Source organism: Triticum urartu, chromosome 2A (assembly GCF_056163025.1).
Source record: "Triticum urartu cultivar PI428250 chromosome 2A, HENAU_Tu73, whole genome shotgun sequence".
NCBI lineage: Eukaryota > Viridiplantae > Streptophyta > Magnoliopsida > Poales > Poaceae > Triticum > Triticum urartu.
In genome coordinates this window covers 433433369-433505457 of record NC_141874.1, presented here as the reverse complement: position 1 = coordinate 433505457, position 72089 = coordinate 433433369, and the positions used below count along the sequence as shown (strand labels likewise).

Here is a 72089-nt window from a genome sequence, read left to right as displayed (position 1 = left end):
CAACATGATAATCAAATTGAGGACCTGCAGCAGACTCAGGAACAGAAGTGTCTGGCTCAGTAGCTTCGCTGTCTGCTGAAGCATTTGGTGGGGCGGGCTCCACATTGGCTTCAGTGTTTGTGGTGGCAGCCTCAACATTTTCTTCCTCCGCTTGTGTAGTTGGAGGGACAACCTCAGGCACGTTCTCCTGGAGAACTGCATCTTGATGGAGCGGGGGAGTGGGTTCTGGTGGTGCTTCTTCATTGTCTTCGGCTGATGCAGCCGGAATTTCTTCAGTAAGGACCTGAGGCCTTGGACCTTTGCGAAGCCTACGGAACGCAGACGACGCTTGTGGGGTTGGAGTGGGCTGGGCCTCAAAGTCTTCTTCTTCCTGAGGGCGATCCGCCCATGACTCATCTTGTGCCATTGGCGTCAGAGGACGACCAATGCTGATGAGTTCGCTTGTTTCAAGCTGAGGAAGGGCTGCACCATCTTGTACATTGTCCTGGTGACCAATGTCTTCAGCAGCGATGGGGTCGGCTGCTGGAATGTCTTCCGCTTCAGGAGCCTCTGTGGGAGTAGGCTCATGAACTGTCAGCTGACGTTCTGCGTTGGGGTGAATGACAGAGAGGGGTTCAACCATCAAGGGCTCTGTGGGAGCAGCCCGAGATTTCTTGATCTTTCTCTTCTTCTTACTGGGGGAAGTAGGAGAGGCTTCAGAGCTTTTTATTTTTCTGGCTTCAGCCTCTGCATTCCGTGTCTTCTTAAGCTCTGAAGCGGTTGAACGGCTCTTTGGCTTCGAGCCAGTCGTGGCGGTTGGGATGACAATCGGAATAGCTTCTTGTCTTGGTGCCTCTGGTTCATTCACATTAGGCTGCTTCTTCTTCTTCACGGCCATCTTGGGGTCGATGCCAGGACGCCCAAGTGCCTTGCGCTTCTCGGCCTCAAGTAGGCCTGCACACATCGTTCTGCCAGAGACTTCATCCACTCACGCGAGCCCTGAGCTTCAGCACGCTTCTTCAGGAAATTTTCCTTGAGCTCATGCAACATGGTTTTGAAGCTCTTCACTTCCTGCACGCTGAGCCTGGCCATGTGCTTCTTGAACTGAGCCTTTTCATGATCAATTTTCTGCTTCAGCTCAACAATGCGCTGAGCAATGGCCAGTTCTGAAGCAATTGCGCCTTGGAAGGCGACGCTGAGGCCGACAGGCAGCTGCAGATCTTCGAAGCTTATGTCTGGTGAGGCAAACCATTCGTCGATGAAGTTGTGGATGATGGCGACATCAAAGAGAGGCAAATTGTTGAAGATTTCAGCTTCTTCTTTGCTTTTGATAAGCTGCTCTAGAGCATCATCTCCAAGATCTTCATCGCTTGATAGATCAATGGCTTCGCTGCGCAGAATGGCAGTAGCAGTGAGCTCTTTGCCGGTTTGTTGCTGGGGCACCTTTTCCTTCTGGGGCTTGGAGACGCGGGATACGTCTTCAGACTGCACACTGACTTCAGGAGGTGCAGTTTTCAATGGCTTCGCCCTTGAGATTTTTGAGGCAGGGGCTGGCTTTGAAGCTTTTGGCTTCTTTGACTGCTTTGGCTTCAGCACAGCAGGAGCTTCATCAGGCTCAGAATCAGCTGGAGGGTCATTCACGGCAGTCCCTTGGACTAAGATGTGAGTGATAAGGCCCTCAAGGTTGGCAAATGGACCGATGATATTGGGTTCGGCGTCGCGTGTGCCATCTGCCCTTGGTGCGGAGGGACCAGGGTTGAAGTCTAATCCAAATTTCTTCTTGTTCAGCTTTGCAGATTGTTGAGCAAACTGGTAGTTGCGCTTGAACAGATTGTCGTCACGACACCAGAGGAGTGACGACGGATGCGCATCATCAGGCTGTGGTCCTCGGACCATGCATGGGTAGAAGCCTTGAGCAATGGCTTCATCTCTGGTCCTGGGTAAGAGATTCTTGAAACGGATGTCCCCCCATGGTCTCCTGATGGCACTTTTCTCAGCATACTCCTCGGTGACGAAGCGGTATTTGAACCATTGTTCTGCCCAATAGCGTCGAATCCATTGGGTTCGAGTCTTGCGCTGCCCATAGTTCTCTTCAGGATCTGTTTTATACATTTCTGCCAGGTCTTTAGGCAGATCTTTGGAAGTTCCTTCACGTCTCTGTCTGCCCCCTTCCTTGCTGCTGCTTCTGAAGCCATAAACTTTAACTTGAAAGGCTTCAAAGCTTTCAAAGGCTTCAAAGGCTTTCTTTTGCTGGACCAACAGGAACTGGCTTCAGGTGAGTTTATGTGATGCTGTAGGAATTCTGCAAATGAATGCAGACTATGAGAACCGAAGGATTCTCCCACGGACATGTACCTGTGACAGCATTAAGGTGCGAGGGAAGGGGAAGAGGTCATATGCATTCTCAGAAGTTTTTGAAGATTAATCAGTTTAGAAGACATTGACCTCATCGTGCGAAGACATTCACTCATTCCAGATTTGTATGAACCCATAGATCAGTACAAGTGAGGAATCTAACTACTTCATGAAGCACAAGTGAATATACTAGGCATGTTATGAGATGCAGATTGAGAGATCTATCTTATGTGAAGAGAAACTTCTTATGGTAGAAAGTGACAGAACCATGAGATCAAAAGAGGCTGTAAAAAGAAGTTTTATTTACCACACTTGGAACTGCTAGACGGAAGTGGGAGATGATGCCGAGCAGTTCAGTCCTCCGTGCCCTAACTTGGCGATGGAAGACACCTACGGCGACGGCGGAGAGGACGATGTCCGCAGTCGGCGTGAAGACGGCGTCGGAGAGGTTGCGGCAGTGAAGCGCTTCATCGCCGGCGTCGTCGAGAGCTAGCGGTGGCGCTAGGGTTCGTGCGAGGGTGGAAGAAGGAGATAATGACCGCGGTAAGTGTGAACTTATAGGCGCAGAGGCGGCACTGCGCTATTACTCAGGTGCCCCTGGCGATTCGCATTTGAGTAGTACGTGGCCATCATGCGGTATTTTGGGGGCAGTTCCACATCCCACGCACGCCTGGATTGTCGGGCGGTCGTTCCTACTTCTCCGGATTTTATGTGGAGGAATGAGCATTGAAAACGGACTTTATGGTTGTCTCTTTATCTTCTGCTGACAAGGACGCAGTGAAGACATTCGACAGTTTCAATAGAATGCATATGACTTAGAGAGATAGAGTTTGAGATAGAAAGCATAGAGAAGTTTGGGGTCCGATCACATTCACTTAGTTCAAAAGATTCAACACGAAGACATAGCTATAAGTGAATGCTGTAGAGGACAAAACACTAGCATATATATATCTATACAATCAACATAGTGAAGATAATCATGAAGACATGTTCGAAGCCGAACCAAATGTGAAGACAACCAAATGTGAAGATATTGCAAGGTAACGCCATGAGTGAAACACTTCAAAATAGAACGTTTGGTGGTGGCGTTACCCACCGTATAGGAAGTATTAGACCCAGACACGGCGCACAATTAACGTGGCGCTCCGAAGTCAAATTCCACATTAATGTATTCACACTTAGAATGTTTGTCTTCATTGAATGAAGATATACTTTACTTTGTGTGTTGCACATCTAAGTCATCAATATGCATAAGTGTTAGGATGTGTGCCTGATCACAGGACATTTGAGGATTCCAAGATATTTAGCTCACACCATAACTTGCAAAATCTCTTCTCATCCAAGGGCTTGGTGAAGATATCTGCCAATTGCTCTTCAGTGTTGACGTGTATGATATCAATGTCTTCCTTCACAACATGATCTCTGAGAAAGTGATGACGAATTTCAATGTGCTTTGTCTTCGAGTGCTGAACTGGGTTGTTGGCAATCTTGATGGCGCTTTCGTTGTCGCATTAAAGTGGCACTTGCTTCGGATGAATGCCATAGTCCTTGAGTGTTTGCTTCATCCACAGAAGCTGAGCGCAGCAAGATCCAGCAGCAATGTATTCAGATTCAGTAGTGGAGAGAGATACACAGTTCTGCTTCTTTGAAGACCAACATACAAGTGATCGTCCCAGAAAGTGACATGTGCCTGATGTAGACTTGCGATCAACTTTGTCACCAGCATAATCAGCATCCGAAAATCCAACCAAATCAAACTCTGAGCCCTTTGGATACCATAATCCTAGAGTTGGTGTGTGAGCCAAATATCGAAGAATTCGCTTCACAGCTAAGTGATGCGACTCCTTTGGTGCCGCTTGAAATCGAGCACACATGCAAACACTAAGCATAATATCTGGCCTAGATGCACATAAATAAAGCAAAGAACCAATCATGGAGCGGTATACCTTTTGATCGAACTCTTTACCATTGTCGTCAGGACCTAGATGATGTTTGGCTGGCATTGGTGTTGTGAAGCCTTTGCAGTCTTGCATACCGAACTTCTTCAGGCAATCTTTGAGATACTTCTCTTGAGATATGAAGATGCCATTGCGTTGTTGTCGTATTTGAAGACCAAGGAAGAACTTCAGCTCCCCCATCATGGACATCTGATATTGCTCTTGCATCATATATCCAAACTCTTCACTGTACTTCTGATTGGTGCAGCCGAAGATAATGTCATCCACATATATTTGGCACACAAACAGTTCACCATCATATGTCTTCGTGAAAAGAGTGGGATCCAGGGAACCAGGTATGAAGCCTTTGCTCTTCAGGAAGTATTTGAGTGTGTCATACCAGGCCCTAGGGGCTTGTTTGAGGCCATACAGTGCCTTGTTGAGCTTGTATACCATGTCAGGATGTTTTGGATTTTCAAAGCCAGGTGGTTGTGCAACATACACTTCTTCTTCAATCTTGCCATTGAGAAAGGCACTTTTCACATCCATTTGATATAGAAGTATGTTATGATGATTTGCATAGGCCAGCAATATGCATATGGCTTCAAGCCTAGCCACAGGAGCAAATGTTTCATCGAAGTCAATGCCCTCCACTTGAGTGTATCCTTGAGCAACGAGACGAGCTTTGTTTCTGACAACTTGACCATGCTCATCTTGTTTGTTGCGGTATATCCATTTGGTGCCTATTATGTTGTGCTTCCGTGGATCAGGACGCTTAACCAGTTCCCATACATTATTCAGCTCAAACTATTGAAGCTCTTCTTGCATAGCTTGAATCCATTCAGGTTCCATGAAGGCTTCTTCAACTTTCTTGGGTTCTGATATTGAGACGAATGCGAAGTGCCCACAAAAATTTGCTAGCTGAGTTGCCCTTGAACGAGTGAGTGGACCAAGTGCATTGATGCTGTCAATTATTCTGTCAATCTGCACTTCATTTGCAACACGAGGATGTACAGGGCGAAGACTTTGCTCTTGCTGATCTGTGTTGTTGTTGGGAGGAATGTCTTCAGGCTGAGCATTGTCTTCATGTTGATCAGGTGCTGAGATGATAAGTTCTTCTTCAGGATGAGCTTCAGAAGGTATAATCTCCCCAGTTCCCATAAGCTTGATTGATTCACTAGCTGGAACTTCATCTAGCACATTTGGCAGTTGCTCTCTTTGTGAACCATTTGTCTCATCGAACCGCACAGCCACTGTTTCAACCACTTTGTAATGAAAGAGATTGAAGAATCTGTAGGAGTGCGAATCCTTTCCATATCCAAACATAAAGCCCTCATGTGCTTTTGGTGCAAATTTTGAAGTGTGATGTGGGTCCTTGATCCAGCACCTTGAGCCAAATACTCTGAAGTAACTGACATTTGGCTTCTTGCCAGTTAGGAGTTCATAAGATGTCTTGTTCAGAAGCTTGTGAAGATAAACACGATTGATTGTATGACATGCAGTGTCAATGGCTTCAGTCCAGAATTTTCTTGGAGTCTTGTATTCATCTAGCATCGTTCTGGCCATCTCAATGAGTGTTCTGTTCTTGCGTTCGACGACGCCATTCTGCTGTGGCGTGTACGGAGCTGAGAATTCATGTGTGATGCCCAAGGTATCAAGATATGTATCAAGGCCAGTGTTCTTGAATTCAGTGCCATTGTCACTTCTGATGTGCTTTATCTTGGCGCCAAAATTGTTCATAGCTCGATTGGCGAAGCGTCTGAAGACATCCTGCACTTCAGTCTTGTAAAGGATTATGTGCACCCAAGTATATCTAGAGTAATCATCAACAATCACGAAGCCATAGAGGCAAGCAGTAGTAGTAAAAGTTGAGTAGTGAGTGGGACCGAAAAGATCCATGTGGAGCAGTTCGAAGGGTTGAGTAGTAGTCATGATTGTCTTCGAAGGATGCTTTGCCCTTGTCATCTTCCCTGCTTCACAGGCACCGCATAAGTGATCTTTCTTGAACTTGACGCCCTTGATGCCTATGACATGCTTCTTCTTCGCAAGGGTGTGGAGGTTCCTCATGCCAGCATGCCCAAGCCTCCGATGCTAAAGCCAACATTCTGAAGCTTTTGCAAGAAGACATACTGCAAGTTGTGGCCCTGCTGAGAAATCTACCACGTACAGATCATCTTTTCGATACCCTTCAAACACTAGAGACTTGTCAGATTCCATTAGTACTAGGCAATGATATTTTCCAAACATTACGATCATGTTCAAATCGCAAAGCATTGAGACAGACATTAAGTTGAAGCCAAGGGATTCAACAAGCATGACTTTATCCATGTGTTGATCCTTTGAGATTGCAACTCTACCTAGACCCAATACCTTACTTTTACCAGTGTCAGCAAATGTGATGTGGCTCTTGTCGGATGGACGTAAGGTTGAGTCCATAAGAAGGCTTCTTTTGCCAGTCATGTGATTTGTACACCCACTGTCAATAATCCATTCTGAAGACTTTGAAGACACTGGTGTCGTACCCTACAGTGCAGTTAGGGGGATAGGCTTCACGAAGAGAATTGTGAAGCAAAAACATTTGACGAACCAGTGGGTTATGAAAACTTAGATCTAGATTAGGACTAATAGGGAGAGTAGCATGCGATTCAGGAACGAAGTACATAATGATGCCATTCGGGCATTTTGTCTTGCGCCCTACAAGATTTTTAAGGTCCCCAGCAATAGCATCAGAAGATTTTGTTTTTCTGCTGGAGACCTTTCCCTGCAAAAGAGAGTTAAGCTTTCTTAACCACCCACATCTTCAAGGGTGGCTTAGAAGCAATAAGTCTAAGTGCAGCATCTGAGAATTTTGGCTTTGAAGCCTTAGCAAACAGTCTTGCAGGTGGACAATAATACTCATAGGAATAAGAAGAATAATTTTTGGTCATATGAACATGACGGTTCGATGAACCGCTCTCATATTCATATGCCTGAGTATGGTTTCCCTGCAAAACATTTGCGTTAGTGTGACTCAGGTGAGTCCTATGATTGTATGAAGCCTTTGGTCTGAGGTTTGTCTTCTTCAAGTGAGGTGTCATGAAGACATTCACAGGAAGATTTTCCAGACACTTTTTCGGAACCCAGATCTTCTTCATAGGCGGTCCATTCCTGCAGTTAGTACCAATGTACCTGGCAAACACTTCACCATTCTGATTCTTAAACAGTTTATAGTTTGCATCAAAGGATTCATCAATAATAATGGGGTTAGCACATGTGAAGCCAGATAAATTGGATGGATCTACTGAAGTTTCCTTTGCAGCAACCCATGTGGTTTTGGGGTACTGCTCAGGTTTCCAGTAAGAGCCATCTACATTTATTTTCCTTACGAACCCAACACCCTCTTTCCTAGGGTTTCGGTTCAGAATCTGCTTCTTGAGGACATCACATAATGTCTGATGTCCTTTAAGACTTCTGTACATCCCTGTTTCAAGCAATGTCTTCAACCTAGCATTCTCATCAGCAATGGCAGTGGTATCCTCAGCAGAGGGGTTAGTTACCACATCAACAGTTGAAGATATTGCAATAGCAGTAGCAGTGGAACATTCAGTAACATAAGTAGCATTATCACGCTCAATGCATTTAAGACATGGTGGTTCAAATCCTTCCTGAGCGGAACTGATCTGTTCGGATGAAGTGACTCGTTTTCCTTTTGAAGATCTTCATTAGCCGCTCTCAACTTCTCAAGTTCTTGCTTCCTTTGAAGATAATCATAGGAAAGCTTTTCATGAGTTGTTGAGAGAGTATCAAGACGATCTTCAAGTTCCTGATACTTAACGTGAAGATTTTTTATGTCTTCAATTAAGGATTCAGATCGAGTCATTTCAGCGCCCAACAGATCATCGCTTCTGTCTAACAGTTTTTGAATATGTTCCATAGCTTTCTGTTGTTCAGTTGCAATTTTAGCAAGTGTTTTGTAGCTGGGTTTTGAATCACAGTCAGAGTCATCATCACTAGATGTTTGATAGCGAGTAGTGCGTGTGTTTACCTTGGCACCGCGTGCCATGAAGCAGTAGGTAGGAGTGGAGTCGTTCTTGTCATTTGCATCGGTGTCGGTGATGAAGTCATTGTCTTCAGTGTTGAAGATGGACTTGGCGACGTATGTTGTAGCCAGACTCGCAATGCCAGAATCAGACTCCTCCTCAGACTCCACCTCTGCCTCCTCAGAAGCGGACTCATCCTCTGAATCCATTTCCTTGCCAACAAACGCACGTGCCTTGCCAGATGAGCTCTTCTTGTGTGATGAAGACTTTGAGGAAGACTTGGAAGAAGACTATGAGTATTTCTTCTTCTTCTTGTCATCAGAATCATATTCCTTGCTCTTCTTCTTCCTTCTGTTCTCATTGTCCCACTGTGGACACTCAGAGATGAAGTGTCCAGTTTTCTTGCACTTGTGACATGTTTTCTTCTTGTAGTCATGAGCAGAAGCTTCATCATTCCTTGAGCTTGATCATGAAGATTTTCTGAAGCCTTTCTTCTTGGTGAATTTTTGGAACTTCTTCACTAGCATTGCAAGTTCTCTTCCAATGTCTTCAAGATCATCAGAACTGCTGTCAGATTCTTATTTAGATGAGGAAACAGCTTTTGCCTTCAAGGCACGAGTTCGCCCATACTTTGGACCGTAGATATCTCTTTTCTCAGAAAGCTGAAACTCATGTGTGTTGAGCCTCTCAAGTATGTCAGATGGATCGAGTGTCTTGAAATCAGGACGTTCTTGAATCATCGGGGCTAGGATGTCAAACGAACTATCAAGTGATCTCAGCAGCATCTTGATGACTTCATGTTTGGTGATCTCAGTGGCGCCGAGGGCTTGAAGCTCATTTGTGATGTCAGTGAGCCGGTCAAATGTGTGATGGACATTCTCATTGTCATTTCGCTTGAAGCGGTTGAAGAGGTTGCGAAGAACACTGATTCTTTGATCTCTCTGGGTTGAGACGCCTTCATTGACCTTGGAGAGCCAGTCCCAGACCAGCTTGGATGTCTTCAAGGCACTCACACGGCCATACTGTCCTTTTGTCAGATGACCACAGATGATATTTTTGGCAGTAGAGTCCAGTTGAGTGAACTTCTTGACATCAGCAGCAGTGACACCTTCTCCAGCCTTGGGAACGCCGTTCTCGACGACATACCACAGGTCGACATCAATGGCTTCAAGATGCATGCGCATCTTATTCTTCCAGTAGGGATATTCAGTTCCATCGAAGACGGGGCACGCAACGGAGACTTTGATTATCCCTACAGTCGACATAGCTAAAACTCCAGGTGGTTAAACCGAATCACACAGAACAAGGGAGCACCTTGCTCTAATACCAATTGAAAGTGCGTTATATCGACTAGAGGGGGGGTGAATAGGCGATTTTTATGAAAGTCTTCAAAACGTGGAAGTTATGAAGACAAACAGCAAAGATTATGCCTATTACTATGCAGCGGAAGTTAGATTACACTAGGCCATCCATGGTCAAGTATTCAATAGAGTGAAAGCACGACGACAAACAGCTACAGTGTAATAAGGATCAGGTAGGAAGAAGTTATGAAGCCAAACAGATCATACATTCATGTTGTGAAGACAAAAGATAAAGCAAGCATGCAATGGCTTCACAATGTGTAACAGTAAGAAAAGGAAGTGAAGATGAAACCAGTGACTCGTTGAAGACAATGATATGTTGGACCAGTTCCAGTTGCTGTGACAACTGTACGTCTGGTTGGAGCGGCTAGGTATTTAAACCTTAGGACACATAGTCCCGGACACCCAGTCCTGAACACATAGTCCAGGACACCAAGTCCTCACCGTATTCTCCTTGAGCTAAGGTCACTTAGTCCTCGCCCAATCACTCTGGTAAGTCTTCAAGGTAGACTCCCAAACCTTCACAAACTTCGTTCACTGGCAATCCACAATGTCTCTTGGATGCTCTGAACGCGACGCCTAACCGTCTGGAGGATTCACAGTCCTCAAGTGTAATAAGTCTTTAGATCACACAGACAAGAAGACTCAAGTGATGCCCAATTTGCTCTGGCTCTGGGTGGTTAGGGGTTTTCTCCTCACTAGGAATTTTCTCTCAAAGGCTTCGAGGTGGGTTGCTCTCAAACGACAAAAGCCGTGCACTGAAATCTGAGCAGCCAACCGTTTATGGTTGTGGGGGTGAGCTATTTATAGCCACTTGGCAACCCGACCTGATTTGTCCGAAATGACCCTGGGTCACTAAGGAACTGACACGTGTCTCAACGGTCAGATTTCAAACTCTCATGGCAACTTTACTTGGGCTACAAGCAAAGCTGACTTGTCCGGCTCTGGACAAGATTCGCTTTCATTGTCTTCACTCGAAGACATAGGTTTTTGGTTTAGGCATCACTTCAGTCATTCTGACTGGTTCTCCTGGACCCCACTTAACAGTACGGTGGTTCCTATGACTCAACACAAAAGAAAAAGAACTACGAAAGATCTAAGTCTTCGAGCTCCATAGGCTTCATAACGTGTCTTCTTTTGTCATAGTCTTCAATGTGAATATCTTCATATACCACCTTTGGCTTCAATGTCTTCATACATTTTTAGGGGTCATCTCTGGTAGTAAAACCGAATCAATGAGGGACTTCTACCTGTGTTATCCTGCAATTCTCACAAACACATTAGTCCCTCAACTAGGTTTGTCGTCAATACTCCAAAACCAACTAGGGGTGGCACTAGATGCACTTACAATTTCCTCAACTATGCTTTTTGCCTTCTTGTTTTCTTCATTCCTTCCTTTTGGTTTTGTGTATACTGGATCCTTTAGCGTGTTTTCAGATCTGCTCTCCAAACTCATAACTCCTCCAGTCATAGTTGTTACATCTGAGGTAGAACATTTTAATTCCTCACCTTTTGGCATGCAAAGGTATGGACAAAATTAATTTTTCTAAATTGGTTATCTAGTCATTGAGAACTTTCCTCCTTGCAGGATTTTTTTATGCTTGAGAAGCTAACTCAGCCAGCCTTCTTGAGATGAGAAGAATGCCATATGATCATCCAAATCTTCTAGGTTTGTGACTTCTTCATTGACTTGATGTGCTTTCTTTTCTTTAGGTCTCCATCTATCAATGAAATAGTTTTATGCTACCTCATCAATGTTCAATGTCTACATGACTTTGAGTGCATGACAGCATAGTATGTCGTCTTTTTCAAATTTTCCACATATGCATGTGAAAGTTTCAGAGTCTTTGTCTACCATGACTATGAATGTTCTGGGGTTATATTCAAACAGTGCTTGAGTTGGTAACTTGGACACCTTGTGTTGCTTGTTTCTTTCAACTTCGACCATGTGAAACTTAGTTGAATTCATTAACTCTTGCTGAAATTTGTAGAAAATGCCTCTGTTATAGAGTCTTGCTGCCTGCTTTTCCAATGCCCGGCCACTCCATGTAGTTAGAGAAGTTCTTCTAGTTACATAATCATTTTCTTTTCTTTTTTCTTCAATGCTTTGTGATATTCTATCATACTCTGTCATGAAAGCAATCACACTATGACTTGAAGCTACATTTGCTTTGAATATAGCATTTGTGCCTTCGCTTCTAGCTGGTGTCTGGATGAATGGATAGAAGTGACTCTTGAAGTAGACAGGCACAAATCTCTTTATGTTTTTCCACATAATTGCAAAGTACTTGATATGCTGAACATTGTGCTGCTGAATCATTTCTGGCCATAGTTGCTCAAATTCTTGCACTATTTAGGAGTTTAGGATTATGTCATGAAACTGAGCGTTCAAGTGTTGGTTTCTTCCAAATGTCCTTTTAGCTTTATTTTGAGCTTTCATGAGAATGTGGAACAAACAATTCCTGTGCTTGCAATTTGGAAAGCATTTAGGCACTGCTTTCTTCATAGCGTCATCTTGATCCGTTATGACAGATTTAGGACCTTTCCCTCCCATGCATTTCAGAAATGTATTGAATAGCCACTCAAAAGTTTCTTTTTTCTCATCCTGAATGAAACCACATGCAAAGAGGCAGTTATCTCCATGACCATTTATTCCCACAAATGGAGCAACCTTCAGATTATATTTGTTGGTCTTGTAGGTTGTGTAAAAACTGAGCAGATCACCGTACCATTGATAGTTCCTTATTCCAGTGCCATCTGCCCAAAATATATGCATCACATTCTTCTCTGGATCCGTTTTGAATGAGTAGAAAAACACTGGATCTTCTGATTTTTTTTCTGTTCAAAAAATGAAACCACTTGCATCATATCATTCAGACCATTTTCTCTTCTCATTTTTGTGCCCATGTTGCTAATCTGTTTTGCTATGTAAGGCAATGAAGATAGTCCTTTTCCTCGAAAGAATGACATAATTGCCATTATCTTTCTAGTTAGTATATTCACTCTTTTGCAAGTCCTGATCTAGTCTTTCTCTTGTTCAGTGATATACATGTGTGATTTTAGGAACCTCACTTCCCCTGGTGGATGTAGTTCATGATTATGCTGAATGATCAGCCTTGTCACCACCCATTGTTCAAGCTCAAATTTCCAGGTAACAACCATTTGAGCTTGACAAACCGTTTTGATTGTATAATTCCTTCTTCTGTCTGTTGTATTCTCAAGCATAGTAGGTGCATTCTTATCACCTTTGTACTTTCTCCTTTTCCTCCTGTTGTTGTCGGTTTTGTCCTGTTTCTAGGTTTCCAGACCTATTACACTTCAAAGCAAATCTAGTTATTTTGTTGTTGTGAGCATCTTTCTTTTGGCAGTGATAGCTTGCAGCTTTCTGTATAGAGAACCCGGTGATAGCTGCATATTCATTATAGAATGAGTGTGCATCAGCATCACTTTCGAATGACATGTTTAGTGCTGACATGTGATTCTTCTCATCTTCTTGGCTTAGTTTCAATGCCTTTTCTATGCTCTCATTCTCAAGGAAAAATTCAATATCTTCGTGAGATAACTTATTTTCATCTTTGTTAGCTTTCTTTTTGGTCTCATCCTGTTGGCGTGTAATGTTATGATTGCCTGATACATGTATGCTCTCATCTTGTTGGTCTGACTCTGGCAACTTAGCATTGCTATCAAGATTAGAGTTGTTTTTATGTGCTTCTCCATATTGTTGTTGCTCTGTTTCAAACTCTGATTCATCACTCCCACTTGTGCCATCTGTATCAGTTGTTTCTGCATAATCAGGACTTTGCAATGTTGCCTCATTGATATGTGATAACTCTTATGTTTGTTTTATCAACATTTCATGCACAACATCTAAAACAGGGTTGTGCCAACTCTTCTCTATTTGCTGCAACTCTCAATACTCATCATCTGCACACAATTGATCACAAGTTAATGTATTTTGGTACATGTAATCTTCCTCTGCATCAGTTTCATTCTGGTCACTTCTACAATCCAGTTAATCTTGGTTTGGATGAGTTTCATCTTCACTGTTGCATTCCGAATTATACTCATTTGCTTCATCTTCATCTTCTTGTTCATCTTCTTCTTAAATTTGATGGTTGCTTGTTATTGGTTCTGCTATTACGTGTTGATCCTGCAAGATAATTCATGTCATGTACTGATTCTGTAGCATTTAACTTCATGCAAAATAATTAATATAGGTTCTATTAATAAGACATACCTGAGCATCCAAGCCTGCTGTCAGGAGTGAAGTGAAACTTGTTAAAGGGATCGCCATGTTGTCACTTTGAAGATGACTCATGAGAGTCATCTGTTTGCATGAGTTGTGTGTACGACTGTGTGACTCCTTCTGGTGCTAGCAGCTCATTAATCATTTGGAAACTTTGCATTCCATACTGAACTTCAATTAATTCCTGCAAAACATGTTTCAGAGACCTTGCAAAATTGTGTATGCGTTTTTTTAGCTCGTGTGCTTTATGCTTTACGGTTATACTTCACCTCTTTACTCAACTCTTTTTGTTTTCCTGTGTAGAGTTGCTCTTCTTGTCCTCCATATATATCTCTGGGCAACTAGTGTGTCCTACAAAAAAGATTCAGCCAGAGGTTAGTTCTTTTCTTTGTTCCCATGCTTCTAGAATTCTAGAACAATTTGAAAAATAACAAACTAGCCTCATTATGAGTCACATGAATTGAATTTATATCTGAGTGTAGATGTTGACTATGTTGTTTTGAATTTTTTAGCACCTAAAAAAATTATACCAATTAAATTTTTATTTATAACTGCTTCAAAATTTTCATAATTTAAACAAACAAGTGTTTTTAGAAATATTTTTGTGAAACTTTTGCTAACCATTTTATCTTGCCGTCTTTCTACATTGTGATAATGTCCTTGCTGCTAAATATCTGGTGCAAGTACATTCGCCTGAAAGTGGAAATTCAGTTTTCACCATGAGCTTATTTCCGGAACTTGTAGTTCAAAATTAACAGTTCTTGTACATTTGCAGTAGAAAATTCAGGTACTATACTTTTATTTTTCTATGTTGATTTGTGCACTAGAACTACAAGTTTAGTTCCTTCAAAATGGAAATGTAGTGCGAGCATGGATTTGTTAGTCTCTTTATTATGCTTTTCAAAATTTAGTATGTTGTTTTCAAAATTAATCTGAGTTGCATTTATATAAGTTTCCGATTTTTGGGAGGTGTTCTGGTTTAACTGTAGTTAAATATTTTCATAGAGGTGTTGGCAATGTTTTTTGTTCAATGTTCCTTTGCTAGTCAAGAACTGCAAGCTTTTTTTAATCTCAAATATCCACCCATGGTGGTTTTTAGTTCTATTTTGTACACTGCAGTAATCCAAACTAGCAAAACTATTGCAGGAATGGATCTAAATTGGCACAACTACATCCATGGATACAATACAACAACATTTTTAGTATTGATTTCTGTTTACCTGTGACAATGTCATTTTTGCTTTTTGCCTACTTGAGCAACTTTAGTTTTCTGAATATGCAACTTCTCTTGATTGTTGGAAATAAAGTAGTTTCTGATATCTGTTAGGTGTTCTGGATTTAGGTATAATTGTACTACAAGTAGATTCATATTTTTTGTGCATACATAATCATGCTAGCAAAAATTTTCAATGTTACTCTTTCTAGTGATCAACAGCAAGGTTACTTCTTCGAATATGCAAGATGCTAAATGCAGATAGCTGACAAAAATCAACTAGAAGGTGACATGAAGCCTGATTAAAGGAAGAGGTGGTGGGGCATTATCATTTACCTTGTGAAAGGATCGATATAGTTGACTAGAGGGGGGAGGTGAATAGGCAACTAACAATTTTTAGCTTTTCTTTAACAATTTAAACTTTGCATCAAAGTAGGTTGTCTAGATATGCAACTAAGTGAGCAACCTATATGATGCAACAATGATAAGTACACAAGCAAGCAAGAGATATATCACAAATAAGCTTGCACAAGTAAAGGCACGAGATAACCAAGAGTGGAGCCGGTGGAGACGAGGATGTGTTACCGAAGTTCCTTCCCTTTGAAGGGAAGTACGTCTCCGTTGGAGCGGTGTGGAGGCACAATGCTCCCCAAGATGCCACTAGGGCCACCGTATTCTCCTCACGCCCTCACACAATGCGAGATGCCGTGATTCCACTATTGGTGCCCTTGGAGGCGGCGACCGAACCTTTACAAGCAAGGTTGGGGCAATCTCCATAACTTAATTGGAGGCTCCCAACGACACCACGAAGCTTCACCACAATGGACTATGGCTCTGTGGTGACCTCAGCCGTCTAGGGTGCTCAAACACCCAAGAGTAACAAGATCCGCAAGGGATTAGTGGGGGGAATCAAATTTCTCTTGGTGGAAGTGTAGATCGGGGCCTTCTCAACCACTCCCGAGCAAATCAACAAGTTTGATTGGCTAGGGAGTGAGATCGGGCGAAAATGGAGCTTGGAGCAACAATGGAGCTTAAGGTTGGAAGAGGTAGTCAACTAGAGGAAGAAGACACCCCTTAAATAGCTGTAGACAAAATCCAACTGTTATCCACCTAACCAACCCGCGACATGCGGTACTACCGCCCCTGACCAGCGGTACTACCGTAAGGCCATGCAGTACTTCCGCCCCTGACCAGCGGTACTACCGCAAGGCCATGCGGCACTACCATGAGGGACCATGGTACTATCGCAGCAGCAGCAGGAGCTAGGGCAGACCTGTAGCACAAGGGCTAAGGGCGGTACTGCCGTAGGCGCGGTACTACCGCTCCCCCTTGCGGTACTACCGCAAGGCAGGAAACTCCTAGCCTGGGAAGAGAGCGGATGAATAAAAAATACATCCGTGCCTACTTCCGTTGGAAAACAGACGATGCAAAAATCCGACGCGGTACTACCGCTGTGGAGCGGTACTACCGCCTGGCAGCTGGGACAGTCCGCGCGCGGTACTACCGCGCACGGGGTGCGGAACTACCGCAGAGGCGCGGATGTAAAAAATTACATCCGCCCCTACTACCCCGATGAAGCGGCACTTGGCCTGGGGCCACGGTACTACGGCTCCGGAGGAGCGGTACTACCGTGGGCTCCTGCGGTACTACCGCGCCGAAGTATGGTACTACCGCAGGTGCCTGCGGTACTACCGCTCCAGGGAGCAGTACTACCGCAAGCCCATCATTAGCAACCAGGACAAAGCAAAGAGGATAAACGGAGGATGCTCCAATGCGAATGGGAAAGGAGGAGACAAGGAAGAAAACGTGTACGTGATGATTCCACCCGAACCTTTCCGACACGGACCCCCTCTTAATAGTACGGCTTTCCTACGACTCAAATCCACCAAAAAGAAACGTAGAAAATGCCGTCTTCAATAGTCTTCAAGGGGCACCAAACCGTCTTGTGCCTAGCGATGAAACGTCTGGGAAACTCAAGGCACACGATTAGTCCGCAAAAGCATTGTCATCAATCACCAAAACACCTTAGGGATAAATATGCCCTTACAATCTCCCCCTTTTTGGTGGATTGATGACAATACGGGATTTGCACAAAGGGAAATAATGTTGAGCAAACGCAAACCCCTCCTCTCTAGAGTATAGACGGGTTCCCCCTAGATGTGTGGAAACTAGATGGGTGCTTTGGACTGCACAACACACATACTAGGATCAAAACTCCCCCTATATTTTAGAGACAAGGCATATCTTGCAATAGTAAGGCTAACACTAGACAAGATAGCAAATACGAGCATAACATAAGTAGCACAATCATAAGCTCACTAAGATAGGATAGAGTGCATATAAGTAGCATAATCATAAGGTCACTAAGATAGGATAGAGAGCATATGTCTTACACCATATGAAGGATAAGTCTCAAAGGTGCAAACCAAACCAAAGCAAACGAGGTCCAAACGACAAAACAAACACACCAAACACGACACACGACTCGCAAGCACGCAAATCCCTACACTCTCTCCCCCTTTGGCATCGAGACGCCAAAAAGGCAGAGAGGACACCTACACTCAAGGGGTGGCTCAGGCAGAGAAATCATCCCAACTCTACTCGTGCTCCTCGTCAGACTCGGCGGCGGGGATGGTCGCCTCGATTTCCTCCTTAGAATCGGTCCACTTGTAGCCTTGCTTCGCCATCCATGCAGCCTCTGGCGTGATGACCTCCTCATAACCGCCAGAGACGTCCTCTCCAAAGACCCTCATAATCTTCTTGTCACGGCGGCGACTCTCCTTGGATGCCACGTGAGTCCTGTACTGCCCATTTGCTTGCATGCAGAAAAGAGTCTTTGTCTGGTCCTTCACCTTCTTGGCCCATGAGGGCTCAGGGGAAGGATGGGAAGACCTAGCAGCACGGTCCTCAGCAACATCCTCTGCTCCAGCCTCCTCCTCATCAACAGCCCTCCTAGCAGCAGACGCCTCAGCACGAGTAGTAGTGTTGGCCCAGTTGGGCTTGATAAGGAGACTGATGGGCTCATGTTGAATCCAGTTTGGAGCAAGGAACTCATCACCAGGGTACAGCTTCTCCCAAGTCGTGAAGATCAACAGAAACAGGTATGGTCCATAGATAGGTATCTTGCGGGTGAACACCGCAAACTGAAGCTCACACCACATGACGTGTGAGACATCAAGTGGCTGAGTCTGAGACACACGTGCCTCCTTGCACAGGAGCATCATATCCACCAGATAGGCATGAACCTTGTCCTTGTCACCAATGCGAGGGAACGGAGAGTTGTGGAAGATGCGATGCATGATATCCAGAAAGGAGTTCAGCACCCATGCCGACTTGCCACTGGGAAGCACCTTCTCAACATAGAACGGCTGTAACTTGTTCTTGCTAGCAGACTCAGGATTGGCATGGGGGCGAACACCAACGGGTGTGGTGAGCCCATCATCAGGAACATGGAGCAGATCCATGAACTCCTTCTAGGTAGCAGTCAACTTACGGCCATTGGTCATCCAGGTCATCCTCCGCTCCTCCCCGGGGTGAAAGTAAACTGAGGCAAAGAACTGACAGATAAGCTCAGGGTCATAGTCAAGGTGGAAAGAGATCACATGTTCAATACCGAAATACTCCACCAAATCTAGAGCTTCTCCAAAGTACTCACGAAACTTGTCCTTCCTCAAGTGATTCATGTCTATCCACTTGACATCCACGTAGGTGTTTTGCTTGTTCTTGATTACATCCAGATAAACGAGAGTCTGCTGTTTGGTCCAAAACAATTCACTGCCTCTGAGGATAGCACGAGCATTCACATAAGGGTTGATCTTCCGGTGTTCGATGTACTCAGCGAGGGGAATCTCGTCCATGCCCTTAGCGGGTTCCTTGTTCTTGCTAGCGGTGGTCTTGACATTGCGCTTGGGGGCACTGGAGCCCTCTGGTGCTTCATCTTGATGATTGCGCGGTCGCTTGGAGCCAGTGTCATGACTGGGATTGGAAGGGCGAGAGCCACCACCTAAGAAACAAGAGAAAGCACACACAAAGAGCGAGAAGAATCAATGCAAAGACCTTAGCAAAACAAGAGAAACAAGTAGAAAGCATACGTGGTAATTGCCAGAGAGAGATTGGACACCAACGGTAGTACTGCCAGGTCGTGCGGTACTAAAATTTTAGTACCGCTCCTAGTCGCGGTAGTACCGTGTGAGGTCATGGTAGTACCATGGCTTGGAGCGATAGTAAGAGCTTAGTGCCACAACACGTGCGGTAGTACCGCACCAAACGGGCGGTAGTACCGGACTAGCGGTAGTACCGCACAAGAGGCGCGGTAGTACCGCACCGCGTCAGATCCGAACCACTTTTGAATCTGAGAAGAACCGCGAAACCACGGCGGTACTATGGTTGATCAAATCTACCACGGGACAATATATCAAGTATAATTTCTATGCAACATGACTCTCCTACATCCTACTCTTGCAAAGATTTGGCCTAAAATCTCAAGAACAACATGCATCTCCCCAAAAACCTAGAAGCGAAAGAACAGCCAAGGAAGAGAGGGATTTGGGGAGAAACCTTGTTCCATGGCAAGAGGAAGTGGTGGGGAACGATCCCACCGGTCGGAATCTGAGGAGAGTGGCCAGAGACGGAGATCCGGCGAGGACCTCCGGCGCCGTTCTTGAGCGAGAGAGAGAGAGAGAGAGAGATGGTGGGGAGAGAGACAAGTGAATGGGTATGGGGAGTTGGAACTCCCCTGCCCGAGTCATAACCCCCCACGCACTCGTCAGCGCGGTAGTACTGCACTTCATTGCGGTAGTACCGCTCGGCGGAAGTACCGCACCTGAGCGGTAGTACCACTCTCACAGGCAACAGTAAAAAATTACTGTCGCGCTAGGTGCGGTAGTAGCGTGCACTCCATACGCGGTAGTACCATGGCTGGCCGCGGTAGTACCGCGGGCTCAAGAAGTTGCACATTTCAAACAAGAAAAAGAGGTCTTCGCACCGAATCTTCAAGCCAACAAGACACCACAAGAACACGCTCAACACAAAGAAAGAAAGGCAAGAGACGACAAGAAACAACCTCGAGACACAACCTCTCCAAAGAGAGGGCGGTGGCCGGAGCCACCTATGTTTGAGTCAATTGGTATGGCACCGCGAAGAACTATCCTTGGGCCCATGACCAAAACTCGTCTTTGAAGCACAAGTACCATCAAAAATGGCTAATGTGGAAGAGTTGATCAATTTATGCATAATGGGGGGAGGGAGAGTTCATTGAGTGAACAACACTCCCCCTATGTCCATGCCTACATCTAAACAAGACAACAAGATGAGTATGGTGGGGCGTGCAAGGGTTCAAGCAACATTGCTCGAATCAATGATATTTAGCTCATGCCTTAACTCGCGAAATCTTGCTTCATTCAACGGCTTTGTGAAAATATCTGCAAGGTTATCATGAGTGTTGAGTAGTTGAGCTCGATCTCCCCTCGCCTAATGTGATCCTGGATGAAGTGATACCGAATCTCAATATGCTTTGTCTTGAAGTGTTGCACCGGGTTGAGAGAAATCTTGATGGCACTTTCATTGTCACACCAAAGAGGCACTTTATCACAAATGACACCATAATCCTTTAAAGTTTGCCTCATCCATAAGAGTTGTGCACAACAACTACCGGCCGCTACATACTCCGCTTCGGTGGACGAGAGAGACACACAACTTTGCTTTTTGGAAGACCAACTTACCAAAGAGCAACCAAGGAATTGGCACCCTCCAGAAGTGGACTTCCTATCCACTTTGTCTCCCGCCCAATCGGAGTCCGAATACCCTACAATCTTGAATACCATAAGCCAAAGTTTGGGGTATGAGCCAAATATCGAAAGATTTGCTTGACCGCCACAAAGTGACTTTCCTTAGGTGCGGCTTGAAACCGTGCACAAATTCCCACACTCAACATGATATCCGGTCTAGATGCACAAAGGTAAAGCAAGGATCCGATCATGGAGTGATATACCTTTTAATCCACCGCTTTACCATTGGGATCGATGTCAAGTTGTCACTTGGTGGGCATTGGAGTGGAAGCCGGCTTGACATCACTTAGCTTGAATCTCTTGAGCATGTCTTGAGTGTATTTGGCTTGGTTGATGAAGGTTCCTTCTCTTCTTTGCTTCACTTCGAACCCTAGAAAGAACTTCAACTCTCCCATGGAAGACATCTTGAACTTTGAGGTCATGAGAGCGGCGAATTCCTCATTGAAAGCTTTGTTAGGGGAACCAAAGATAATGTCATCAACATATAGTTGGCATACAAACAACTCCCCTTTGACCTTCTTAGTAAAAAGAGTGGGGTCGATTAGCCCAACTTCAAACCCACGATCTTGTAACAACTCGGTAAGGTGGTCATACCACGCACGTGGGGCTTGTTTAATCCCATAGAGTGCCTTATCGAGTTGATACACATGATCGGGAAAGTAGGGATCCTCGAACCAGGGGGGTTGCTTGACATAGACCAACTCATTAATATGACCATTAAGAAAAGCACTCTTCACATCCATTTGTTGCAACTTAAAGTTGTGATGATAAGCATAAGCAATCAACAAACGAATGGATTCAAGGTGAGCAACGGGAGCAAAGGTTTCACCGTAGTCGATACCCTCAACTTGGGAGTAGCCTTGTGCCACCAATCTTGCCTTGTTGCGAATGATGGTCTCATGAGCATCTTACTTGTTCTTAAATATCCACTTGGTTCCAATGACATTGTGGTTCCCCGTTGGCCTTGGCACCAATCTCCACACCTTGTTGTACTCGAAGTTGTTGAGTTCTTCATGCATGGCATTAAGCCAATCCGGATCTTTGAGTGCTTCATATACCTTTTGGGGTTCAACACAAGAGACAAACGCGTGATGTTCACAATAGTTTGCCAATTGTCTACGAGTGCTTACCCCCTTTTGAATGCTTCCAAGTACATTCTTCATGAGATGACCCTTGGTGGAGAGCTTGGAAGCAATCTTGGCGGCACGACGCTCCAATTCCTCCTCGGTGGTGAGCTGAGGAGCGGTCACTTGATCATCTTGAACGACGTCTTGAGCTTGTTCTTGATCTTGAACTTGCTCGGAGGAGAGAACTTGACCTTGGGCATCACTTGGTGTGTCAACACCGTCTTGAGCATGATCTTGCCCTTGGTCTTCTTCATGAGGATGAGGGCCTTCACTTTGTTCTTCGGAAGCGTGTGGGACTTGGGTTGGTGATGGCTCCACTTGAGTGGAGAATTTTCCTTCTCCTTCGGCCACAAGGGGTTCCTCAATGGGTAGGATAAAACCAACACCCATTCTTCTTATGGCTTGAGGAGGAATTTCATCACCTACATCACAAGTGCAACTTTGCTCCACTTGGGAGCCGTTATTCTCATCAAACTCCATGTTACACGTCTCCTCAATAAGTCCCGTGGATTTATTGAGGACACGGTAAGCATGAGAGTTTTTAGCATAACCAACAAATATGCCCTCATAAGCTCTAGCCTCAAATTTAGACAACCGAACACCTTTCTTGAGAATGAAACACTTACACCCGAACACCCGAAAGTACTTGAGGTTGGGCTTGTTACCGGTGAGTATCTCATATGGAGTCTTGTTCAAGCCCTTGCGGAGGTAGAGCCGATTGGATGCATGACACGTGGTGTTGATGGCTTCGGCCCAAAAGTTGTATGGAGACTTGAACTCCGCCATCATGGTCATTGCCGCATCCATCAACGTCCGGTTCTTCCTCTCCGCAACACCGTTTTGTTGAGGGGTGTAGGGTGCGGAATATTGATGCTTGATCCCCTCATCACTAAGAAACTCATCCAAGGTGTAGTTCTTGAACTCGATGCCATTGTCACTTCTTATTATCAAGATCTTTGCATTGTGTTGACGTTGTGCTTCATTTGCAAAGTCAATGACGGTTTGTTGGGTCTCGCTCTTCCTCTTGAGGAAATACACCCAATTATATCTTGAATAGTCATCCACAATCACCAAGCAATACTTCCTACCCCCAAGACTATCAAAGGATGGAGGCCCAAAGAGATCCAAGTGAAGGAGCTCCAAAGGCCTCTTCGAGTAAATGATAGTCGTGGGAGGGTGAGCCTTCTCATGAAGCTCTCCTTCGATACAAGCACTGCAAGCACGATCTTTAGCAAAACTAACATTTGTTAGTCCACGGACATGATCCCCCTTGAGAAGACTTTGCAAAGATCTCATATTTACATGGGCTAAACGGCGATGCCAAAGCCATCCCACATCAACTTTAGCCATTAGGCATGTCGCGGTCTTAGTGGGTCGCTCCGAAAAGTTAATCACATATAGACCGTTCTCGACATGCCCAAAAAAGGCTACTTTAAGAGTCTTGCTCCACAAGAGGGCCACGGTATCAATATCAAAGAAAGTGGCAAAGCCCATGATTGCAAGTTGACGAACGGAAAGTAAATTGTATGCAAGGGACTCAACAAGCATGACCTTCTCGATCGTGAGATCATGAGAGATGACAACCTTGCCAAGTCCCAATACCTTAGAAGATGAGGCATCACCCCACTCGACATTGGTGGGCATAGATGGAATCTTGTGCACGTCCACCACCAAGTCCTTGCTTCCGGTCATATGATTTGTAGCTCCACTATCGAGCAACCATGATCCCCCACCGGAAGCAAACACCTACAAGAGATCAATGCTTGGTTTTAGGTACCCATTTTGTAATGGGTCCTTTGATGTTAGTAACAAGGGTCTTAGGAACCCAAATATACCATTCAATGTACTCATGAGGAGAACCAACAAATTTGGCATAAACATGCCCATCACTAGCACGACATAACACATAAGAAGGATTAAAGTCACCGGCTTTGTTGGGAGGGGTGGCATTGCCCTTTTTGACACCGCCACCCTTCGCATTGTTCTTATTCTCCTTGTAAGCACTCTCTCCCTCCTTCACAAAAGTTTGCTTGAGAGGAGGAGGTCATTTGGTCTTGTTATCCTTCTTGTTCTTGGGCTTGGGTGCGAACCCAATCCCCTCCTTGGCCACAACTTCCTTTTGATTTCTCAAAAGGTTGTTTAGGTTCTTCTCACCTTGTATGCATGACACAAGGCCTTTCTCAAGTTGCTCCTTCAACTTAACATTCTCCTCAATAAGATGCACATGCTCACAACAAGGGTTAGTAGCATTTGCATTATCAATTAACACCATACAAGGAAATGTGGCTTTCTCCTTGGTTAGCTTCACTTGGAGTTGATCATGAGACTCCTTGAGGGTAGCATGAACACCCTTCAAGACTTTGTGAGCCTTTTTGAGAATGTCAAACTCCTCTTTGAGTCTAGCAAGATCAACCCCAAGCTTTGCCTTCTCGGAGTTTAGCACACGAGAAACAACAAGAGCATGATCAAGATCTTTCTTTAATTTAGCATGATCATCGTTGTGAGACTCCTCAAGAGCCAAATGAAGAACACACTCTTCCTTAAGAACATTGGAAATATCCGAAATCTCATCGGCATAGTCACGACTATGCCCCTCCATCTTAGAGATGGTATCTTCGTGAGCCTCGATCATGTCATTGGCTTCACCAAGTTGTTCCAAGAGAGCAACAAAGTGCTTCTTGGATTTACCCTTGAGTTTACCCATAAAGGCCTCAAACTCATTCACCTCCACATTAGTTCCCTCATGTTCATCAATGCTATCCGTCGAAGAAGGATGATTAATGATGGTAGTTTTGATGTTGGGGGTTACCTTGTTGGTGGCTTTAGCCATGAGGCACTTGGCGGTGATGCTCTCATTGGGTGAGTCGAAGAGAGACACCCGTGGAGTTGTTGCAATGGCAACGGAGGCCATGGCAACCGACTCACCATCTTCATCGTCGTCATCATCCTCATTTTACTCTTCTTGTACCACCAATGCCTTCTGAGGAGTCTTCTTGGTGAAGTTGCTCTTGTTGGGGAACGACTTGGCCTTGTCCTTTCGGATGAGCTTGCCACCATTGTCTTCCCTCTTCTCATAAGGGCACTCCGCAACAAAGTGGCTTACATTGCCACAATTGAAGCAAGCCCTCACTCGTTGCTTGCCCTTTGCGCCACTTGAATTGTTCTTGTTGAAGTTGGGCCTTGAGTTCTTCTTGCTCCAAAATTGCCTTGAAGCAAGGGCCATGTGTTCATGATAGGCATACTTCGTATCTTCGAGGTTGCTCTCCTCTTCTTCCTCTTCATCCTCTTCCTCCATACTCACCTTGGCCTTTAGAGCAAGGTTGGGTTTATTTACTCTTTGAGAGCGAAGTACCGCATTGTCGGCGGTCTTGTCCAAGATGCTCATAGCAATGAACTCATCCAACACATCGCTTGAGGACAATGTGTGGAAGTCCGGCCTTTGACGAATGATGAGGACATGGCTTTGTGGTAGGGCATCATTGCCTTAAGGAATTTGCGCTTGATCCAATTGTCATCCGTGTCCTTGCTTCCATGATCTCGGAGCGATATCGCGAGTTTGGTTACCCTTCGATAGAGCTCACGAGGTTCTTCATCTTCTTTCATTGCAAACTCATCGACTTCATCTTGCACCACTTCATAGTTGGAGCGTTGAATGCTTGCGCTTCCCCGGTAGAGGGAAACCACTTGGCGCCAAGCATCTTTGGCCAAGGAGTAGGGCCGGAGATGAGGAAGGTCTTCGGGTGGGATAGCTTCTTGAATGATGAAGAGAGCATTCTCATTGAATTGATTATCCATGGCTTCTCTAAGAGTGAAGTTGCTTCGGTCATGCGGATAGAAACCTTCTTCAATGATTCTCCAAAGGTTAGTGTTCACATGATTTAAATGACGCTTAAAACGATAGACCCAAGAATCAAATTCTACATTCTTCTCAATCTTAGGGGCCGGGCCGGCATGACTCAAATGAGTGGAAGGGAGAGGTCCACCATAGACAAGTGGAGGTTCCACATGGGCAAAGATGCCAGTGCCACTTTTACCACTAGAAGGAAGGGCTTTCTCGCTAGTAGCTCCCCCCTTGTCGGAGGTAGCATCCATCACCTTGTTGGCGGGATCACCCACTTTCAAAGGTGCGGTGGAAAGTTTAAGCCCTTCTAAGAATTCATTAAACATGCCTTTGACTTCGATCGTCATGGAGGTTTTCAATGTGTCCAACGCCATATTGAACTCCTCACGAGAGACCGCGGTTCCCCCATCTCCCATAGAAGATACCGGATTTGCACCGGAGTGCTCCTCCTTACCTTCTACAATGCCAACCATACTCTTCGGACGGTAAGGTCCTTAATAAAGAAACCTGGCTCTGATACCAATTGAAATGATCGATATAGTTGACTAGAGGGGGGTGAATAGGCAACTAACAATTTTTAGCTTTTCTTTAACAATTTAAACTTTTCATCAAAGTAGGTTGTCTAGATATGCAACTAAGTGAGCAACCTATATGGTGCAATAATGATAAGTACACAAGCAAGCAAGAGATATATCACAAATAAGCTTGCACAAGTAAAGGCACGAGATAACCAAGAGTGGAGCCGGTGGAGACGAGGATGTGTTACCGAAGTTCCTTCCCTTTAAAGGGAAGTACGTCTCCGTTGGAGCGGTGTGGATGCACAATTCTCCCCAAGATGCCACTAGGGCCATCGTATTCTCCTCACGCCCTCACACAATGCGAGATGCCGTGATTCCACTATTGGTGCCCTTGGAGGCGGCGACCAAACCTTTACAAACAAGGTTGGGGCAATCTCCACAACTTAATTGGAAGCTCCCAACGACACCATGAAGCTTCACCACAATGGACTATGGCTCCGTGGTGACCTCAACCGTCTAGGGTGCTCAAACACCCAAGAGTAACAAGATCCGCAGGGGATTAATGGGGGGAATCAAATTTATCTTGGTGGAAGTGTAGATCGGGGCCTTCTCAACCACTCCCAAGCAAATCAACAAGTTTGATTGGCTAGGGAGTGAGATCGGGCGAAAATGGAGCTTGGAGCAACAATGGAGCTTAAGGTTGGAAGAGGTAGTCAACTAGAGGAAGAAGACACCCCTTAAATAGTTGTAGACAAAATCCAACCGTTATCCACCTAACCAGCCCGCAACATGCGGTACTACCGCCCCTGACCAGCAGTACTACCGTAAGGCCATGCGGTATTTCTGCCCCTGACCAGCGGTACTACCGCAAGGCCATGCGGCACTACCGTGAGGGACCATGGTACTACCGCGGCAGCAGCAGGAGCTAGGGCAGACCTGTAGCACAAGGGCTGAGGGCGGTACTGCCGCAGGCGCGGTACTACCGCTCCCCCTTGCGGTACTACCGCAAGGCAGGAAACTCCTAGCCTCGGAAGGGCGCGGATGAATAAAAAATACATCCGTGCCTACTTCCGCTGGAAAACAGACGATGCAAAAAATCCGACACAGTACTACCGCTGAGGAGTGGTACTACCGCCTGGCAGCTGGGCTAGTCCGCGCGCGGTACTACCGCGCATGGGGTGCGGTACTACCGTGTAGGCGCAGATGTAAAAAATTACATCCGCCCCTACTCCCGCGATGAAGCGGCACTTGGCCTGGGGGCCACGGTACTACGGCTCCGGAGGAGCGGTACTACCGTGGGCTCCTACGGTACTACCGCACCAAAGTACGGTACTACCGCAAGTGCCTGCGGTACTACCCCTCCAGGGAGCAGTACTACCGCAAGCCCATCATCAGCAACCAGGACAAAGCAAAGAGGATAAACGAAGGATGCTCCAATGCGAATGGGAAAGGAGGAGACAAGGAAGAAAACGTGTACGTGATGATTCCACCCAAACCTTTCCGACGCGGACCCCCTCTTAATAGTACGGCTTTCCTACGACTCAAATCCACCAAAAAGAAATGTAGAAAAACACCGTCTTCAATAGTCTTCGAGGGGCACCAAACCGTCTTGTGCCTAGCGATGAAACGTCTGGGAAACTCAAGGCACACGATTAGTCCGCAAAAGCATTGTCATCAATCACCAAAACACCTTAGGGATAAATATGCCCTTACACCTTGCGAAAACATGAAGCGGGTTCTTCTCCAGGTTTATCTCTTCTCGTTTTTGCTCTTCTTCTTGGCAGATTTGTGATTTCAGAATGATATGAGGACACATCCATCTTTTTGATTGTTCCGCTGTTGTGGATCTTTGGGCGATTGGAGGAGAAGGACTTTGCAAATAAGAAATGTTAGCACAAGATCTACAGAGAGGTCAGAAGAGATCACCACATCTCAGGTTAGTTACACCGTCCATGGCGGTGGCTAAGGCTTGCGGTGTCGGGGAAGAAAGAGGAGGAAGAAGACCTAGTGCTCTGTGCATTAGGTGGATTATGTGGAGTGGGTTAGTTTCTTAGAGGGTTCAGGCCCGTTTTAGTTTTGGGATGTAGACAGATGGCAGAAATATAAACTCAGAACTCTTTTTCAGCCTGTTTGTCTGCTGGGCTTTTTCGATTGACCATAACTTTGGGCGAGTCAGTTTGTTCTGTCCGGTTCTGTATCCTTTGTGTTTACAAATCGACTGACATGTTTCTGAAATCAGTCGATTGATAGGTAGCCACTCCTAAAAATAAAGTCATACAGTTTCCAAAGGTGAGCATTAATTTTTAATTGCCACTATTTCTCAAAAAAGGAAAATAATTGGAGCTACATGTGACCGTAGAAAACATTTTTAAAGTAACCAATGTGAGTACAACAAAAATTCCGTAGAGTTGCCATGTGAGCATGAAAAAATGTACTAAATTTTGTCGTGTTTCAAGAAAAGTGTTATGAAAAATGCCAAGTTACTATATAATTATTTTTCAAAAAAATCCCCGATGACTTGAGAACAAAACATCATAGAGTTTGCCATGTGGGTGATCAATTTTTTGTTATACAATTTGCGATGACTTTAAATTTTTATCACTAAAGTTGCCATGTTGAACTTATTGACATAGTATATACAGAAAATAATGCCCTAGAAAATTTGCGATCGCCCGAGCCGAGAGCATAGCCGCCGCCTATTTTGACATGGAGGCCGCAGATTGAACCGGTGGAGATGAGCAAGGGGTGGCTGATCGGGGAGTCGAGGTCGCGCTCGGGATAGGTGACTCAGCCACTGTGATGCCAGACCCCATGGGGTGCCCGCCCCCGTTCTCCATCTTCCCTCCTGGAGAACGGTAGATGCACAACCTCTTCAAGCTGGGGGACGAGGATGCACTGCGCGCCATGTCAGGCCGCGAGAGATTGGACCCATACTGGTCCACGTCCATCAGAGGAGGAATGGACTCGCACCACAACATCTGTGGTGTATCCAAAGCGGCAAGGCGATGGTCGGCCCCTGCACTGGCACGTCGAAGGTAGCAACTGCATCTTCGACCACCAACGACGCCGCATGCCCAGTCGGACCCGAAGACACCACCACCACTGAGGAAGCACCACCAGTAGTCGCCGCCTTCGATTTGCCGCCCGCCGCATCCCACTCAGTAGTGTTGAGGCTAGGGCTCGATTCCTCCTCCTCAACATCTTGGTCGTCATCAGTAGGGGGCGCGGTGGAGGGGGAGATGGGGGCAGTGGAGCCAATGGACCACCCATCTCACGATCCACCCTCATCATGAAGCCGCTGAGGCCACAGAAGATTTCAAACAGCCCATTGATCTTGGTTGGGTCCCTGCACCAGATCATAGGAGCACCCTGCGGCCCACCCATATCTGGGCACACGATTGTTAGTTCATCAACCCATATCTCTAGTTGTTTCTTCACTCATAACACTCCTGGTGATGATCGTAGTTTCAGGAGTTCATGTATTCACTATGTGTTAATGCTTTGTTCCGGTTCTCTATTAAAAGGACGCCTTAATATCCCTTAGTTTCCAATATGGACCCCACTGCCATGGGAGGGTAGGACAAAAGATGGCATGCAAGTTCTTTCCATAAGCATGTATGACTATTTACGGAATACATGCCTACATTATATTGATGAACTGGAGCTAGTGTCGTATCACCCTAGGTTATAACTGTCTCATGATGAATATCATCCAACAAGTCACTGACCAATGCCTACAAATTTATCCTATAGTGTTCTTGCTAAGTTACTACTGCTATCATCATTGTTACACTTGCTACAAAACTACTGCTATCACTGTTACCGTTACCATTATTGTTGCCACTATTATCAAAACTATCATATTACTTTGCTACTGATCACTTGCTGCAGATAATTAATCTCCAGGTGTGGTTGAATTATCAACTCAGCTGCTAATACCTTCAAATATTGTTTTGTCTCCCCTTGTGTCGAATCTATAAATTTGGATTGAATACTCTACCCTCGAAAACTGTTGCGATCCCCTATACTTGTGGGTTATCAAGACCATTTTCTGGCGCCGTTGCCGGGGAGCATAGCTATATTTGTTGAGTCACTTGGGATTATTATCAATTTATCACTATGAAGAATCCGAAGGATGCTAAGACTAAGATGTTTCCCTCAAAGATGAGGGGAGGTAAGGAACTATCATTCAGTTCTGATTTAGATTCACCTTCTGTTATAAGTAAACTTGCAACACCACCACATGCTATTACTTCCAATATGTCGCAAGTTATTGATGGTGCTACCTCTGCTATGGATAATGCTTATGATGATGCTAGTACCTTGCTTAATGATGATATGCCACTTGGTGATTTTCTTGATAAACAAATTGCTAGAGTAATACAACATGATGTTGTTGAATCTGATGATGAGCTTGAAACTGAAACTCCTGAAACACCTGCTAGAACTAGCCCTCCTAGATATGAATTGCCTAAGGTACCGGAAGGTTATGTTATGAGTGAAGAAACAACTAGAGATATTCTTGCTTGCAGAGATAGAGATGATCTAGAGAAATTATTATGCAAGTATAAGGAAAATTCTCTGAATGCTAGAATGAAATGTGATCCTAAGTTTGCTACTTCACATATCTTTATTCATGATAAGGATTATGAATTCTTTATCGACCCAGAGTTAATTACTTTGGTTGAATCTGATCCTTTCCATGGTTATGAAACTGAAACTGTTGTGGCACACCTTACTAAGTTGAATGACATAGCCACCCTTTTTACTCAAGATGCGAAAACTTGCTATTACTTTATTCTCATATTATTTCCTTTCTCATTGAAGGGTGATGCTAAAGCTTGGTACAATACTCTTGCTCCTGGTTGTGTGCGTAGTCCCCAGGATATGATTTATTACTTCTCTGAAAAATATTTCCCTGCTCATAAGAAACAAGCTGCCTTGCAGGAAATATTTAACTTTGTTCAAATTAAAGAAGAGAGTCTCCCACAAGCTTGGGGGAGGCTTTGCCAATTATTTAATGCTTTGCCTGATCATCCTCTTAAGAAAAATGAAATGCTTGATATCTTCTATAATGGACTAACCGATGCTTCTAGGGACTTCCTAGATAGTTGTGCCGGTTGTGTTTTTAGGGAACGAACTGTTGGACAAGCTGAAGAATTATTGAATAACATATTGGACAATTATGATGATTGGACTCTTCCTGAACCACCGGCTAAACCCACTCCGAAGAATAGGGGTATATTATATCTCAGTCCTGAAGATATGCAAGAGGCAAACAAATCTATGAAGGAAAAAGGTATTAAAGCTGAGGATGTTAAAAATTTGCCTCCTCGGGGATATACCCCGCGGTATGACCCGGCCGTAGTTGTGACTCAGCTGGGACTTGGTATTTCAGTGGTAAGCCGGCAGACAATGGTAAGTCGGCAAGACAGTGGTAAGCCGGCAGATAGTGGTGAGCCGGCAGACAGTTATAACCCGGCAGACAGTTATAAGCCGGTAGACAGTGGTAAGCCGGCAAACAGTTATAACCCGGCAGACAGTTATGACCTGGAGATAGTTATAACCTGGCAGACAGAGTCGCCTAGGGTTAATAAGTCTGAGACGTTAAGAAGCCCAAGACATTAATAAGCCCATGGAGAAAAGCCCGTGATGAGAAGTCAAAATAGTTTAAGTCTTAATCCGACTAGGACTCTACATGTAACCCGCCCCTTCAACTTATATAAGGAGGGGTGGGGCGCCCCAAGAGAGTCAAGTTTTTCTAGACGTCTCAATAGACAAGTTCCGTGAGTTGGACAGATTAGGGTTAGACAAACAAATCTAAAGCTCTCGAGATAGAGCACACTTGTAATCATGTTCATCATCATCAATATCAATGAAGCAGGATGTAGGCTTTTACCTCCACCGAGAGGGGCCGAACCTTGGTAAAACCTCGCGTCTCTCGTCCCACTCAACCCCTCTCAAGCTACCACATAGATGCGTTGGCCTCATGACTAAGTCCTCACACTAAGGACATCTGCCGTGACAAATCCATGACGCGTCTTCTACTGCCACAAGTTGCTAGATTGAGCTAGCCCTGGCCTCAAACATTGTGAAAGAAGAGGTTGACCTGGTGGGGTAAAGAGAGACCTCAGAGGCCGAAAAAAGGGGTCAACATGACCCAGAGGATCACTTTTGAGCTGCCCGATGCTGCGATTTTAGCCTCCACCTCTGTCATCATTGCTGCAACCCTACGGCTGATAATTTTCGGTCAAACATATCAAGTAAAATTGATCCTGTCAAGTTTCTATTGATACATTTTTATTTTCTTCGAGAACAATTACTCTCGTTTGTGCAAATTCTTATGCAGAAATCATAATTGCAAAGGAGACCATCAAATTATGGCCCTTGCCTACGTTGGGTGGATCAATGGACAAGGTCATTTATAACCCGTCGAGATTCAACATACTTCAGCAATCCGCTGTTCAACTATATGCCGGTTCATATCACGGTCAAGTTGGAGAGTCTCAAGCCAACTTCTTGAGTAGTCTTAAGACTCGGGGGCTATGATGACATGACTCAGTAAATGTTTGAGCAGATTCAAGAACTCCGGGTCATTGGAGGGAAGATAACCTGGTCCTGGAGGTTACTGCTATATTGATGAAAATTTAAAGGCCGTCAGAAAATTTCTGGCTCAAAATGAAGAATGCCGGCTTAAAATATGGTTCAAGGGAAATCTATCTTTCCCCAAGATTTGAAGCTCTCAATGTCCGGTTTAAAGAATTTCCGGTTCAAAAAGAATTAATCTCTCGCAAGTTCGAGTTCTCAGAAAAATTAAAGGTTGCCAAAGAGAACTTGCTGCCATGATGCGCGGTTCAAACATGGGTATCCTGCTTCATGGGCTTATCTTATTATGGTCACTTGGGGGCTTCCTACTCATCGAGCATAGCTATGACTACCCTTTTGATCCGGCTTGTACGCCATAATTACAAAATACTTGGGGGCTTCCTGCTCATTGAGCATAGCTATGATTACCCTATTGATCCGGCTTGTACGGCTGGAATAAAATATTACTTGGGGGCTCTTTGTTCAACGGATAAGAGTTTTATGACCCTTGTGATGGGCTTGGAAGCCAGGCCTAGAAGCCAGGTGTACTCACCTAAAAACCCAGGTTATCCTGCCATTTTAAGTCTACCACTCCGCCCAGATTGACTGGAATGACTCGCCGTACTTTTGACAAGTCAATCTTATATATACCCTAAACTTGTCAAAGTTAACCGATTATTGGTCATGTGAGGCCCCGCTTATAAGGTTTGCATGAAGGTTTAACTCAGCGGTTGTGCAGCCCTTTGAAAGCACTTGATTTTAAGGCTTGGCGGCCTATGAAAAGCCTTGGTTTTATCTTTTGATTTATATTTGAAAGTTTTTTGAGGTTCATCTTTTATGACATGTTAATACATTGTTGAAAACCGATGAGAGCTATGATGCCTTATGGTTCATATATGAAATTACCCGATGTTTATTAACCCGGCCTGGTTTTGGATGTTAAAGTTGCCAGTGTGTGATGATTATGCACTTGGAGTTCTGGCTCTAAGCTTTGGGATGTTACCCCTTATTACCATTTGGCGTTGTAAGCCGGCGGTATAAACAAATTGATTAGGGCGTTGTTCTCTCAATATTTGGGTTGTAACCCTTACTGCACGACATAAGATGAGTTGGCAGTGTTACCAAATATCACAGGTATGATATTTTTTTGTTATGATTATATAAGGTTTTTCTAAACCGGCCCTGGCTTTTAACTTTACGTCGCCAGTATGTTTAGGCTTGAATGGCCTTAATGCTAGTCTTTTCCATAATTGCATAAAGCTATATTATGTTTGGGTTGTTACCCGCTCTGGCTTTTGACGTTAAATCGCCAGGGCATATGTTGTTTAAACTCTGTGCAGGATTTGTAGAGCTATGACTTACATAAATGATTAAGTTCAATCCCATCATCAAAAATTGAAATTGGTGTTTCAAAAGGGTTATCAATTATTGATTTTCACAAGGGCTATAAGCCATCGGGTTACAAAATTCCTGGATTACAATGGATGCGCATTAAGTCGTCATCGGCCAAGAGCCACTGAGTATTTAAACTCCAGATTTACTTGTCAATTGATAAGGTATTCAAGTCTTTAATAGCCAAAACTGGCTGGATTTTCATGATGATATTGAATGATTAAGGTTTTCATACCGGATCATATTATTCAAATCTTGAATAGCCAATATGGCTGGATTTTTATTATGGCTATCAATAACCAGTATTATGATTGAGATTTTCAAAGTCGCTTCAGCGCAATGGCTATTATTTTGTCAATGGATATGATTTATTCTACAATGGAAGGAATAGTCTCGAGTCGTTGCAGGCTTATGACCCGACACTTGGGGGCTACATTATTCAGATCATGATTATATCCAATATGTAAGTCCCATGTCGCTGCAAGCATGCACCATGACACTTGGGGGCTAATGCAAGGTCATTTCTTACTTGCCTCGTTGAAGACCCAACTCATCACATTGTAATGAGCCGGCCCTTGGGGGCTACTAATTGCTCCTGTCAATAATTCAAAGTACACAAGCTAAATCCATTATATTAAAGGGTCCATTGCTCAGTTGGTAAAGTACAAGGCTCTTAACCTCATGGACGTGGGGTCAAGCCCTATGATAGAAGCTACATCATATGATGTTATTTTCAATAGAGTATATATAAAGTCCCAGATCAGTATTATCTTACTGAGTCGGCCTTTGGGGGCTACACTGCTTGAAGTTTTCCTGAGTATAAGGCAATTACAAGTCCCAGGTTGCTGCAAGCATGACAACATGGCACTTGGAGGCTACACATGTGGAATATTCAGTTTTGACTAGTGATTGAGATGAACAGCCTGGATTTATTCAAGGTTGCAACATTTATATTGAAGCAAGTCTTAAGCTGTTACTACGCTCCCTTCTTAAGACTTGGGGGCACAAGTGATACGCATATAAGGGAGGTACACTTTCAAGCTGCTTGATGTTAGCAACAATTATGACCCAGTGCCATCAATATTTACAAGCCGGCAATTTTGGCAATGATAAACTGGCAAGTTTTACATCTTTAATCCGACTGAAGATCATATGAGTATTTCAAAGACCAATATTTTTGTTAAGCATTGGGAGCTGAGTCAAATGAATTATTCTTCACAATATTTCTCCGTGAGAAACCAACGTCAGCAAATTGGGGATGAAGCTGGCCTATTGACTTGGATTTTCTAGAAGAAGGAAATGACAAGGAATTAAGGATGATCAGGTGTCGGCTTACAATTTTTAACCCGGAGCACAACCTATCAAATTTGTTCTTGGTTTTTTTGCATGATTAGTTTAACATGGATAAATCCAAATTAAACTGGGGGCTAATGTCGGGGATATACCCCGCGGTATGACCCAGTCGGAGTTATTACTTGGCTGGGACTTGGTATTTCAGTGGTAAGCCGGCAGACAGTGGTAAGTCGGCAGACAGTTATAACCCGACAAACAGCTATAACCCGGCAGACAGTGGTAAGCGGGCAGATAGTTATAACCCGACAGACAGTTATGACCCAGAGATAGTTATAACCCGGCAGACAGAGTCGCCTAGGGTTAATAAGCCCGAGACGTTAATAAGCCCGAGACGTTAAGAAGCCCAAGACGTTAAGAAGCCCATGGAGAGAAGCCCGAGATGAGAAGTCAGAATAGTTTAAGTCTTAATCCAATTAGGACTCTACATGTAACCCGCCCCTTCAACTTATATAAGGAGGGGCGGGGCACCCCAAGAGGGTCAATTTTTTCTAGACGTCTCAATAGACAAGTTCCACAAGTTGGACAGATTAGGGTTAGACAAACAAATCTATAGCTCTCGAGATAGAGCACCCATGTAATCATGTTCATCATCATCATCAATATCAATGAAGCAGGATGTAGGCTTTTACCTCCACCGAGAGGGGCCGAACCTGGGTAAAACCTCGCGTCTCTCGTCCCACTCAACCCCTCTCAAGCTACCACATAGATGTGTTGGCCTCACGACTAAGTCCTCACACTAAGGACATCTGCCGTGACAAATCCACGACACCTCCTATTGAAGAAATACATGAGCTTAATACACCACCACTGCCTAAGGTGGTAGAGGTAAATTCTCTTATGAAGTTCAATGATAATGACAATCCTCACAATATGCATCCTAGCCAATGCCTTTATGATTTTGAAAATTATATTAGAAAAGAAGATCACTTCAATGCAAATGTTATGAAACAATTGAAATACAATTCTGATATGATTGCTTGCTTGAGTGACTTGTTATTTAGAATATCAAATGATGTTAGAGGTGTTGGAAAACATGCTTCTATGGTTCAAACCCAGTTAGAACAAGTTGCTAAATCCCAAAGATAATTGCTTGATGAGATGAATAACAATATGCATGACTTTGCTGTTAGAGTTGCAACTAGAGGAGGTAAAATGACTCAAGAACCACTTTATCCTGAGGGACACCCAAAAAGAATTGAACAAGATTCGCAAAGAGCTAACACCAGTGCACCTGGTTCTTCTAAAAAGAAAAAGAAAAATAAAAATGATAGGACTTTGCATGCTCCTAGTGAACCTGAAATAGAAAAACCTCCTGACATAGATAATGACGTTTCTATCTCTGATGCTGAAACTCAGTCTGGTAATGAACATTCACCTAATGATAATGAAAAACACAATCCTGATGTTCATGAAGACTCTCAACCAAATAATAAAGAATCAAGACAATGATGTTGAGATAGAACCACCTGTTGATCTTGATAACCCACAACCTAAGAATAAAAGGTATGATAAAAGAGACTTCATTGCTAGAAAACACGGTAAAGAAAGAGAACCGTGGGTTCAAAAACCTATGCCTTTTCCACCTAAGTCAACTAAAAAGAATGATGATGAAGAATTTGAACGCTTTGCTGAAATGCTGAGGCCAGTCTTTCTGCGTACTCGCTTGACGGATATCTTGAAAATGCCTCTTTATGCAAAGTATATGAAAGACATCATCACAAATAAGAGAAAAATACCAGAAGCTGAAATCTCCACTATGCTTGCTAATTATACTGATGGAGTACCTAAAAAACTTGGAGATCCGGGAATACCAACTATACCTTGCTCTATAAAAAAGAATTATGTGAAAACTGCTTCGTGTGATTTATGAGCTGGTGTTAGTGTTATGCCTTTCTCTTTATATAAAAGACTTGATTTCAATAAACTCACACCTACTAAAATATCTTTGAAAATGGTTGATAAATCAACTGCCATACCTATCGGTATTTGTGAGGATGTGCCCGTTGTTGTTGCTAATGTTACTATTTTGACTGACTTTGTTATACTTGAGATGCCCGAGGACAACAACATGTTGATTATCCTTGGTAGACCATTCTTGAATACTGCAGGGGCTGTCATTGATTGCAATAAAAGCAAGGTCACTTTTCATATTAATGGTAATGAGCATATTGTGCACTTTCCGAAGAAACAATTCCAAGTGAATGGTATTAATGTTATTGAAAAATCTCCGACAATCACTATTGGAAGTTTTCAAATACTTATTGTTGGAGACATTCATATCCCCATTGAGGTAACTTAGTAATTTATGGAAGTTCTTCGTTTCATGCTAATCGAAAGTGGTTGTTAATAAGACTTGATCAACCTTATTAATGGATCATTTTTGAACGGTATGAAGTTGATGAATTTAGTAAGCACTACTTTCTGTCCCTACTTTTAATTTTATGTTTTTATTAGTTAAATAAAATAAAATTCCATGTTTTGTCAGTTTTCTGATTTCCCCGTGCAATAAAAAATGACCCAAAAATAAAAGTTCTCATAATGCCCTGAAAATTTAATACGTTTTTTTGAATATTTAAGATTTTTTGGTGCAAATAACATCAGAGGGAGGTGCACCAGGTGGGCACAACCCACCTGTGCACGCCAGGACCCCCAGGCATGCCCTGGTGGGTTGTGGTCCCCATGTGGCCCCCTCACTTATCTCTTCATACCACATCATCACCTACCTCTAGAAAAAAATCTCCATTGCTCCCTCTCCCGTGTTCTTGCTCTCAAACCCGTGGATTTCGACCTCTTTGCTCGAAGCTCCGTTTCGGAAACTGTTTCGGGGGATTGTTGCTTGGTATGTGACTCCACCGTTTGTCCAATTAGTTTTTGTTTTAGTGGTTTATATTTTGAATAATTAGTTACTCTTGGTGCTGCTATAGATGAGCTTGCATGTTGAATTCTTAGTGTTCTAAGTAGTTTGAATGCTTGTTATGGCCTCTATGTATCCCTATGAGTAGTTGCTATCAATCTTATAAAGTTTTGTTGATAAATTTTTGTCACCCAAATTTTTTTAAAAAAATTTACGTGAACATGATGAACTTGTTTGGAAGGAGTTCTTCGAGGAGGCGATCCTCGAGGGCATCTTCTAGTGACAGCTCTGCTCGCCAGTGAAAGTTCCACTCGAGATGCCGTCACCAAAACATGCTTATGGCATTGCGATGAATATATGGTGCGTGTGGGTATTAAAGAGGAATTTGAGCAATATGTTCACAATGCCGGTATCGGTCCCTACATTTCAGATAAGTGTGAACAACGCCACCTTCTCACTGAATCATTTGTCAAAGGATTTAAATTCCTCCCCCGTGAGTCTAGGGTGTCGTTTATGCTTTATGATAACCCATTTACCATATCACTAGAGAATTTTGCTTACCACTGCAAACTCCCATTCTGGGGTTCGCTTGATGAACGCCAAGCGCTGAGTATCAAACATTCTTGTCTAATCTTTGTTACTGTGAGACAAGGGGAGTGACACAAGGTAGAATAAAGAGCATTCATTTTTCCGCAATTCAGTACTTTGCATTATTTAACGGGAAATGTATAGTAGGCAAACAAGACTATAGTACACTTTATGCTCCGGACTTGAGCCTCATCCACACCGCTCTCACCGGTGAAAGGAATTATAACCATGGAGTGATTATTGCACGCAAACTTGAGCACAACACTATCAGTGGCTATTTCTATGGTGGAATATATGCCACGCATTTAGCACGAGGGCTGGGTGTTGCACCTTTGCCCTTTGATCCTATCCTACCCATGCAGTATTTAGATTTTGACACTTTAAAAGAACATAAGATTCTCAAGGGAAAGGTTGACAACTTCACTTATAATCTATTGTTTAACCAAAAATCTGTTGTGCACCCATATTTGTCTATGCCTGCTCTTTTTGATTATCATAACAAAGGATGATATTTTGTTCTTGAGAGCGAGGCCCGAGCTCATAACGCATCAGTGGAGGCAGCATGGCAGGCCGAGGCATCAGCACCGAGAGCCTCCGTGAGCTACCACGCCAACTACTATCCAGATTACTGATCGACTACCAAGTTAGGCCAAAAGCCTAAGCTTGGGGGAGTACGTGTTCTCACCGACATTACATTCATGTCCACTTATTCATCTTGTCGGTGTTCACACTTTTTCATTGTATCATCCATGTTTAAATTTTATTTTTCTTGCTTTCTTCTTGTGTGTTTGAAAACTATAGAAAAACCAATAAAAATAGTTGTAGCTAGTTTACTTTCCATGTATGCTTAGTAGTAATATTAAAAAGAAAATCCAAAAAGATTTCCTTGTTCTTCTTTTTGCTTGTTAGGAGCTTTCCTGTGTAAATAGTTTTTCTCGTTTTTGTTTTTCCCTTTTATTTGCTTGTTCAAGAAAACTGAAAACTCCAAAAATATTTCGGTGTGTTTCTCTGAATTTCTTTTCTTTTATTCGAGTTGTACCAAGGAGAAGACCACGATGAAAATGTTGAGTGGCTCTCATATGAATAATTGTTGAACTAATAAAGAGCCCATTTTACCTTGTCTTCTCCTATTGAATAAAATGTTTTGCAGATTCCAGCTTAGTCCATGTCACTCTTGCACTATTATTATTTTCATATCGTTCGGTCGTGCAAGTGAAAGACAATAATGACGATATTTGATGAACTGGCCGTGGCAGAGAGAAACTGGTATGAACTTGACTTGTTCTGTCTGTGTAAATATGTTTAACCTAGTATCCATGATTCATCCCATTATGATTAAACATGTTTACAATGACAATTAGAGATTATAGTTTCTCATACCATGCATAAGTAGCTGGGAGTGAATAATGATTTATCTTGAATATCAACATTGCGTTAAAATGATTGTGATGTAGTATGATGATATGCTATCCTCCTATGAATGTTCGAGTGGGTTGACTTGGCACATGTTCATGCATGTAATTGAATCAAAACCAACATAGCCTCTATGATATTTATGTTCATGGTGTTCATATCCTACTCATGCTAGTGTCCAATGTTACTTATGTATAATGCATGATCACGATCGTTGTTGCTCTCTAGCTGGCCGCTTCTCAATCTAATTGCTAGCCTTCGCCTGTACTAAGTGGGGATTTTGCTTGTACATCAAAAACCTTGAACCAAAAGTTATTCCGGATGAGTCCACCATATCTACCTATATGCGGTATTACCCTGCCGTCCTAAGTAAATTTGCATGTGCCAGCTCTAAAAACTTCTAAAAAAATATCTATTTTGTGTGCCTAGATCGTTCATGGACCAACAGTAGGTAGTCCGTATCTTCCATGCTAAGCGCGTTATTCTCAGGTCGAGTGTTTATTCACTCACCATCGCACGAGAAAAGGGCGGTAATAGGGATGCCCAGTCCCAAACTGCAAAATATAAAAAGATTTAATCGCTTGAATAATCAAACAAAGACTCCCAATGAAGTCAAAACCTTTACTTTTTATCGCTTGGGAACCGCCACTAGCTTGTTTAGCATGGGAGATATTGATAACTGATAGTCGTGAAGTAAATGAGAAGGGTGCATGTCTCAAAATATCATTTATCTATGTTTTAAAACTTGAGCTCTGGCACCTCTGCCAATCACTGCTTCCCTCTGCGAAGGGACTATCTATTTACTTTTATGTTGTGTCATCACCTTCTAAAACAAGCGCTAGAACCTAAGAGCACAGCTGTCATGACTTATGCATTGTGTGTAGCTAATGTTGGGTGCATCATGACTGAATCTTTTCTATCATGAATTACAATGTTTAGTCGCTACTCGGACTTCGGAGGTGCTCTGCATTTATGTTTTGCGGTCTCAGAAAGGGCTAGCGAGATACCATTATTGTTATATTATAGCATGGTTGTTTTGACAACATGTTGCCGTTTGAGATGTCTTATTATTGCTCGCTAGCTGATTGTGTCATTGATATGAGTTAATATAATCTTTAAGAGTTATTTTCGGCATGGTTAGTTATAATGTTGGCTGAAAACATGGGTGCTGTTTAAACTTATTTATGCAAACAAGAGCAAAAGAGTTCATAAAAGTTTCTCTTTTTTCACTTTCAGTTTATCAACTGAATTGCTTAAGGACAAGCAAAGGTTTAAGCTTGGGGAGTTGATACGTCTCCAACGTATCTACTTTTCCTAGCGCTTTTCCACTTGTTTTGAACTCTAATTTGCATGATTTGAATGAAACTAACCTCGGACTGACGCTGTTTTCAGCAGAACTACGATGGTGTTGTTTTTGTGCAGAAATAAAAGTTCTCGGAATGGAACGAAACTTTGCGAGGAATTTTTATATAATATATAAGAATTTCTGGAGCCAAGACCTACCGGATAGGGGCACCTGGGTGGGCACAACCCACCAGGGTGCGCCCCCCTCTCCTAGCGTGCCCAGGTGGGTTTTTCCCACCTGGTGGCCCCACAGACCCTGAAACCAACGCTATAAAATCCTATTTTTCCAGAAAAAAATCAGGGAAAAAGAATTATCGCGATCCACGAGACGGAGTCGCCGTCACCTCCTGTTCTTCATCGGGAGGCCAGATCTGGAGTCTGTTTGGGGCTCCGGAGAGGGGGATCTTCGTTCTTCATCATCACCAACCCTTCTCCATCGCCAATTCCATGGTGCTCCCCACCGGGAGTGAGTAATTCCTTCGTAGGCTCGTTGGTCGGTGAGGAGTTGGATGAGATTCATCATGTAATCGAGTTAATTTTGTTAGGGCTTGATCCCTAGTATCCACTATGTTCTAAAATTGATGTTGCTATGACTTTGCCATGCTTAATGCTTGTCACTTTGGGCCTGGGTGCCATGATTTCAGATCTGAATCGTTTATGTTATCACCATTACATCCATGTTCTAGATCCGATCTTGCAAGTTATAGTCACCTACTACGTGTTATGATCCGGCAACCCCGGAGGGACAATAGCCGGGACCACTCGTGGTGATGATCGTAGTTTGAGGAGTTCATGTATTCACTATGTGTTAATGCTTTGTTCCGGTTCTCTATTAAAAGGAGGCCTTAATATCCCTTAGTTTCCAATATGGACCCCGCTGCCACGGGAGGGTGGGACAAAAGATGTCATGCAAGTTCTTTCCATAAGCACGTATTACTATTTACGGAATACATGCCTACATTATATTGATGAACTGGAGCTAGTGCCATATCGCCCTAGGTTATAACTGTCTCATGATGAATATCATCCAACAAGCCACCGATCCAATGCCTACGAATTTATCCTATAGTGTTCTTGCTAAGTTACTACTGCTATCATCACTGTTACACTTGCTACAAAACTACTGCTATCACTGTTACCGTTACTATTACTGTTGCCACTATTATCAAAACTATCATATTACTTTGCTATTGACCACTTGTTGCAGATAATTAATCTTCAGTATGGTTGAATTGACAACTCAGCTGCTAATACCTTCAAATATTCTTTTGGCTCCCCTTGTGTTGAATCTATAAATTTGGGTTAAATACTCTACCCTTGAAAACTGTTGTGATCCCCTATACTTGTGGGTTATCAGATGCCGACCGCCTAGGGGACACGGATCCACGTGCATCGATGCCACTGGGCCGCTCTCTCGACTGCGACTCCATGCGAGTCGAGAACTGCGCCCGGAGGTCTTGCTCCCGTGCCAGCTCCCCCGCTGTTACCGGTGACTCCTCCTGAGGTCGCTTGTTTCGGTTGTGCGCATGCAACCTCCTCTCCTTCTGCACCCGCCTCGCCTTCGCCACCAACTCTGGTGCCACCGCCATCGAAATGAATCGAGCACTTCGCCCCCACCTCCTGATGTCTCGTGGAGCAGCAGGAAACCCTATCTTGAATGGCTTGTCCCCTCTTCGAACCTACCACCAACGCTTATAAGGAGGTCGGCGCGCCACAGGGTTTGACAAGATATGGGCCGACGCAAACATGGCCCATCACAACGCCATATGACTGTAGCACTATCAGGGCAGGGAGCAGGACTGTGGGGGACAATAGCTTGGTGGGGTAGGAGAAAAAAAGGGAATGAGGTCATGGTTGCACCCATGGCTCTCTATCTCTCTTGCAGCGCCATTGGGGGTTTTGTAGCCCTGCGTGTGAGATCGAAGTAGAGTAGGAGCTCATCCATGGCGAGCAGATGGACATGAAGTAGTACAGAAGACATAGATGGACTCGAGATGTAGAGTAGGAGTCGTAGCATTCGGCACCGCTCCGCCCGCTCCGGGAGCAGAGCTCGGGAGCGGAGTCGATCCGAACAGGCCCTAGGATGAGGGGAGAAACTAGTGGTCGAGAGATTGACTGTGCTTAGGGTGCTTGGGGCTCACCCATTAGACGCGTGGATGTGCGATGGTAAAAGAGTGTGCGCTGCGTGAGGCGACCGAGGAATCATTTTTCTTTGGTAAACGTTTGGGGACGGTGCGCCGGCCGAAGCTTCGGCCGGTCGCGTCCCACACGCGAACGCTGCAACGAATCCAAACGCGATACGTAAGGTGCAGGGGCCACCACTTCCATCGTCCTGTTTTCTTCTCCACTCGTCCTGTTTTCTCCCTTATCTTCTCGCCTGAGCCCACCTCGCGCTGCGCTGCAGTTTTTTTCTCGCTGCAACCTCCTCGACCAGGCCCGACAGCATCTCGCCGGAGATGAGCTGCCAGCGGAGGTGGCTGCTAACCCCTCCCCCCGAGGCAATTCTTCCTTCGAGCGGGCGCCTACCCCATCCGCGTTTCTCTACAAAAGACAACGAGGACGGAGGCACGGGCGCGGCGAGGAGTTGCGACGACGGCGCATGGCGACTGCGGCGACCTCGACGGCGGATTGCTACGACCGCGCGACAGGTGATGTTGCAACTGTTGGCGCAAGTTGCTGGAACCAGACGACGGAGGAGCTGCGACCAGCGGTGGAATTTGTTACAACCATTATGCGCCTATGATGCGCCCCCGATGACAGTGACAACACTTTTTTGTTGCAACCGCGTAGTGTTTCTGCTACTACCAGCGACATAAATTGCTACTACCAACTGCGATTTTTGTTACATTCATTTGAAAAGGCGATGGTACCCAGACGACAAAGACATTTTTTTGCTGCAACCGAGCAAATTTTTGCTACTACCGACTACAGGATGCGCTATATCATTCATGAAGAAGATGCAACCCTTGACAGCCACGACAACGTTTTGCTGCAACCACACAGAATGTTTGCTACTACCATAGGCAGTAACTGTTACCACCATTCACGGCGGTGACCGGTGACTGGAAATCAGAAAAGTTGCAACCGGCGACGAAAAAAGCTTCAACTGGCTAGAAAAAAAGCTTCGACCGGCGATATAGAAAGCTTCAACCGGTGATAGGAAACGCAGAAAGCTACAATCGTTAACACAAAAGCTTCAACCATATATTTCAAAAGGTTCAACCAGAGACGGTCTACGAAAAAGCTGCAGCGGCGAGCCGTTGATGCACATGACTGTTTCTATGCACCAATGGTGCTGCGACAGATGCTGGAACTGGCGGCCCCGCCATTGTTGGACCTGGCGGCCGCCATTGCCGCCTTTTTTTGATGCAGTTGGTACCTTTTTTACTGCAGCGGAGACGATGAGCGGCAGCCATGGCGAGCCATCGATGCGGCGAGCCACGAGAAACGCGGGGTGTGGTAGACGGCGACGGCGGCCAGAGTCAACGATGTGCGACGGATGAGGAAGACGACGACCGAGCCTACATTGAGCCCGTTTGATACGTGCGTGATCGAGCGGTTTCGTGCGCTCCGTGTTAGACAGATCCAGTGGCCCATGCAGGACCGGCCCAAAGTTAGCGCCCTTTTTCTTTTTCCCGGGGAAATATACTTTTGTGGAGACGGAACCCTAATCTGACGGCCATACACCGTTTTCCGGATCGGACGGCGTGAATGTGAATCCAACGAGACAGCCGCAGCTGGGCAGTTCGTTCGTTCCCCAGCAGAGGAAGATACAACCCAGGGAGAGAAGAGAAGGGGTCCGAGAAGAGAGGAGAAGAGAAGAGAATCCAAGGAACGAGCCGGCGGCGATGGCGTGGCGGGCGAGCCTATCCCGGAACGTGAAGGAGATCCGCTTCCTCTTCTGCCAGTCTTCCCCTGCCAGCGGCCCCGCCCGGTAGCACCCACGCACCCGCTTCTCTTCCCCCATTTCTCTCTCTCTACAATCGGTTCGTCGCTCGCTTATGTCGTGGTGTTGGATTTCTGATCTGATTCGCAGGGAGTTCGTGAAGAAGAACTACGGTGACATCAAGACCCGCAACCCCACCCTCCCCGTCCTCATCCGCGAGTGCTCCGGCGTCCAGCCTCAGCTCTGGGCGCGCTACGGTAAGCAGCCCTCGATCCCATCTTTCCCGGGAACCCGAGATCTTGCTCTTGCCATGGTTCCCGGGAGGGTCTGTTCCGGTCTATTGATCTTCGGAACCCTCGCATCTTGCAAGTGTGAAATGTTTCTGTTGGAACTACCGGATCTTGTTATCTTGGGGGACATGGCAAGTGGGGACTTGGGACCTGTCCAGATATCCATGTGAGGTTGTACGGTTCCACAGAGATTTCCATTGTTCATCTCGAAATTTTGAGCGCGTGACATGGGAGGAATGTTCATCTTTATGTGTGGGTGGAAAAGAATTTTGATGTGCCCAAATGCTGCCCTCACCGCTTGTATCACACAGCATAGTGCATCCATTTTGTTTGGTTTTCCCGTGCTCTGTCATTCTTTGCTATAGGTTAACTATATAGCGCATTAAGATTATTTAGTATCAGAAGTAGAGTTTTGCTTCGGTATACCCCCACTTAAAAAGGCTGAGGATGTGAGATGGGAGGAATTTTCATCCTTATGTATCGGTGGAAAAGAATTTTGATGTTGCCCAAATGCTGCCCTCACCACTTGTATCATGCAGCATAGTGCATCTATTTTGTTTGTTTTTCCGTTGCTCTGTCATTCTTTGCTATAGGTACACTGTAGCACATTAAGATGATTTAGTATCAAATGTATATACAATTGAAGCAGTTACATAAGTACAGTGAAGTTAATACATCGAAAACATGGCATAAACACATATTACCACATTGACTAAATGAAGGTCAGTCTATGATTGCCAAAAATCTGGATGCTTGATAACTTTGGAAATTTGACCAAGTTTGAGCTTGTCAGACAAGATGATAGAACCAAAACTGCAGATAAACGTGGATAACTGCAATAAGCTCTTTGGTCAGAAAATTGGGATTATCTACATCTACACTACCTAAAAAAGACATGGCGTTCTCATTTCGCTCAACCTTCATCTGCCTCCATTCCATGCTTATAAAGCCAAGAAAAATCAGGGGAAAGCCTGCTACAACCCACGCACGCACGTCCATCCTCCTCTCTATTCCCTCTATACACTGGGTTTGTTTTTTAAAGGTTAATCAAGTTTCTGTTTTTTAGATAAAGAGAGAGGGGTTGGTGGAGGAGCAAAAATTATTTAACAGTAAATCAAATGAATAATACCGCATAATGTACATGAGTATTCTAAAGGTATATGTAGACATGATTGATGTTAAACATTAGAATGTGTATGCCCGTTCCAACGCACAGGCAATTAGCTAGTGTAAGTCAAAAGCCTGGCTTATGTAAGGGATAGCTTCCTTCTCCACCAGTAACAAAAAACAACATGATTGTTTAAGTCGTCTTCTCGTATAAACAGAAGTTGGGAATACTTGTGTGTGGTTGAATGCAACAGCTTGATGAAATTGCTTCGTGCCCCTCTAGAAAAGTTGTTGTAGGAAACAAACCAGGAAAGAGTTTGGTCTGATGCCAAATTTTCTAATATAAGGTAGGATATCCTTAATAAGCATTTTCTTGTAGCCTTTGACTACTATTGTTCTGCTTGTCATAACTCTTCTATGTTATTATCATGCAAGTATCCAAAGAAATATGTATGACTGTATTATGCTTATAGAAGTAGGGCTTTAATATGTCAAACGGGTTTTATCTCATAGACCCGCAAAACATATACTCCAATAAATCTATGCCAATGAAGTCTTGATAAGCGATATTGTGAAGAAAACAGATTCTTTTTGGAAAATCTATTGGCCCATTTCAATTTGTAAGTTACCCTTGGAGCCACATATTTTGATTTTTGGTGTTAGCTGCCGCGTGTGCTATCATTTTTTGTTTCGCTTGAGATCTACGACTCGGTGCGCAAACTCCGGCCTGTCTGCAGCTATCTCGACTCCTGATCTAGGTCGATCGTCTGGGTTTGGGATTTGGAGCTCATTCTAACGAATCCAGTAATTATTTGATGTAGTTTATCCTGGGCTCAGGCTCAGCTGTCTTTCTTCTCAACTTATAACCTGTTACAAAAGTTACATAGTACTGTTAGGCAGGCATGCTACTGATGTTAAAGGTGTGTCTGGAATGTTGATGCCTACAGGCTTCGAGCTATCAAAGAAAGGAAGCACAGATTAAGATCATGTATTGGGCTTTGAAATTCTGTACACAATGCTCAAAATGGATACATGTTAATTACAAGAACTAAATGATAAATGAAGAGAAGGCTATGAAATCGTTTACTCAGTTTCGGCACTTGTGTGTTGCACTGTCAATATAGAGATAGATCATGTACTGAAGGAAGCGGACTACCCATACTAAGTTACTAACTGAGAAAAGGTGATAAACTATTGTAGTTTTGCAAACACAGGGCTAGGCATGTTATGATCAACAAATAACTGAATATTGATTGCCAAATACACCCTTTCTTTTGTTTCATGCATACAGTATTGGATTAATGAATTGAAGCTAATGTATAAGGTATGTTGTATAACTGTGTGTCTACTGGTCAGATATGGGCGTGGAGAGGTGCGTGCGCTTGGACGGCTTGACAGAAGCCCAGATCGACAAGAAGTTGGAGGAGCTAGCCAAGGCAGGAGTTGCGTAAAGCTAAAAACTGTCAGGCTAGCCAAGTTTTCTTGCGTTAAATCTTCACAAATAAGAGAAAAGTTAACATGGGATGTTACGTTATCTTGATTTCAGTACCATGACTGTACTCAAGTGTTGAATTTGTACAACTGATTGCTGAGAAAGTTACTATTTTTCCTATCGTTCTTCAAGGACTGTTTTCACCAGATAAGTTCAATTTCTAAAAACCATACTGGTCATACTTCGTATGTTACAGATGGGGTTTGGTTTGTTCTCGATGGTTTTTGCATGGCTGTAGATCTTGCCTACCTGTAGTTCAAACTGTTTTGGATCTTTTCCGAAAACTTTCACGTGTGATTTTCATGAAATTTGCTTCTCCGCCTACAGCTAAATACAACAAGTTTTATATAGTTGTGCCCTATATACGAAGCCAGACTATCTTGACTGCGTGAACCAAAGCTTGACCGTATGTTTGCATGTAAAATCGAGAACCATGCCGAATCATGTGCCATGATTATGTTGCTATCAACGTGCTGCCTAATTTCATCGCCCTTTGTATGGTTGTAGTTTTAATTGTCAACTACCCCTCCGTTCTAAAATAGATGATCCAACTTTGTATTAACTTTGTACTAAAGTTAGTACAAAGTTGAGTCATCTATTTTAAAACGGAGGGAGTACGTAGTAAGTTGCTCGTGCCTTTCACCGGAGCATACTATATCATAGTGATGTCCAAAGGGGTAAGGAAAACAAATGTCTACTATAACCAAATATTTCCGAATATTGAAGAACTATATGATGAACAGAATAAGAACACAAGAATATTAATTTCATACTCCCTCCGTCCTAAAATTCTTGTCTTATTTTTGTCTAGATAGACAAGAATTTTGGGACGGAGGGAGTACATAGTGATATCTTCTGTCAAATTATATAGAACTTGTGCGAGCTCAATGAGTAACTTCTCTTCTTTGTTAAAATGCAAACTGCTTCAACCTCAATTGTGATAGGGACCAGACCCGCGTGCGGGGGTGGCTGTGGTGGACGAGACTTGCCTGTTCCCCCAGCGTGCGCCCATCCATGCTCCCACATACGTGGCATGATTTGATTGAAACAAAATAAGGCCCGGCCCCATCCCCTTAAAATCAGGGGGGAGATGATTAGATTAGAAAGAAAAAAGAGGAAAAGACAGCCGTAGGATGGAGTGGGAGCACGGATGGGAGCATGGGAAGGGAGCAGGCAAGCCAGATCCGGCTGTGGTGGCGGGGCTGCTTCAGCCAGATCTGCACGACTGCTGGCCCTCGTGGCGAGGGCCGTGGGCGGCGCGGATTGGCGGCTGCTCCGTTTCGACGTGGTGGTGACTCCATTGGGCCGGCTCGTGGTGGCTTGGTCCGACAGGTTCGGGTGGCTCCGCGGGCGGCCAGGGGCATGGGTGCACTAGCCGGCGAGGCGGCCACTGCGGCTTGGCGGCGGTGGTTGGTGCTCGGCAGCGGGGTGCGGGTGGTGGTAGCCCATCTCTTCTCCTAGATCCGGGCCAGCAACGCAATTTTGCACCGCAGAGATGACCAGGAACTGGGGCTCGTGCTCGGCCGAATCAGCATAGGGACGAGGTAGGTCGGAGCTCTCGCTCCGGGTAGGTGATGGAGGGCTCGATCCAGGTGGTGTCCGCGGGCAATGAGGTCTCCCCCCGTGGACGCGGTGGTTAATGTTGGTGGTCAGGCCTGCTATTTTGTCGGATAGGTCGGAGCCGGTGACCACGTCGAGGCGTCGCACGAGCGGGCTCGGTGGCGGCCGTCGGTAGTCACGGGGTTGCATCCCTCTCCCCCCGGTCCACCAGGACTGGCTGGGGATGTAGGTGTGGACACCCCTATCATGGGGGCATCAACCCAGATTCTGTAACTAATGTCGAGCTAGGAGCGAAAGGATGCACCTTTTGCTCCTCCTTCCGTGGTTGGTGCTCTGTGATGTGGACGGATGGCGGTGGCTCGGACTCGGACGCCGGAGCGGCGGCTCTGGATGGCGGTTTGCATGGTTGGCTCTCCAGCGGGCACCATGTGGGTGGTGGCGGCTTTCCCTCTTGGTCATGTGGGCGGTAGGAGGTGGAGCAGAGGGTGGCCCGGGCGTGTTCTCTGTCATTGACAGTGGCATCGCCCCGATCCGGATTTGGGGAGCTGAACTCGTTGCACTGGTGCTGAAGACCTCGTGGTGGCACGGGGGAGCTGCCAAGCGAAAGCTCTGCACTTTGTCACCGACGACGACGACACTCGCGTGAGCCGCTCTCTTCCTGAAGACGTCGTCATGGTGCACCTCTCCGTGTCAGTGTTCCGGGTGAAGACCCTTGTCCCTTTTGGACTCGACAGAGGCAATGCTTTGCGCCGTTTTCCCTTCTGGGACCGTTGTCGTGGAGCTTAGGTGTTTAGGGCGTAGTGTGGTGTTGTACTCAGTTCTCCCTATTTTCTTTCTTGGTGACATAGTCGCTTGCATTCTATGTGTTCCGGTTATCCTTGGATCAGCATTGTATGAGGCCTACCTCACCATCTTGTATCATTAGGCCGTTTACTGTTTCGTGATTGATTTATATAAAGCAGGGTGAAAGCCTATTTCGAGCTTCAACCTCGACTTCCTCATAACTGGAAACTTACTCCAACTTCAACTTCCTCGTAGTGGGAAATTGCTTCGACTTTGCAAAGTGTATTGTTTACCTATTACTTGGACTTAGCTCGCATTATATGTTCAATAACTTGGTCGTATCTTCAACATGTAGATCGATTTTAGTTGCATTACACACACAAAAAACAGACGGTTAGCTTTGTGCTTAGGAGATATAAATGACACTAACTATTGACTCATCCGTTATCATGCACGAGGTATGATTTTCTCATGTACATTCAATAAACAAATTAATATGTTATATTATTTGCATGCCTTAATAATTTTCTGTCCATCATTAATACCGGTATCCTTAGCTATTAGTGGACCTATGTTGGGCCCTGAAGTGCAAGGGTTTATAGTATGCAGCTAAGAGCCATGGTATCAATCCGTGGAGTCGTGGTTTGCAGTTAACGGTTAGTACCTGCACACAACTGAAAATCTTCACTTACCCCAACACCTCTAGTGAGGGTGTCAACTTCACTAGCCTTGCTAGTTACAAGTATTTATGTTATGTGGTTGGAAGTGATGATTGCAAGCAATTAAAAAATGGTTCATATACTAAAAACAGAAGAAGAATTCAATCGAGGTTGTGATTACGAGAAATAAAGGATTGAGACCCATAACGTCACTAGTGCATCTCTCTAGAAAATATAGCATAGGCATGGTGATTATTTTAGTTGCATATTGATTAAGTTATAGTTTTATGGTTGATTATATATGTCATGATTGCATATATGCATTAAGTCATTATATCCAGAGACTATTATCCAACTGCATCTACAACTGATACTTCACACGAAATCACTATCCAACATGTATCTCTAAGTATTAAGTAAAAAAACAGAGTAATGCATTGAGCAAAGTGACATTATGTTGATGGTATATTCTCTTTAGCTCATAATCAAGCTGATATATAATGTTGTTTCATCTTATAATTATTAGAAATCCATTGTTGGCTAGGACGAACCCTTAGTATATAGCTCATCACCAAGACAACTAGGAAACTATCTTTTTATCCTTAGTGGCAATAACAAAGTGCAGGACCCCCCCTTTTGTCACCAAGATAGATAACTTTTTAAGGTTAGTCCCAACTAACACACGCACAACTCTCTCTTGGGGATTCATCTAAACATGGCCTATTCAAAAGACTAATAGATCAAAGAGCATATATCTTCGTAAATCAGGTGACAAAGTACTCATATGAATCCAAAATAAATTATACATAAATCTTCTCATAAAGTGACAATTCATCTGACCGTAAAAAACACCCCATTAATTACATAAGATGGATCGCAAACATGTTAGGCGGCTCATGTGATCATTGTATTGAAAGACAAGGGAGATAGGATGCCATCCAGATACTATTATGGACCCATAGGCCAAGGAGGACCACTCACACATACAAATGGTGGCAGCAAGGTCGATGAAGATAGCTCCACGATAATTTCCCTCTCCAGTAGAGTACCAGAAAAGGCTTCCAGACTGGGCTGCAGAACATGAGGTGGTGGTAGTGTAAAAAAACCTTTGATAACTGTTTTAGGGGTTTTTAGGAGTATACAAAGGTAGGTGCACCAAGAGGTGGCGAAGAGGAGCTCTATGGGACCCACGTGCTCCCGCCTTGTAGCCTAGGCAAAGGCCGCAAGCCCGGGCCACGTGGGACTTGCAGAGTCCCTCTATGTTGTCTCTTGCATCCTCTGGCTCCATCATGTTCCAAAACTTTGTGGTCCTTTTTCTTCTAGTTTTCATGTCCTTGAAATGGTGTTTTCTGAAAAGTTCAAAAACATGTAGAAAACAACAACTCATGCTGGGCACTGGATTAATAGTTTAGTCCATAAAATGATACAAATTATGCCAAAACTATGAAATAATTATATAAAAGTAGCATGAATATAGCAGAAAAAATGTGGTTATATCTAAGACGTACCAAACATAGAGGTGATCTGTGATACCGTGAAGTAGATATATACCGTGAAGTAGATATCCACCAACGATATTGCAAGGTGAGTTGGTAGACTGAGCGAGACAACTTGGTACACATGCATAAGATGGTTGTGATCTACATGAAAGTTTTTATTATACCACTCTTACATACCTATCCTTTTTGGACTAGTCTTATAACTCGTGCTCATTACCCCTTCCTATTTAATAGACTCTCAAAAATATTTAAGTGAAGCATGAGAATGCAATCATTTCTATAAAGTATAACCACCGTCGTGCTCTAATAGATATAAGTGAGGCATAAGAGCAACTGCATAGCTCAAAAGATATAAGTGAAGCTCATAAAGTATTCTAACAAATCACAATGAATATGTGTGTCTCTCAAAAAGGTGTGTCCAAAAAACAATGATTGTGGCAAAGTAACAAGCAAACAAAATAAAACTATGCACAAGATGCTCCAAGTAAAACTCATATCATGTGATGAATAGAAATGTAGCTCCAAGTAACGTACCGATGAATTGTAGACGAAAGAGGGGATTCCATCTAGGGCATCCCCAAGCTTAGATGCTTGGGTCTTCCTTGAATATTACCTTGGGGTGCCTTGGGCATCCCCAATCTTATGGTATTTTCACTCCTTATTCCTTCATCCATCATGATCTCACCCAAAACTTGAAAACTTCAGCACACAAAACTCAACAGAAACCTCGTGAGATCCGTTAGTATAATAGACAAATCATAAACTTTAGGTACTGTTGTAAACTCATTCATAATTATTATAGCATAACACCTATTGTATTCTAAGTTCTCCATGACTTATACCCCCCGATATAATACATGGCATCATTAAACCAAGCACACTATGCAACTAAAAACAGAATCTGTCTAAAACAGAACAATCTGTAATGATCTGAACAAAAACTATACTTTTGGAACTCCAAAAAATCTGAAACATTAGGACAACGTGGAAAATTTGTATATCAATCATGTGTAAAAATTTCAGATTTTTATCACGTTCCAGTGAATTATAGTGTAAGGACATATTTATCCCTAAGTGTTTTGGTGATTGATGACAACGCGTTTGCGAACTAATCGTGTGCCATGAGTATTCCAGACACTTCTTTGCTAGGCACAAGACGATTGGGTGCCCCTCGAAGACTGACGAAGACGACGTCTTTTCTACGTTTATTTTGGTGGATTTGAGCCGTAGGAAAGACGTACTATTAAGAGGGGGTCCGCGTTGGAAAGGTTTGGGTGGAATCATCACGTACACGTCTCCTTCTTACCCCTCCTTCTTCCTTGGAGCTTCCTCCGGTTTCTTGCCTCCCTTGTCTGGTTGCCGTTGTTGGTTGCAGTAGTACTGCTCCCAGGTCAACGGTAGTACCGTGGGCATTCGCGGTAGTACCGCGCGGTAGCGCGGTAGTACCGTAGGTGCCCACGGTAGTACCGCTTTCGCCGAGCGGTAGTACTGCGCTATGCAGTCAGGCAGTAGTACCGCCCCTCGGCAGTACTACTGTGTCGGGTTTTTGCTACTTCCGCTTCTTTGCGGAAGTAGGCATGAAAGTTTCCCTTCTCCCCTGGCTGGGATTTTTGCCTCGCGGTAGTACCGCATGGGGGGACGCGGTAGTACCGCGCGTGCGGAAGTACCGCCCCCAGCTCCTGTGCGTCTGTTTATCGGTTCTGTGCTGGGGTTGCGGCAGTACCGCGGGTCGGTACGGTAGTACCGCACAGCCGTGTGGTAGTACCGCTTGGTTGCAAGAAGTAGTACCGCGCGGCCTTGCGGTAGTACCGCTGGCCAGGCGCGGTAGTACCGCTGGCCGCGGGCTGGTTGGTGGGTAACAGTTGGATCTTTTCCACACACTATATAAGGGGTCCCCTTCTTCCCCGTTGACTCACCTCTTCCACCACCAAGCTCCATTATTGCTCCAAGCTCCATTTTCGCCCGATCTCACTCCCTAGCCAACCAAACTTGTTGATTTGCTCGGGAGTGGTTGAGAAGGCCCCGATCTACACTTCCACCAAGAGATATTTGATTCCCCCACTAATCCCTTGAGGATCTTGTTACTCTTGGGTGTTTGAGCATCCTAGACGGTTGAGGTCACCGAGAAGCCATAGTCCATTGTGGTGAAGCTTCGTGGTGTCGTTGGGAGCCTCCAATTGAGTTGTGGAGATTGCCCCAACCTTGTTTGTAAAGGTTCGGTCGCCGCCTCCAAGGGCACCAATAGTGGAATCACGGCATCTCGCATTGTGTGAGGGCGTGAGGAGATTACGGTGGCCCTAGTGGCTTCTTGGGGAGCATTGTGCCTCCACACCGCTCCAACGGATACGTACTTCCTCTCAAAGGGAAGGAACTTCGGCAACACATCCTCGTCTCCACCGTCTCCACTCTTGGTTATCTCATGCCTTTACTTGTGGAAGCTTATTTGTTTCATATATCTTGCTTGCTTGTATTCCTATCCGTGTTGCATCATATAGGTTGCTCGCCTAGTTGCATATCTAGACAACCTACTTTGATGCAAAGTTTAAATTGCTAAAGAAAAGCTAAAAATTGTTAGTTGCCTATTCACCCCCCTCTAGTCAACCATATCGATCCTTTCAATTGGTATCAGAGCCTCGTCTCTTTATTAAGGACTTTACCGTCCAAAGAGTATGGTTGATACCGTAGACGGTGTGGAGGAACACTCCGGTGTGAATCCGATCTCGTCTACGTGCGATGGGGAAACCTCGGTCTCTCGTGAGGAGTTCAATGTGGCCTTGGAGACATTGAAAACCTCCATGACGACCGAAGTTGAAAGCATGTTTACTAAATTTCTTGAGGGGCTTAAACTATCCACCGCACCGTTGAAAGTGGGTGACCCCGCCAACAAGGTGGCGGATGCTATCCCCGGCAAGGGGGAAGCTAGTAGTGAAAAGGCTCCTTCTTCTAGTGGTAAGAATGGCACCGGCATCTTTGCCCATGTGGAACCACCACTTGTTTATGGTGGACCGGTTCCTTCCACTCATTTGAATCATGCCGGTCCTTCCCCTAAGATTGTGAAAAATGAGGACTTTGATTCTTGGGTTTACCGCTTTAAACGTCATTTAAATTATGTGAACACTAACCTTTGGAGAATCATTGAAGAAGGTTTTTATCCGCATGATCCAAGCAACTTCACTCCTCGAGAAGCCGCGAATAATCAATTCAATGAGAATGCTCTCTTCATCATTCAAGATGCAATTCCACCCGAAGACCTACCTCATCTTCGTCCCTTCGCCTTGGCCAAAGATGCATGGCATTGTGTTGTCTCTCTCTACCGGGGAAGCGCAAGCATTCAACGCTCCAATTATGAAGTGGTACAAGATGAGGCCGATGAGTTTGCAATGAAAGAAGATGAAGAACCTCGTGAGCTTTATCGGAGAGTAACCAAACTCGCGGTCTCACTACGAGATCACGGGAGCAAGGACACGGATGACAATTGGATCAAGCGGAAATTCCTCAAGGCAATGATGCCCTATCACAAAGCCATGTCCTCCGTCATTCGTCAAAGACCGGACTTCGACACTTTGACCTCAAGCGAAGTGTTGGATGAGTTTGTGGCCATGAACATTTTGGACAAGACCGCCGACAATGCGGTGCTCCGTTCTCAATGGGCAAAGAAGCCTAACCTTGCATTGAAGGCCAAGCTCACCATGGAAGAAGAAGAAGAGGAAGAAGAGGAGAGCAACCCCGAAGATACGAAGTATGCATATCATGAACACATGGCACTTGCTTCAAGGAAATTTTGGAGCAAGAAAAACTCGAGGCCAAACTTTAGCAAAAGCAACTCGAGTGGCACAAGGGGAAAGCAACGTGTAAGGACTTGCTACAATTGCGGCAACGTGAGTCATTTCGTTGCGGAATGGCCGTATGAGAAGAGGGAAGACAATGGTGGCAAGCTCATCTGAAAGGACAAGGCCAAGTCGTTCCCCAACAAGAACAACTTCACCAAGAAGACTCCTCCCAAGGCTTTGGTTGTGAAAGAAGAGTACAATGAGATGATGACGATGATGAAGATGGTGAGTCGGTTGCCATGGCCTCCGTTGCCATTGCAACAACGTCACGGGTGTCTCTCTTCGACTCACCCAACAAGAGCATCACCGCCAAGTGCCTCATGGCTAAAGCCACCAACAAGGTAACCTCCAACATCAAAACTACCATCATTAATCATCCTTCCCCGATGGATAGCATTAATGAACTTGAGGGAGCTAATGTGGAGGCTAACGAGTTTGAGGCCTTTATGGGCAAACTCAAGGGAAAATCCAAGAAGCACTTTGTTGCTCTCTTGGAACAACTTGGTGAAGCCAATGACATGATCGAGGCTCACGAAGACACCATCTCTAAGATGGAAGGGCATAGTCGTGACTATGCCGATGAGATTTCGGATCTTTCCATGGTCTTCGTTTGGCTCTTGAGGAGTCACACAACGTTGATTATGCTAAGTTAAAGAAAGATTATGATCATGTCCTCATTGTTTCTCGTGTGCTAAATTCCGAGAAGGCCAAACTCGAGGTTGATCTTGCTAGACTCAAAGAGGAGTTTGATATACTTGACAAGGCCCACAAGGCCTTGAAGGGTATTCACGCTAGTCTCAAGGAGTCTCATGATCAACTCCAAGTGAAGGTAACTAAGGAGAAAGCAACTTTTCCTCATATGGTTTTAATTGATAATGCAAATGCTACTAACCCGTGTTGTGAGCATATACATCTTGTTGAGGAAAATGCTAAGTTGAAGGAGCAACTTGAGAGAGGTCTTGCGACTTGCATACAAGGCAAGAAGAACCTCAACGATCTCTTGATCAACCAAAAGGGAGGTGTGGCCAAGGAAGGGGTTGGGTACGTGCCCGACTCCAAGAACAAGAAGAAGAATGACAAGACCAAACGACCTCCTCCCCTCATGCAAACCTTTGTGAGGTAGGGAGAGAGTGCCCCTGAGGAGAAGAAGAAGAACAATGTCAAGAAGGGCAATGCCACCCCTCTCAACAAAGCCGGCGATTTTAACCTTTCTTATGTGTTATGCCGTGCTAGTGATGGGCATGTTTATGCCAAATTTGTTGGTTATCTTAATGAATACATTGAATGGTCTATTTGGGTTCCAAAAACCCTTGTTACTAACATCAAAGGACCCATTAAAAAATGGGTACCTAAAACCAAGCATTGATCTCTTGTAGGTGTTTGCTTCCGGTGGGGGATCATGGTTGCTCGATAGCGGAGCTACAAATCATATGAACGGAAGCAAGGACTTGGTGGTGGACGTGCACAAGGTTCCATCTATGCCCACCAATGTCGAGTGGGGTGACGCCTCATCTTCTAAGGTATTGGGACTTGGCAAGGTGGTCATCTCTCATGATCTCACGATCGAGAAGGTCATGCTTGTTGAGTCCCTTGCATACAATTTACTTTCCGTTCGTCAACTTGCTATCATGGGCTTTGCCACTTTCTTTGATATCGATACCGTGGCCCTCTTGTGGAGCAAGGCTCTTAAAGTAGCTTTTGTTGGGCATGTCGAGAACGGTCTCTATGTGATTAACTTTTCGGAGCGACCCACTAAGACCGCGACATGCCTAATGGCTAAAGTTGATGTGGGATGGCTTTGGCATCGCCGTTTAGCCCATGTCAATATGAGATCTTTGCAAAGTCTCCTCAAGGGGGACCATGTCCGTGGACTAACGAATGTTAGTTTTGCTAAAGATCGTGCTTGCAGTGCCTGTATCGAAGGAAAGCTACATGAGAAGGCTCACCCTCCCACGACTATCATTTATTCAAAGAGGCCTTTGGAGCTCCTTCACATGGATCTCTTTGGGCCTCCATCCTTCGATAGTCTTGGAGGCAGGAAGTATTGCTTGGTGATTGTGGATGACTAGTCAAGGTACACGTGGGTGTATTTCTTCAAGAGTAAGAGCGAGACCCAACAAACCGTCATTGACTTTGCAAATGAAGCACAACGTCAACACAATGCAAAGATCTTGACAATAAGAAGTGACAACGGCACCAAGTTCAAGAACTACACCTTGGATGAGTTTCTTAGTGTGACGCCCCCGATTTAATCGTACACTAATCATACACGCAAACGTGTACGATCAAGATCAGGGACCCACGGGAAGATATCACAACACAACTCTACAAATAAAATAAGTCATACAAGCATCATATTACAAGCCAGGGGCCTCGAAGGCTCGAATACAAGAGCTCGATCATAGACGAGTCAGCGGAAGCAACAATATCTGAGTACAGACATAAGTTAAACAAGTTCGCCTTAAGAAGGCTAGCACAAACTGGGATACAGATCGAAAGAGGCGCAGGCCTCCTGCCTGGGATCCGCCTCACTACTCCTGGTCGTCGTCAGCGGGCATCACGTAGTAGTAGGCACCTCCGGTGCAGTAGGTGTCGTCGTCGACGGTGGCGTCTGGCTCCTGGGCTCCAACATCTGGTTGCGACAACCAGGAAGAAGGAAAAGGGGAAAGGAGGGAGAAAGCAACCGTGAGTACTCATCCAAAGTACTCGCAAGCAAGGAGCTACACTACATATGTATGCATTGGTATCACATGGAATAAGGCTATCATATGTAGACTGAACTGCAGAAAGCCGGAATAAGGGGGGGGTAACTAATCCTGTCGAAGACTATGCTTCTGGCAGCCTCCGTCTTACAACATGTAGAAGAGAGTAGACTGAAGTCCTCCAAGTAGCATCGCATAGCATAACCCTAACCGATGATCCTCCCCTCGTCGCCCTGTGAGAGAGCGACCACCGGTTGTATCTGGCACTTGGAAGGGTGTGTTTTATTAAGTATCCGGTTCTAGTTGTCATAAGGTCAAGGTACAACTCCAAGTCGTCCTGTTACCGAAGATCACGGCTATTCGAATAGATTAACTTCCCTGCAGGGGTGCACCACATTCCCCAACACGCTCGATCCCATTTGGCCGGACACACTTTCCTGGGTCATGCCCGGCCTCGGAAGATCAACACGTCGCAGCCCCACCTAGGCACAACAGAGAGGTCAGCACGCCGGTCTAAACCTAAGTGCACAGGGGTCTGGGCCCATCGCCCTTAGCACACCTGCACGTTGCGTACGCGGCCGGAAGCAGAACTAGCCCCCTTAATACAAGAGCAGGCTTACGTTCCAATCCGGCGCGCGCCACTCAGTCGCTGACGTCACGAAGGCTTCGGCTCATACCACGACGCCGGGATACCCATAACTACTCCCGCGTAGATGGTTAGTGCGTATAGACCAAATGGCCAGACTCGGATTAAATATCCAGATCTCGTTAAGCGTGTTAAGTATTCGCGAACGTCGACCAGGGCCAGGCCCACCTCTCTCCTAGGTGGTCGGAACCTGCCCTGTCGCTCCGCCTCAAAGATCCACTCGCGGGTGCTCCTCAAGCCGACCCGTCTTTAGTCACCACATGTATCATGTATAAAGTATATAGTATATACCCGTGATCAACTCCCGAGTGATCACGGCCCGATAGTATAGCATGGCAGACGGACAAGGATGTAGGGCCACTGATGAAAAACTAGCATCCTATACTAAGCATTAGGATTGCAGGTAAGGTAACAACAGTAGTAGCAAGGACAGGCTATGCATCAGTATAGGATTAACGGGAAGCAGTAACATGCTACACTACTCTAATGCAAGCAGTATAGAGAAGAGTAGGCGATATCTGGTGATCAAAGGGGGGGCTTGCCTGGTTGCTCAGACAAGGAGGGGTCGTCGATGTAGTCGATCACAGGGGTACCGGCATCGGTCTCAGGGTCTACCGGAAAGAAGTAACGGAAGGGGAACACAATAAATAACAGACCAATCAAATGTAACAAAAAGCAAGAAGCGGCAATACGTTGTGCTAGAGGTGACCTAACGTAGGGATAGGTGGTACCGGTGAAGGGGGGAAACATCCGGGAAAGTATCCCCGGTGTTTCGCGTTTTCGGGCAGAGGAGCCGGAGGGGGAAAGTTGCGAGTTCGGTATGTTAGGGATGTGTGGCGGACGAACGGGCTACGTATCCGGATTTGCCTCGTCGTTCTGAGCAACTTTCATGTACAAAGTTTTTCGATCCGAGTTACGGTTTATTTTAAAATGATTTTCTAAAGTTTTATTAATTCTTGGAATTAAATATATAATTCAACATTATCCAGAATAGTAAAAGATGACGTCAGCATGACATCATGCTGACATCAGCAGTCAACTAAGCAGTTGACTCGGTCAACTATGTGTGGGTCCCGCATGTCATTGATTGTTCAGCCTAATTAGTGTTTAACTAATCTAAGTACTGTTTAATTAAACTAATTAGTTAATTAGGTTAATCTGATTATGATTAATTAACTTAATTAATTCCTTAATTAATTAATTAATGTAATTATTATTGTTTATAAATTTTTTTTTTTATATATAAACGTTCCAGGGGCTAGGCCCCACATGTCATTGGGTCAGGGGGCCTTAGCGGACGCCGGCGCTAGCGGGCAGCGGGTGTGGTGCCCATGCCCGAGGCCGTAGCCTGCCCGGGCGATGGGGGGGGAGCCGGGTACGGGCTCCGGCGGCCAAGGGCCGCGATGGCGCCGGCCGGAACAGGGCGGAGGCGGGACGGCGCGGCAGCAGGTGAGCGCTGTGGTGTCAGGGGAGCAGCAGCAGGGGAAAACACGACGCGGCGGTGACGAGAACCTGATTGAGGGAGGAGGTGGGGGTCGTCGGAGAGGCTCACAGCGGAGCTCGTGGAGGGCTCGGTGAAGCCGGGGGAGGTCGAGGCCGTCCGGCGAGGTGGGGATGAGGACGACGGTTCCAGGCGGCGGCGGTTGGCGTCGGTGTGACGAGCACGACGTCCTGCGGAGCTCGGGGAGGAGGACGAGGACGCGAGGCCGTCGCGGCAACGGGCGACGGAATCGGGGGTGCGGGGCGACGCGGGATCGGGCCCCTCCCCGATCCAGAACCAGCCGAGCGTGGGGGGGCGCTGGGATGGAGGGTTGAGGAGGAGGGAGCTGGGCGGCGGTGGCGATGGTGAACGGCGGCGGGGTGACGGGGATCGAGGCGGAGAGGCTCCGGCGAGGTGGCTCCGGCAGGCGGCATCGGACGGCGTTGAGGTCGAGCCCTGATCCATTTCTGGATCGGGAAGGGGGCGAGGACGGGGAGGCGCGCGACGGGGTCAAGGCGACGATGGCGGGGCGACGCCTGAGACGACGAGAGGCGTCGGGGAGCGCCGTCGGCAAAGTGGGCAGCGGGGGAGTGCGAGGAGCGAGGGGAGTGGGGGGGTTTGCCCCGATCCGATCGGGGAAGGGGAGAGCGGCGGGGGGGGGGGGGGGGGGGAAGTGGGGATCGTGCTAGGGTTCGGTGCCCCCACGGGGTTATAGGCCAGGGGAGGGAGTGGGCCGGCCTGGCAGGCCACTGGCTGGGCCGAGGCCCAGTTAGCCTGGGGGGTTTCTTTTTTTTTGTTATGTATTTTCTTTTCTTTTATTTATTTCCTTTTCTGTTTTGGCTAATTGTTTGGGCACCATATGAGTTTTGTAAAATATGAGAGTTGGCCCACAATTCACATCACAATATATCCTACCACCAAAAACTAGTTTGGGGTAATTATCATTTCATATTTATTTTTTTATTAATAAAAAGGTTAGTAAATAATGTTTTCAGCCACTGTTTGAGGTTGTTTAAGTCACTTATCAAATTTCAATAATGTTGTATACAATTTTATCATAGCCTCTGATTTATCTACTATTTATTGAACATTTTAGTTTTAATATTTGAAAATCTTTTATTGTTTGCTTGATTTTGATTTTGAATTTGAATCGGTTTCGAACTAACTCGAGATTAGCAACTATAAACGAGGTGACGTGGCATCATTAGTGTGGGATCACTGTAGCTTAATTATCCGGGCGTCACAATTCTCCTCCACTACAAGAAATCTCGTCCCGAGATTTAAGAGGTGTGTAAGGGGGAAGAATAGGTTACGAAATCCTAGTGATTCTTCTTGATCGTTGTTGCTCTTCTCGAAGAGGTCGATCCATAACATTGATGTCTTCATCCCTATGCTTCAGTCATCATGATGAAGTCGGCTTCCTTTCTTCGAGAACTCAATCGTACTTACGAAAGAATAAAGGGTGGGTATATTCCGGGAGAACAGACCTCTGCAAGGTTGACTATCTGGTAGTTAACATCGGGGAAGGTGGCGGAAAGTAACTCTCGAACTAATACTTAAGAAAATATCGAGAGTAAAGTAAGGAGGTACCATGAGAAGTTTCAAGCGGGTAGGCAATCGTTCGTTGCCTGAAACAGAGTGTGAAAGGGGTTCAAAGCAACGGAAACAAGTATTGTGTTTAATACCAGGATTGAGGATCACACGGAAGGTGGCTCGTGAATTACATACGAGGCCAGGTGCGAGGAACAACCTTAAAAACAGGGGGGTGTATAGGAGAGTCAGGTTTCGATCCTGAGGAACTGTGGGTTATGGGCCCACCATGTGGGTTAAAAGCAGGAAGGGCGGTGACGTATTGCCCGATCATGAAAGCAAGGCATGTCAGAGGATAGTCTGTCGGTTATGTCGGCAACAACATCGGTACCAAGGGCGAGGGACGAAGAGAACCATTTTCCTGCTCGTTGAACGAGGCGGACCAATAGGTAGAGTTCTCGTCTATCGGCGGTTACCAGAAAGTTTTCAACAATAGTAACAGGGTCTTGCTGACAGAATGGTACACCGAGGTGTTTACATAAGCAATGAATTATTACTGCTTAGATTATATAGATCACAAGAAAGGTCAACAAACCAATGGAGAGGAAAATGTGATCATTAGTTTAAACTGAACAATGGAAAGGAAAATGTGTTTAAATACATATTTCAAGGGTATATCCTACCCAAGGACAAGCAGATCATGATATCCATGACATGATATAATGTAGAAAACTCTTTAGGTATGGGAGAGAATTTTCATGACATTATCCATACAACGGTGTTCGGATAATTGAGCAGGAAACATTTAACATTGGGCTTCAATTGTTCCTGTTCAAAATCGGAGTACCACAGACATGCTTCAAGATAGCATGGACATGGTCAACAGGTGAATATCAGACTTTTGGAAACACAAAGGGTCTATTAGGAATCACTTGTAGAATAAGTCTTACAATTTCCTCATGGAAGAGTGGATAACCTTGCTGAAAAGGAAACTATAACAATAGGTCCTCCGGCCAGGTGTGCTAGGCATGACATCATCTTACCGGGTCATATAAGGACCAATGTTATGACTCTTGGAAAATATTCCAACCATCATATCTGACCGAGTTTCAGATCTGATTGGAGTCAGGATACCTCAGACTCAGGATGCCTGAGATAAAAAGGTACGACAAGAATTGACGAGAAGACCTCGTAAGATTCTCGGGAAATGAACTATGGAAGCGAGTTTCGAAACAAGAGTTCATCAGTAAACCAAGGAGAGGATGAGGAGGTGGCTGATGAACTCAGCGACAAATCATTGGGATTTCCAAAAGATGGATTTCCACAATTATGCGAACAAAGAGATAACATTTGTCAGATCAAATGATATAGTGAGGTATGCTCGAGGAAAACATACACAATTAAACATTGGTAGAAGGTGCACCCGAACTACGGTCTTAGGTAGCATAATCAATGTTAGAAGGTGATTCGATAACAAATGGCCTAGAATGAGATGTCGACCATTAACTTCAAAGCAATAAGGTTGCTAGAAGTTTTAAAATTACTAGTCCATTTGTCGGTATTCCGGTTAGGAACAACACGGGGACCAAGACAAGAATGGTGATGGCGATAAGTATCACCTATATCAAGAATTATCAAGAGGTGGTGAAATTCTCACGACATTCTTGACATAAAGGATGGTAATACTCCAAGGTAAAGGAGAACCAATGTTGGATAGCAAGGTATAACACAAAACACGAACAAGTTTGTGTTGAACGGAAGGCAATAAAGTGGTAGATGATAAAACAAATCATCGAGGTCAAGGATGGTATTTCTCATCATGAATTCAATTGATACCTTGGAAGGAGTCAATTGTTGATGATGATCACGACAAATTTTGTCAAGAGATTTCATGAGGATGTAATTGATCAGCGATGACACCAAGCCAAAGGAATGATGAAGCAAGAGGTTATTGGAACCACAGTTATGACACAAACTCGAAATCAAGCTTGTTGTTCAAGGCGAAATGGAATGATGAGGGAGATCGATGTAAGCTTAGCTCATCATCGAAAGTTGTGCTCCGGGGTTAAGGACCAGGTAGCACAGTTAAAATCGGCACGATAATGATATAGCCGAGCAGGTTAGGATTTACGTGATCGAGTTCAAATTCGTAAGTAATGAAGGTTACCAAGATTTGTTTAATCGCGGTGTGAACTCGATTCAGTTATCGATGTCTTTGAGTGTTTATTAACTCAGAGCCCGTGAAAGAAAAAAAAAATTCGGAATCAGTGAGAATGTAATACTTGATGAAGAACGCATAAGAAGTTATGCAGTTCCGTGATAATCTCGAGATACCAGAGGGGGTAATACTCGACGAAAGATCAAAGTAAAGGTTAGAATGGTGTATCGATCCACAGAAGACAAGTGCTTAAACTTGCCCGACAAATGGGATCTAAGAAGAACATATGGTCGGAACCACGCTTGCAAAGGATCAATTCACCAATACCAAAGGATATTATATTAAGGAAATAATTATTATTACAAGAAGCTTCCATGATAGGATCTACATCGTGTCCATGGGCATGAACACAAAGGTCCAAGGTCGACTCCCACTTCTTCAATGCATAACCTTTCATTCACAGCTCTAATAAAACGATTTCAGTTTGAAAACCTACCAGGTGAATTACTAGAGGAGTAAGACCGCTGAAAAGTTTTCGGGTTCACACAGATTAAGGAAGGCATAATGTTCAACCCATCGGGATATCTTAGAAATATATTCCACAAGTTTCATGAGTAAATATTACTAGCTCGAAAGCAGAGCATGGTTGGCAAAAGGAGAGGATACAAATTACCAAAGGCATTATGTATCGGAGAAAGAACTCACAAGGTGATTAATTATGAAGGACATTGTCGGATAATAATCCAACAGTGGATATGGTGATCCACAATGGAGCTGATGTGAGTATCGATACCCAATCAGAGGAAGAAAGAATGCAAATGCATCGTTTTACAGAACATCTGAATAATTCAACGTTTAAATAACAAAGGAATTATGATTTTCAAATCAAGGGATCAGGAGCAAATGCTCTGATCAAGGACGGACAAGTTGAATAGACTTAGGGGTACAATCGATGGCAATTTGATTGGTCGAGAACCAGCCCATGTTTAAAATGACGTCTGAGCTGGAAGGATGAATTCTATGATCTGAGTGAGGATTGCGAGCCTTCGCAACTTGTCGAATCAATGGACTCAAAATGATAGTGTCAAAGGTTGCCAATAAGATTACTATACTTATGGGATTAACCATAATGCAAGCAAGCAAGAATTTCAGGAGCAATAGGTTGCTCAGGATTTTCGGAAGACCGAATGGTATTTCGAAGAATTTTGTGAACTGCATGAATATCTGGGGATGAGCGGATACTCGATAAGTGCGAGAATTATCCGTTTGGGTATTCAGGTGACAATGAACAGCAAGGCACTAAGCTCAAAGGATTATCGAAACAACGACGAGTATTTCGGGGTATCTTGTAATAACAAGACCAACTGGGGATGAATGTACGAATGACAACTGCAAGTAGTTATCATAAGGGTTGACGGTAGAAGAGAAATTGTAAATGCGATGAACACAAGTTCTCGGGTTAATAGCGGAGAATATCTTCAGGGTCTTCTGGTGCAGCAGACGATCATCAATAACAAGGGGCTCTCCGGGTGAAAGTGATAACGAGATCTTAATGTTAGATTTAGCAAAATCATTTAAACCCGAATAGAAGAGAGGTCGGAGTCCCAGAGTATAGGTCGAGGAATAAAAGATACTACTACCACCCGATGGCGACGTGGGCCCATGGGCCACACAGCCATGTTAGTAAAATAGTTTTCATCGACTAGACTCAACTTCGGCCAAGGAGTTGGAAAGGGGGATTCCTACAGGCAGTCCGCTCTGATACCAACTTGTGACGCCCCCGATTTAATCGTACACTAATCATACACGCAAACGTGTACGATCAAGATCAGGGACCCACAGGAAGATATCACAACACAACTCTACAAATAAAATAAGTCATACAAGCATCATATTACAAGCCAGGGGCCTCGAAGGCTCGAATACAAGAGCTCGATCATAGACGAGTCAGCGGAAGCAACAATATCTGAGTACAGACATAAGTTAAACAAGTTCGCCTTAAGAAGGCTAGCACAAACTGGGATACAGATCGAAAGAGGCGCAGGCCTCCTGCCTGGGATCCGCCTCACTACTCCTGGTCGTCGTCAGCGGGCATCACGTAGTAGTAGGCACCTCCGGTGCAGTAGGTGTCGTCGTCGACGGTGGCGTCTGGCTCCTGGGCTCCAACATCTGGTTGCGACAACCAGGAAGAAGGAAAAGGGGAAAGGAGGGAGAAAGCAACCGTGAGTACTCATCCAAAGTACTCGCAAGCAAGGAGCTACACTACATATGTATGCATTGGTATCACATGGAATAAGGCTATCATATGTAGACTGAACTGCAGAAAGCCGGAATAAGGGGGGGGTAACTAATCCTGTCGAAGACTATGCTTCTGGCAGCCTCCGTCTTACAACATGTAGAAGAGAGTAGACTGAAGTCCTCCAAGTAGCATCGCATAGCATAACCCTAACCGATGATCCTCCCCTCGTCGCCCTGTGAGAGAGCGACCACCGGTTGTATCTGGCACTTGGAAGGGTGTGTTTTATTAAGTATCCGGTTCTAGTTGTCATAAGGTCAAGGTACAACTCCAAGTCGTCCTGTTACCGAAGATCACGGCTATTCGAATAGATTAACTTCCCTGCAGGGGTGCACCACATTCCCCAACACGCTCGATCCCATTTGGCCGGACACACTTTCCTGGGTCATGCCCGGCCTCGGAAGATCAACACGTCGCAGCCCCACCTAGGCACAACAGAGAGGTCAGCACGCCGGTCTAAACCTAAGTGCACAGGGGTCTGGGCCCATCGCCCTTAGCACACCTGCACGTTGCGTACGCGGCCGGAAGCAGAACTAGCCCCCTTAATACAAGAGCAGGCTTACGTTCCAATCCGGCGCGCGCCACTCAGTCGCTGACGTCACGAAGGCTTCGGCTGATACCACGACGCCGGGATACCCATAACTACTCCCGCGTAGATGGTTAGTGCGTATAGACCAAATGGCCAGACTCGGATTAAATATCCAGATCTCGTTAAGCGTGTTAAGTATTCGCGAACGTCGACCAGGGCCAGGCCCACCTCTCTCCTAGGTGGTCGGAACCTGCCCTGTCGCTCCGCCTCAAAGATCCACTCGCGGGTGCTCCTCAAGCCGACCCGTCTTTAGTCACCACATGTATCATGTATAAAGTATATAGTATATACCCGTGATCAACTCCCGAGTGATCACGGCCCGATAGTATAGCATGGCAGACGGACAAGGATGTAGGGCCACTGATGAAAAACTAGCATCCTATACTAAGCATTAGGATTGCAGGTAAGGTAACAACAGTAGTAGCAAGGACAGGCTATGCATCAGTATAGGATTAACGGGAAGCAGTAACATGCTACACTACTCTAATGCAAGCAGTATAGAGAAGAGTAGGCGATATCTGGTGATCAAAGGGGGGGCTTGCCTGGTTGCTCAGACAAGGAGGGGTCGTCGATGTAGTCGATCACAGGGGTACCGGCATCGGTCTCAGGGTCTACCGGAAAGAAGTAACGGAAGGGGAACACAATAAATAACAGACCAATCAAATGTAACAAAAAGCAAGAAGCGGCAATACGTTGTGCTAGAGGTGACCTAACGTAGGGATAGGTGGTACCGGTGAAGGGGGGAAACATCCGGGAAAGTATCCCCGGTGTTTCGCGTTTTCGGGCAGAGGAGCCGGAGGGGGAAAGTTGCGAGTTCGGTATGTTAGGGATGTGTGGCGGACGAACGGGCTACGTATCCGGATTTGCCTCGTCGTTCTGAGCAACTTTCATGTACAAAGTTTTTCGATCCGAGTTACGGTTTATTTTAAAATGATTTTCTAAAGTTTTATTAATTCTTGGAATTAAATATATAATTCAACATTATCCAGAATAGTAAAAGATGACGTCAGCATGACATCATGCTGACATCAGCAGTCAACTAAGCAGTTGACTCGGTCAACTATGTGTGGGTCCCGCATGTCATTGATTGTTCAGCCTAATTAGTGTTTAACTAATCTAAGTACTGTTTAATTAAACTAATTAGTTAATTAGGTTAATCTGATTATGATTAATTAACTTAATTAATTCCTTAATTAATTAATTAATGTAATTATTATTGTTTATAAAATTTTTTTTATATATATAAACGTTCCAGGGGCTAGGCCCCACATGTCATTGGGTCAGGGGGCCTTAGCGGACGCCGGCGCTAGCGGGCAGCGGGTGTGGTGCCCATGCCCGAGGCCGTAGCCTGCCCGGGCGATGGGGGGGGAGCCGGGTACGGGCTCCGGCGGCCAAGGGCCGCGATGGCGCCGGCCGGAACAGGGCGGAGGCGGGACGGCGCGGCAGCAGGTGAGCGCTGTGGTGTCAGGGGAGCAGCAGCAGGGGAAAACACGACGCGGCGGTGACGAGAACCTGATTGAGGGAGGAGGTGGGGGTCGTCGGAGAGGCTCACAGCGGAGCTCGTGGAGGGCTCGGTGAAGCCGGGGGAGGTCGAGGCCGTCCGGCGAGGTGGGGATGAGGACGACGGTTCCAGGCGGCGGCGGTTGGCGTCGGTGTGACGAGCACGACGTCCTGCGGAGCTCGGGGAGGAGGACGAGGACGCGAGGCCGTCGCGGCAACGGGCGACGGAATCGGGGGTGCGGGGCGACGCGGGATCGGGCCCCTCCCCGATCCAGAACCAGCCGAGCGTGGGGGGGCGCTGGGATGGAGGGTTGAGGAGGAGGGAGCTGGGCGGCGGTGGCGATGGTGAACGGCGGCGGGGTGACGGGGATCGAGGCGGAGAGGCTCCGGCGAGGTGGCTCCGGCAGGCGGCATCGGACGGCGTTGAGGTCGAGCCCTGATCCATTTCTGGATCGGGAAGGGGGCGAGGACGGGGAGGCGCGCGACGGGGTCAAGGCGACGATGGCGGGGCGACGCCTGAGACGACGAGAGGCGTCGGGGAGCGCCGTCGGCAAAGTGGGCAGCGGGGGAGTGCGAGGAGCGAGGGGAGTGGGGGGGTTTGCCCCGATCCGATCGGGGAAGGGGAGAGCGGCGGGGGGGGGGGGGGAAGTGGGGATCGTGCTAGGGTTCGGTGCCCCCACGGGGTTATAGGCCAGGGGAGGGAGTGGGCCGGCCTGGCAGGCCACTGGCTGGGCCGAGGCCCAGTTAGCCTGGGGGGTTTCTTTTTTTTTGTTATGTATTTTCTTTTCTTTTATTTATTTCCTTTTCTGTTTTGGCTAATTGTTTGGGCACCATATGAGTTTTGTAAAATATGAGAGTTGGCCCACAATTCACATCACAATATATCCTACCACCAAAAACTAGTTTGGGGTAATTATCATTTCATATTTATTTTTTTATTAATAAAAAGGTTAGTAAATAATGTTTTCAGCCACTGTTTGAGGTTGTTTAAGTCACTTATCAAATTTCAATAATGTTGTATACAATTTTATCATAGCCTCTGATTTATCTACTATTTATTGAACATTTTAGTTTTAATATTTGAAAATCTTTTATTGTTTGCTTGATTTTGATTTTGAATTTGAATCGGTTTCGAACTAACTCGAGATTAGCAACTATAAACGAGGTGACGTGGCATCATTAGTGTGGGATCACTGTAGCTTAATTATCCGGGCGTCACACTTAGTGATGAGGGAATCAAGCATCAATATTCCGCACCCTACACCCCTCAACAAAACGGTGTTGCGGAGAGGAAGAACCGGACGTTGATGGATGCGGCAAGGACCATGATGGCGGAGTTCAAGTCTCCGTACAACTTTTGGGACGAAGCCATCAACACCGCGTGTCATGCATCCAATTGGCTCTACCTCCGCAAGGGCTTGAGCAAGACTCCATATGAGGTACTCACCGGTAACAAGCCCAACCTCAAGTACTTCCGGGTATTCAGGTGTAAGTGTTTCATTCTCAAGAAAGGTGTTCGGTTGTCTAAATTTGAGGCTAGAGCTTATGAGGGCATATTTGTTGGCTATGCTACAAACTCTCATGCTTACCGTGTCCTCAATAAATCCATGGGACTTATTGAGGAGACGTGTAACGTGGAGTTTGATGAGAATAACGGCTCCCAAGTGGAGCAAAGTGGCACTTGTGATGTAGGTGATGAAATTCCTCCCCAAGCCATAAGAAGAATGGGTGTTGGCTTTATCCTACCCATTGAGGAACCCCTTGTGGCCGAAGGAGAAGGACAAAGCTCCACTCAAGTGGAGCCATCACCAACCCAAGGCCCACACGCTTCCGAAGAACAACATGAAGGCCCTCATCCTCAAGAACATGACCAAGGGCAAGATCACGCTCAAGACGGTGTTGACACATCAAGTGATGCCCAAGGTCAAGTTCTCTCATCCTCCGAGCAAGTTCAAGAACAAGAACAAGCCCAAGACGACGCTCAAGATGATCAAGTGACCACTCCTCGTCTCACCCCCGAGGAGGAATTAGAGCATCGTGCCGCCAAGGTTGCTTCCAAGCTCTCCACCAAGGATCATCTCATGACGAATGTGCTTGGAAGCTTAAGAAAGGGGGTAAGCACTCATAGACAATTAGCAAATTATTGTGAGCATCACGCATTTGTCTCTTGT

At 45.2% G+C, this 72089-nt stretch overlaps 1 protein-coding gene and 1 pseudogene across 1 annotated transcript; one reads left to right on the top strand and one right to left on the bottom strand.

Moving 5' to 3' along the window:
* Positions 1–12004: 12004 nt before the first annotated feature.
* On the bottom strand, positions 12005–13945 carry LOC147985367 (protein FAR1-RELATED SEQUENCE 5-like; annotated as a pseudogene).
* A 31643-nt stretch (positions 13946–45588) lies between these two features.
* LOC125537862 (NADH-ubiquinone oxidoreductase B8 subunit) lies at positions 45589–48817 on the top strand. The gene is made up of 3 exons (XM_048701180.2): positions 45589–45845; positions 45948–46054; positions 48551–48817. The coding sequence occupies exons 1-3, from the start codon at positions 45760–45762 to the stop codon at positions 48643–48645; spliced, it is 288 nt and encodes a 95-aa protein (XP_048557137.1). The 5' UTR covers positions 45589–45759; the 3' UTR covers positions 48646–48817.
* Positions 48818–72089: the final 23272 nt, after the last annotated feature.

Bases quoted from the DNA above. Each gene is read 5' to 3' on its own strand.
- LOC125537862 (XM_048701180.2), top strand. From the start codon at position 45,760: ATGGCGTGGCGGGCGAGCCTATCCCGGAACGTGAAGGAGATCCGCTTC. The intron at 45,846-45,947 runs GTAGCACCCACG...TCTGATTCGCAG, and splicing joins CCTGCCAGCGGCCCCGCCCG to GGAGTTCGTGAAGAAGAACT. The intron at 46,055-48,550 runs GTAAGCAGCCCT...TCTACTGGTCAG, and splicing joins TCAGCTCTGGGCGCGCTACG to ATATGGGCGTGGAGAGGTGC.